Consider the following 72,089-nt stretch of genomic DNA (forward strand, 5'->3'; position numbering starts at 1 on the left):
GTCTCTTAGCAACAGAAGTGCATTGTTTTAGCATTTTAAAAATGAGCAACCGTTTTCTAGCAACAGAAGTGCAATATCTTACATTTAAAAAGCGAGCGATCGTTTTCTATCAAGATAAATGTATTATTTTAACTATCTTACATTTAAAAAGCGAGCGATCGTTTTCTAGCAAGATAAATGCATTACTTTGACATTTAAGAAATGAAGAACCGTCTCTTAGCAACAGAAGTGCATTGTTTTAGCATTTAAAAATGAGCAACCGTTTTCTAGCAACAGAAGTGCAATATCTTACATTTAAAAAGCGAGCGATCGTTTTCTAGCAAGATAAATGCATTACTTTAACATTTAAGAAATGAAGAACCGTCTCTTAGCAACAGAAGTGCATTGTTTTAGCATTTAAAATGAGTAACTGTCTTCTAGCAAAAGAAATGCATTATTTTAGGATTTAAAAAATAAGCAAGCGTCTCTTAGCAATAGAAATGTATTATTTCAACATTAAAAAAATGAGCAACCGTTATAAGCAACAGAACTGCATTATTTAATATTTATAAAATGAATAACCGTATCTTAGCAACAGAAATTTTTTATTATCTATTTTAACATTTAAAAAATGAGCAACCGTCTTTTAGTAGCAGATGTGCGCCGCTCATGAATTACTTTTCACAATGTATACAAAATTACCAGTTTTTAGAAATAAGGTGAAGTGACACGAATGTTGCTATCCGTGACTGATCATTTGACAGCTGCACGACATGTTCACTGAAGCATGGATAATGTATATTATAAACATTGACTTTGGAGTGCTCAAGCAGGTCATAAGGCAGCTTAAACTGTTGCAAAATATTTAATAGTATAATTCTTTGAACTTAGAATTTATTTATAAATGCCAAACCAAGTAACAGCTGTCATTTCAACTTGAACACAGCATTCTAGAATAACGTTTTTGTTTGTTTGTTTTTTTACATACTTAGGAACATTTTCCCAAATATATTGTGGGAGTTTTATTATATTTTCAACCTCAGTTTTGAAAAAAACTAATATCAATTTTGGAAAAAACTAATTTCAATTTCGGAAAAGCAAACCTTAGTTTTGGAGATGGTTAATTCATGTTGAGAAAAAATATAACTTATTTCGGAAAAGATAACATCAATTTCGGAAAATCTAAATTCAATAGGCCTATCGAAAATGATACTGAGCACAGAGAAGAATGAAGTCACATTATGAGTTTAAGATTTTGTCATTTTCTAACAACATATACACATTTATATAATTTTATCATATAATGTAAAAAAAATTGTTCTCCAAATTCTCTCAAGAGAACAGAAATATTGTAGCTATAAAGTCATTCAATGAAAAACGTTTATTAATAATATTCGTATATATGACAACAAAAATTGTTGCTATCATCACGATTTAATTTTTGTTAATTTTGTGTAACTATAATTTAATACAATAATATTAAAAATAAAAATTAAATAAATAATGTTTAATAATATTAAAGCTTTCTGAAATTAGATTTACCTTCGAAATTGAATTTCCAATTTTGAAATTAGCTTTACATCTTCCGAACTTTATATTACTATTTCCGAAACTTCAATAATTACTTATTGGGACGATCGTGCTCTTTTTCCTACTTACCATTGTTGCTTACATGCTTCGTAAGTTGAAAATACCGCACGTAGGTAAAGAACAAAACAAAAGAAATCACAGTGCTGTTATAACTATTTACCGCACTATAGCGGAGTCTTCATTTAGAAAAATATACATTTTCTTATCTTCTTTTAGACTTTTCCGATATTAACTTTGCGCAACCGATCCGCTATTCTTATTCAATCTCTTCATCCACTAAATCCTCTACCAAAAAATTCAAAATTTAAAATTTAGCGATAAATATAGACTAATAATACACAGTGAAAATTGTTTAGATCCCAAAAGTTGTAAATGTCCACCTTTGAAAGAAGCCACGTATGTCAAATATCTGGGTATCATTATTGATCAGAATTTAAAATGGCCTCATCACATTACTTATCTTTGTAAGAGGCTTCGTAAAACAATTTATAAATTCGTTAATCTTCGCTGCTACTTACCTATTAGAGTTTTACGAAATGTTTATTTGGCCATTATTCAGTCTATCATTCAATATGGTATAATTGTTTGGGGTGGAAGTACAAAAATTAATCTTAGTCCGTTAAATTTACTACAAAAACGAATAATTAAAATTTGTTTGAAGAAACGTTTCGATTATCCAACTAAATTAATTTATTCTGAATTTAATGTATTTAATATTGAACAAATTTATAAGTATACGCTGTTAAAATTTTATCATAAAAATCGTAATAAGTTTGTATTACAGACACACAATTATGACACAAGACGAAATATTAATTCAACATTAGTAGAACCTAAATGTCTCACATCTGCTGGTCTAAAGCATAGCATAAATTTTGGCCCTCGGTTGTACAATGCTTTAACTAAATTACACCCAGAACTTCTAACATGTAACCCACTAACATATAACAAGAAAATTAGAAACGTGTTAATATCTTAAATTTTATTAAATAAATTTATAGCCTATGTGTATGAATTAATCAACCTATATTATATTTGTATTCTATAATTTTGAAATATGTGTTAATCCTACTTTTCACGTGCGATATTATTCTTCTCTAGTGTTAATATTATATTATATACTTAATTCCATTGCCGCTGTAATTATATTTTAGTTCCTATTTTATTTTACTTATTTATTTATATTATTATTATTATTATTTTTATTTTAATATTATATCTGAACTGCGACCGAGCACTAGCGCTGCTCATTCGGTCTCAAATTTTGTTAATACTACTGTATCTTCTTTTTATATTGCTTGTATTATTTTATTTGTATTTCTCTTTGTTTGTTTTTGTAATTATATTTCTTTATTCTGTATATTTGAATTTAAATAAATTGAAATTGAAATTGAAATTTCTTTTGCAATAATTATTAAATGATTATAAAACTTATAAGTAAACTCAATATATTGATCTGATAAAGAGAAATTTAATTACCACAAACAACAATGACTGTTTACACACTGTCTTGGCAACGACGTTCAAACTTTCTTATAGGAGAAATCAGAAGTAAAAACAAATTTATTTAAATGACGTTGTACAAAAAATAAGTGCGTAACAGAATCTCGGAAGCTGAATGAAGTCAAAATGTTTTCTCAGTTCTGTTATATTGCACTTACTACACTTGTATCACAATACACTATAATCGAAACTGTATACACATCTTCCAAACATAATTGAACATTTTCGCAAATTGAGATTGAAGTGGTATAGTTTTTTAATGAAATAGTGAAACACATGACAACAGAGTAGCTGATTATTTTCAATGGAGTTCAACTAAATTAGTACATTACGCAACGAGCCTATAATGGTAGTAATTAAGACGTGAGTATGTTTGTTTATGAAACGAGCGCAAGCGAGTTTCATAATTTTCATACGAGCGTCTTAATTACCATTAGGCCTATAGGCAAGTTTCATACGACTTTTTATGCTCGACCATATTTCTAACTTGAAATTATTCGTAAGTATTCATGTTATGGTTATCTAAGTGAATAGCGGAATTGACCTTCTAAATTGTGAGATGTGCGCAGACGCGAAAGTAATGATTTTTTCCGAGGAACGAATGTCATTGATCTTGATATAATCTAGAGAATAACATGAACATTAATCTTGATATAACCTGGAAATTGATTTAGAATTGAAAAACGAGATGACAAATTGAATTTATTTGAATAATATTTACAATTAACGCTAATTATTATAGTAACAGAACATAACCTCCGTGACGTTTCGCTAATTGTCTTTCAATTGCATATCCGAGAATTATCGATACTTGCGGTTTTATAATAGTACAATGGTGATTTCTCATTGGCTGAACAACTGAACTATAATGAATAGGTGTACTTTAATGAGGTGCATTAAAGGGCTACTACCAGGTGTATAATTACTACATTTGGGCATGGTAGAGCATAAAGATATTTTTGCACTATCACGTTTTTTGTAGTATTTACAGCTACTGTTGTTAGGCCTTGAAAGTTAGAATTCACACACAGAAACTTGTTGCTAGGGAAACCATTCTTCATAACATAAAACTATACTGAAATAGATCCATTACAGTGCATTGTTTGTTACTTAGTTACCATTACAGTAGGCCTATAGTTGTGCGAAGATGCTGAAATAATATTTCTCTAAATTTTAAATCCAAATATATTGTATTTGCAAATTTAAAAATATAATCGTGCAAAATATATTGTCCAATACACGTTTGTGAAGTGCATTACAAAATGTTGGAAATTAAAAAAGTAGCTCTGCTCGCTTTTCATACTTTTCCTCGATTTTGTAAAAAGCATTTTCCAACCTTATACGAGGGCTATTCATAAAGTAACTTCCGTTTATTTTTTTCAAACCTGTGAATGACGTTACAGGGTTGAGTTACAATACGTTTGAAAGTATACACTCTAATTTATTTATCCACATAGTTTCCAGTCACATTGAGATACTTGTCGTAGCGTTTGACGAGCTTTGAAATTCCGCAATCGTAGAATTCGGCCGCCTGCGACTGAAGCCAACCTACGACGCTGGTTTTCCACTCTTCGTTACCGTCATAGCGCTTCGAGCGAAGCCACGTGCATGAAGAGATGGTAATCGCTAGGCGCCAAATCTGGGCTATAGGGAGGATGATCCAATACTTCCTAGTTGAACTCTTGCAGTTTGGTCGCAGTACAATGCGCTGTATGCGGCCGGGTGTTGTCATGCAGGAAAATCACCCCAGAGCTCAACATGCCACGACGTTTGTTTTGAATGGCCCTTTTCAAGTATGTTAGTGTGTTACAGTGACGCTCAGCGTTAATTGTGGCATTCCTTTCCGAGAACTCCACTAGCAAAATTCCTTTTCTGTTCCAGAAGACAGTCGCCATGAGTTTCTTCATGGAAAGTATTTGACGACACTTTGTGGGTTTTTTCGGGGAGTGAGTATGGCCCCACTGCATTGATTGAAGCTTTATTTCTACATTCACATACTGTCATAATCTGATCGAGAAAAGCATCACCTTCTCTTTCGTAACACTCAAGAATGGACAGTGCTGCTCCCATCCTCTGAGTCTTTTGTTCCTCAGAAAGGAGTTTAGGCGCCCATCTGGCAGAAAGTTTTCGGTAGCCCAAATCTTCGGTAATCACTTTGTACAGAAGAGTACGACTAATCTGTGGAAAATCCTCACTAAGCTCCGACATGGTGAACCTGCGGTTTGCTCTAACCCTTTCGTCAACCAAACGAATCAGATCTGCATTCACGATTCTCGGTCGACCACTTCTCTCTTCATCATGGACATTGGTTCGCCCATTTTTTGAACATACGGCACCATTGTCTTACACCACCTTCACTCATTACGTGTGGCCCATAAACGTCACAAAGCTGGCGATGGATTTCAATAGCTTTACAGTTTATGCCCATAAGAAATCTTAATACAGAAGGTACCTCACACCTGGCGGGACTTGCGATTGCACCACACATTTTGACAGTACGTGGCTCAGGGAGGAACAAAGACACGACCTTGACTCTACCGCTGCTCGACGCGTACTGCTTCAAGGTACACTCCACCGCAAGAGCGGTGCCCCTGTCTCTGTTGTTATGCGGAAGTTATGAAAACGAAAGTTACTTTATGAATAGCTCTCGTATCATAATACACTTTTTCCGTTTCGATCAGACTACTAAACGGAAGTTGTCACGTTTGTTTCACATGAAAAAATGAAATATAACGCTGGGTGGAATTTGTTAGGAAGAATTGTTAGTGCATTGTTTCATTATGATGTTCATTAACTTAAATGTTATTATTATTAGGGAACGGAATTTGGAGCAATAAAAGGTAGTATTGGCATCTACACAGCCATTTGTTTACAACCCTTTATACCAAGTCCTCCCCTCCAGGACATACTCGCAGATCTCTGCACGTCAACAGCAGGTGAACGGGACAGTTGTCGCATAAGAACTTCAACATGCAGGTTTGCAGTTCAGAGTAGTGAAATGCAGATACAATGCCGAAAGTGAAACCAACTAACAATACAAAATTGAAAGACTATATTTGTAAAAGCTCCAGATCGAGTATCAAAATTCAGGAAACAATTCCCTAAATTGTCGCTTCCCCCATGTCCAGTTCGTAAGAGCTGGGAGTCTTGGTTAGAAGCTTGCAATTATTACGCACGTCACCTCCAATCTGTGAAGAAAGTGGTCCAGTCTTTCGATCCCGATGACGCGGCTGCGATTCAAATACGCCAGGAACTGCTAAGTGATAGAACAATCGAAAAAGAAGTCATGGATATTAAGTCAAATTTGTTATATTTACCGGATGCCATTATTCGATTAGAAAAGTCAGGAGTAGAACTAGTTGAGCAAATAAATATTATGAGGACTATTGTAAATAAACTGAGTGCAGTAGAAGGTGAAGTAGGAAAACGTGTTGGTGAAAAAATGAACAGAGTTTTGATTAAAAATGATGGGTACAGTATTCTTAGTCGGATTTCAGATGTACTAACAAGGACGTGTCCCAATGACGTCATTCAACATGTGAATTTAATTGACGATCTCCAATTGTCTCTGCAGATGTAGAGCGGAGTTTTTTCATGTTGAAAAATGTCCTTCCTTGCAACAGAGCAAAGTTGTATTTTGAAAATTTGAAAATGATATTTACAGTTTACTATAACAAGGCACAGCAGGAATAATTGTTTCATCAACAAAACATAGCATTAAATGAAAATGCCATTTCCTTTGGTTCTACATATTCAGAGGCGAGATCCATACAGAAGACAACTGTCTATCAGCCATCAATATTTCCACGCGAGGACGCAGAGATTGATATTAATTATGTATATTTGTATGTTGTTTATTGGTGTCTTGTGCGTTGCCAAGGAAAACACATGTAGTTCAAAGTGAAATGCAGATTATGTATGTAGGCCACTATATGTCATTACACTATAACATTTGTTTATTCTGAAATACGCTTACAGCATGTTGCGTGTAAGTTTGTATGAAGTGGACTGTACTCGTCCATGCAGCTCGCTTGACAGCCACTGAGCTACGAATATCTATACTGCGTTTCACCATTCGTTATAATACTCCAAATCCCTTTCCCTCGTTATTATGCTACATTGTGGAATTCACCAATAAAGACTATAATTATATGTAATAATTAACCTTTCTGTATACCATCCTTAACGATAAAATGTTTTTCTCTGTATAATCCCATCTATTTATTCTCTTCTCTGTCTTACTTATTTTCGTCCTTACCTTCCCCGTTCTCTCCTTTCATAATCTCAATCGTCATAACATTATCATTGTAATCAGTGATCACTTTATATTACTTTTCATACTTACAAATGGCTTTTAAGGAACCCGGACTTTCATTGCCGCCCTCACATAGGCCCGCCATCGGTCCCTATCCTGTGCAAGATTAATCCAGTCTCTACCATCTTATCCCACCTCCCTCAAATCCATTTTAATATTATCCTCCCATCTACGTCTCGGCCTCCCCAAAGGTCTTTTTCTTTCCGGTCTCCCAACTAACACTCTATATGCTTTTATGGATTCGCCCATACGTGCTACATGCCCTGCCCATCTCAAACATCTGGATTTAATTGTTCGCGTAGGCTTCCGCGGCTGGTGAACATGGTGTGTGGATAAGCTTCAGGGCTTCTACCGCGTTGTCTTGGTGTTATTGGCTGACGTTTCGACACCCCCCCCCTTCATCCGGACATCGGGCACGGTATCAAGGTCACTCTTTCGGACCTTATGAGGGCCAGTATTTAATATGAATACTCCCCTTCATACAGACCTCAACCGGATTGGACCACGTAGGACCAATCAGATGCCAGAAGGAGAACCTACGACCTATCACAGCAAGTACTCCCCCCATCGAGACTACTATATATATATATATATATATATATATATATATATATAAGAACCGGCAGACTATTTCCTTATCCAACAACTGCTCTGAAGATGGCCACAACACAGCGGTCGAAACGCCAGCCAATAACACCAAGACAACGCAATAGAAGCCCTGAAGCTTATCCACACACCATCTGGATTTAATGTTCCTAATTATGTCAGGTGAAGAATACAATGCGTGCAGTTCTGTGTTGTGTAACTTTCTCCATTCTCCTGTAACTTCATCCCGCTTAGCCCCAAATATTTTCCTAAGAACCTTATTCTCAAACATCCTAAACCTTTGCTCCTCTCTCAAAGTGAGAGTCGAAGTTTCACAACCATGCAGAACAACCGGTAATATAACTGTTTTGTAAATTCTAACTTTCAGATTTTTTGACAGCAGACTAGATGATAAAAGCTTCTCAAACGAATAATAACAGACATTTCCTATATGTATTCTGCGTTTAATTTCCTCCCGAATGTAATTTATATTAGTTATTGTTGCTCCAAGTTATTTGAATTTTTCCATCTATTCAAAGGATAAATTTCCAATTTTTATATTTCTATTTCGTAAAATATTTTGGTCACGAGACATAATCATATACTTCGTCTTTCCGAGATTTACTTCCAAACCTGTTTCTTTACACCCTTCAAGGTAAATTCCCGTGTTTTCCCTAATCGTTTGTGAATTTTCTCATAACATAATTTGCATATCCCTTAGAAAGTAACGGTAAGTATTATTTTACAATAAAACAAATTTCAATGTGAACGGAGGGTTCCATTGTGTATTCATTTACTGTATTGCTATTTAAAATGCGGCTAATTAATTATTAATTGTGTCTTGCAAAGGATCAACCGAAAATTCGACAATTGATGTCATAAAATGTGCATCGAGGTGAATTCTTCATTCTTGTGCTGTTCATTTTATTTTGTTTTGTTTCGTTTTATGGACATATAGCTTTGTTTCCTTTGTTTTGTTTACCTATAGATTTGTCTCTAAGGACAATGAAAACGATACAATAAATATTAAATGTGACAATCAATAGTTCTCACAAAATACTGTAAAGTGCTGTAAGCTCTCTTTTACTTCAGAATCAATTACTTTATTACTTGTGTAGGCGAGCCACGGTAATGTATACTTAACCTAATTTGTACGACTGTTTATTCGTTTTTTTTTTTGTCCACGGAACATAACCGTATTTTAAGGAATGCTATAAAAGACGAGTAATTTTTTCCTGGACCATATATGAAGAGTAAGTAGAATAAAATTAGTATTTTACCGTCGATCTCAATGGAACTGTTCAGTTTCATTTTCTAGGTTATTCGAATAATTTTATTGTAAAAAGTGTCACGAAATGAAGTTCTAATCATTTACTCAAATTTCTTTCCAGTGTTCCTTAAACAATATTTAGCCTATATACCTTGCTAAATTGCATTTGTTTTTGTTTGCGTAAACAATGATGCACAATAGGGCCAACACAAAAGATTATATTTGTACACAGTCCACGCTATATTGACATTGGTTTGGAGTAATTTATTATAGAATGTATTCAAGATTAATTGTCCCGCGCCGTAGCGTAGTGGTCTAAGGCAACCTGCCTAAGACTTGCATTACGGAATGCGCGCTGGTTAGAATCCTCATGTGGGAAGAAATTTTCTCATGAAATTTCGACCAGTGTATTAGTAGTAGTATTTATTTAGTAGTAGTATTATTTAGTAGTATTTATTTAACCTGGTAGAGATAAGGCCATTAGGCCTTCTCTTCCCCTCTACCAGGGGATTACAACTATAATATGAAGAATAAAATTACAATTAATATTAAATTTGCAATTAAAATTACAATAAAAATTAAAGTACAACAAGATTACCTGATTAATGAAAGCTAGACAATTTATCACAGAAGTTAAGAACAAAGAATATTTTTGTATTTACTGAATTACAAATTAAACCTACAATAACAAAATTCTATAGTGATGAAATTACCATATATTGAGATATTTTGTGATAGATTAAGAGAACTATTTACAATAAACCATGTCTGAACGAATCTCAATTACTGACCAAGTGCCTAGTATCTTTGCGTTTGAATTCAATTTTATTTTGACAGTCCCTGATGCTAGCAGGTAACGAATTCCAGAGTCTTGGCAGGGCTATTGTGAAAGAGGTATGGGACAGTGTATGTGACCGGTGCCCACCCAGCATCGTGATGCACTTGGGGTGCTACGATAGGTAGTGAAATCCGATTGCGAAAGCCAGCTATAACGACTGGGGGATCATCCTGCTAACCACACGATACCTCCATTCTGGTTGTATGATCGTCCATCTCTGCTTCGGCATGTGGGCGTGAGGCCAGCAGCCGGCTGGTCGGTCTAGGTCCTTCATGGGCTGTAGCGCCACGGATTATTATTATTATTATTATTATTATTATTATTATTATTATTATTATTATTCAAGACTAATTTAGAAACTTGTTAAACGAAATTTATCCTTGTACCAAAAACGGATGCTCCCTGGAGAAAATTATATAGTATTTTAATTTTTTCGATACAATAGGAATTAAATACACATTAAAGAAATTAGCACTGCACCAAAATCCATGTTCCTAGGACCAAAATTATCTACTTTAATTATTTAAATATGATTTCAATTAAAAAAACATGTTAAACGATGTACCTATTCTTATTAAAAAAACCCACGCTTCCTGAACTAAATAATCGTACTTTAATTATACAGACTGTAAGGTGGTATAAGTGCCGTCTTTTTCACAGTCTTCGGGGACTGTCTACACCAGCGGTCGTCAGCACAGAGCACACTGGGGCTAGCCTTTCTTAACCGCGGAAAACGCAGTGCACAATAGTGCTCTCGTAGCTGCTAGCGGGTATGCTCTCTATCTCTCCCTGTTGCACGACAGTGCACACGGGACGGCACCGCGTACTCATTGCACATTTCAGCGAGTGCTGACGATCACTGGTCGACAGGATCAAAAAATGTTTATACAAGTTAGGGACAAAACTTTATAGTTTTCCCAGAAAAAAATTCTTTCCTTATTTTCTTTTCGTTATACTTCTTACATCGTTAGTAAAATTACGAAAACAATTTCATCAGTAGATATATCTAGCAAAGAGTTGATATTGGTTTAAGTAAATATTTGTGTCTTCTATTACGTTTACGTGAAATTAAATAAAAATTCATGCTTAAATTTGTTAATATTCTGGCGCGAGAGTCGTGGCAAGATTTTTAGTAGGATTCATGCAGCTGAGAGTACTCTGCACAGACGTACAGATCTGCTGAGTTCAAGCTCCCTTCCATAGGTCTCCTGCCGAGCGAATAGCAGTTCAGTACAGGGTATTCGATAAACAACTTACAATGTCATTCACAATTCAGGAATATCGTATGTCATTAATTTATGGAGAAAGTTGTCGTAATTCAAATGCGGCAAGGAGGATGTACCGTCAACGTTTTCCGCAAAGGAGGTTACCTAATCGGCGAACTTTTGTAGCAGTTTCTCAATGATTATTAGAAACTGGGAGTCACTTACCTCGTTTCGAAAATCACACAACCAGAAATTTGTTTAAAAATGATACTGTTTTACGGAAGCGGGAGAGATTAACATTTTGCATTAGAAAAAAAGTTCGTGTGATTTTTGTGTAGTAAACCATTATTGTTTATTTTTTGACGTAAAATAAAAAATGGACCAATATTATTAAATAAAATGGAAATTTATCATAATCTTCTATTAATGGGATTGAAAGTTTGTATTTTCTGCTCGTTTTATGTAAACAACAGTTGGCCTGGTCCGTCCCTGCATCGAAACAGAGCATCTGTTTTGTACCGGTATCTCTGTACCCGCTTAAGCTGTGCTGTGTACTTGTAAACCCCCTCCTCCTCATTCAACAACGTTGTCAAACGTTTAATATTGTAAACTTTAATAATTACTTAAATACTGCAATTAGAAAAAAATTGTGACGACATTAGTTCTTCGTTATAACATGAATAATCATCAGTTACAGTAATGACACACTCCCCACACCCTGTATAATTACTTCATAATTTAATCTGCTTTTCTGAACAAGAGCTTTAGCGCATGCTTAGCTAGAGAAGCTTTGGTCGTTGTTGGTACTCATTCTGCTTGCAAGCTTTTTCGTAACTTAAAAATGACATCGTAGGTCTATTTTATTTTATCCACTTTGATTATGTAATATGGACTTTACATCACTAATAAAAATGTTTTAAACACATTCATTACGCAACTACAGGGACATCATTTTATTTTTACTTCAATTTTTATTGTACCTGAGTTTTTTAATGTACTTCACTCCCACCCCCTCTACTAGTAAACTTCCAACCGTTCTCCACACAGAACCGAGGCCGCGTATGCAGTACTGAGTTAGTGAGTATAGTACATTCCTGAAATATGTTCGCGTTTTCCAGTGACGAAAGAGCTTTCAATATTGAATCACATTTTCGCACAGGTACTGTCGTCCGTTTGCCTACGTCGCATCCCGGTTTCCCCCACCTGCTTCTGTTCGCCCCTCTGTAAAGTCTAGTAGCTGGACTTTCTTAGCTCTTTTCTGAAAACATTAATTTCTGTAAGGAATTGGACGTCTATGTAATATTATACAACTGTTTAAAATAACTTAAATAAAAGGGCCTCGTTAAGTAATTAACTGCCACGTGATTTCCCCCCCCTTTCTACGACCCTGCGACAAAACCACTTGGACGGACAGCAGATAGCATTTCTGAGTAATTTTATCTTTTCGGATAGGGCAAAAGTGAAGATTAAATTTAGAGTACGTAAGGTACTCTTTTATAGAGTAGGTATAGAATTATTTCAACATGAGTTACTTGTACGAAGGACGAAACTCGTAATTGGAATTAGATGCAATAGTCTATAGTGCGATAATATGCACAAAAGAACTGAAGCTTGTATCGAAATGAATGGCCACCATTTTCAAAAATGCGTTTAAATATCCATATTATGATTATTTTTCAATTTAACTTCATTCTCTATATTGTATGCTAATGTGCTGTAACAGTACAATATACACAGCATAATTAATATGTCCGAATGGATAGCTCAATTCGTGAGTAAAAACACTAAGTGCTAATACAGTACTGTATTTTTAATAAACAAAAACCTAATGAAAATTATCAAACTCAAATTCGCGATATTTCCCACTTTACGTAAATGGATGAACTACTTTTCTTCCCTCCTATACCTAGTAAAGTGATTTGTATTTTACGCCATTATCATCGAACTCCAGTCTTGCAAGGGGATAGCAAACGGTGTTTCCGGTTCTAGACCTTTAATCCAAAGATATAGCCAGGTTGATATTAAAAATGTTAGTAAAAATAAAATGATGTCCCTGTAGTCCGGTAATGATTAGAACTAGGCCAAATATATCGATGCTTGCAATGTGTGCTCGTAACTAGCATAGCTTTTCTGGTAGGAATGGTGGGAGACGCCTGGAACTGTAAACAATAGAGATAAGGGGTGTGTAAGGAGCTAACTACAGTACGCATATTAACCAGTGATGTGAAACAAATGTACAGAGTGATTTATATAGAACTGACACATTTCTTTCATTAATTGTTTCAAAACGAATTGTGCTAGCGACAACTTATTATACCTAAAATGTAGAGGAATTTTGGGAGATTATTTACCTCTGTAGCAAATGTTGAAAATGTCCTCCATCCTGCATAAGGCACAACTCAACACGTCGTTCCATGTTACTGGCCACTCGTTGGAGGACTCTGTTGTTAGCTTGAATCTCCTGTGTGATGTTGTGCTTCAGATCGTCCAATGTCTGGCGTAAACCCTGTCTTTTAAGTAACCCCATAGAAAGAAGTCCGGCGTTGTCAAATCCGGAGATCTCGGTGGCCACAGCTACTCAAAGGGCATACGAGAGAGAATTTGGTGTTCGAAATCCTCCCAAAAGAAACACAATACTGGGACTGGTAAACAAATTGGAAACAACTGGATCTCTGGTGAGTGAAAAGGGCAAGCATCGTTCATCTAGGCTTCCCACGGTTGTTGTTGACGTAAGAGCACGACTGGAGCAGTCACCCAAAAAATCATTAAGACGTTTGTCGCAGGAGACAGGGTACACCTACTCAATGTGTCAGAGAGCCTATAGCCATATAGGGTTACGGTTGTTCATCAGCTACAGGAACCAGATAAGGATAAAAGATTGAATTATTGACGTTGGTTTCAGACGTTCATTGTGCAAAATCCTGCCATATTGTCCATCACATGGTTCACAGATGAAGCATGGTTCCATTTATCCGGTTATGTGACGACCGAATAATTTCCAGGAACCTGTGGCCACCGATATCTCCGGATTTGACAACGCCGGACTTCTTTCTATGGGGTTACTTAAAATACAGGGTTTACGCCACACGTCCCCAGACATTGGACGATCTGAAGCACATCATCACACAGGAGATTAAAGCTAACAACAGAGTCCTCCAACGAGTGGCCAGTAACATGGAACGACGTGTTGAGTTGTGCCTTATGCAGGATGGAGGACATTTCAACATTTGCTATAGAGGTAAACAATCTCCCAAAATTCCTCTACATTTTAGGTATAATAAGTTGTCGCTAGCACAATTCGTTTTGAAACAATTAATGAAAGAAATGTGTCAGTTCTATGTAAATCACTCTGTATAATATACAACAAGTAAATTTAGTTTACATTATAATAATTGTTAGTTCTGTGTAACTGAAAACAGACTGTCGGGTAGCTCAGTTGGTAGAGCAGCTGGCTACGGACTGGAAAGTCCGGGATTCGATCCTTGGTGATGACAGGTTTTTCTCGTTGCCAAACTTGCAGAATGGCCCGAGGTTTACTTAGCCTCCTAACAAATTGAGTACCGGGTCTTTCCCGTGGGTAAAGATGGTCGGAGCGTGATGCCGACCACACTACCTCATTCTGGTGCCGAGGTCAAAAAAGCAAGGAGCTGTACGTGAACTTTGCTCCAAATCACATGATGTGATGGAAGCGAACTTGAGATATTGTAGATCACGTTCAAAACTAGATGGTGTTTTGTGAGACTAGCAAATAATAATTTCTTATTTTAACGATTGTGGCAAAGCCGGGATTTTTCTACAAAATGGTTTTCATTGTATGCTGTGACAAACTCAGGAGCTTTTCTATCAGTTTTCTTTTTTAACCCTCAATTTGGTAAAGCTTTATTTCTCACATTAGTTCATTAAACCTTGTCGGACCGTAAAGAAAACAACTATCGCAATGTCCATATTTTATGCGTTGTACAATATTATAATATTGTGCAATTTTAATTCTCCTACCAATTTTTTTCTATTCTATTAAAATTATAGCATACAGCCTATTAATCTGTTGTATCCTATAGGATACTTCGGGAATTTAAGGGGATGCGCTACTGAAAAATGACCGTTTTTGAAGAAATGTCATGTTTTTTTTTATTTTACTCTTCACATGCTAAATTCCAATGCTCCATTACCACAACCTGTGTTTCAGCTATGATATGCACTATAAAAAAACATAGAAAACTCCTGTTTTAGTTTCCAAAATAAACGTATTATTTTCAAATTTTATTTTTAAAAGAGTTATTTCTTGACTTAGATCATTGAAATTTTCTTGATTAATTCATAATCATGATCATAATATGCTGTTAAAATTTCAATACATTATCTCTTAAAATGTAGAAATTAGAAAATTCAGTAGCGCATCCCCTTAAGGGAGGAAGTTCTAGAAGTCGCAGGGTATTGAGCATTTGAAAATTGTGTTTTCTAAACTATTAATGTCTTGGTCACATCTACATCTAATGAATAACAAATTTACATCCATGCCGAACATATAACTAATGCTAACCACACATACAATAACATAAATACAGACATGGAAATCCTACACACACAACCCAAAAACCAAAAACTCAACACACTAGAACAATATGAAATATACAGACATACTAAAACACACCCCAATCAAATTCTCAACACACAGATCAATTTTAGAACACACACACTATTTGACATAACTCTTCATCACACGAACGCACCCACAAAACAGGCAGCGAAGTTGAGATAGCGCCGAGATCTAGTAGGCTCTGAGGAAGGTGTCGAATAGCACCGAAACAGTTGTAAGCCGCATATGCTTACATAATTAACACGAATAAGATCGCCATTTAATCAATTATTAACAAATTTACATACAGGTTGCTTGAAAAAAAACTTTGTGGAGAGCTTATGGCAGAGCTGTCTTCAGTATTACAGTATTGCTTTAATAATTTTCGTTTGCGATGCTTAATTTACAATGAATTCTTCACCTGACATAATTAGAACATTAAATCCAGACGTTTGAGATGGGCAGGGCATGTAGCACGTATGGGCGACTCCAGAAATGCATATAGAGTGTTAGTTGGGAGGCCAGAGGGAAAAGACCTTTGGGGAGGCCGAGACGTAGATGGGAAGACAATATTAAAATGGATCTGAGGGAGATGGGATATGATGGTGGAGACTGGTTTAATCTTGCTCAATAAAGGGACCAATGGCGAGCTTATGTGAGGGCGGCAGTGAACCTCCGTGTTCCTTAAAAGCCAGTAAGTAATTTACAATAAAAATTTCTCTAACAGATTTCTCTAATAACGTATTTAATGTGGCAGGACGTGATATTTCTGACATTATTTATTGATCTTTACGTAGCCGTAGAATAGAATACAAACACGGATCGACTACAAAATTGTCCGTGCTGCTGCCGTACTAGAGAATGTACAGCTCTGAGTCAGGTTCTGCCGTATGACGTCACGCATACCTATGCGCGTCTTAAGTAAGCTGATTTCTTCTTCAGTGGATACGTGTCCTAGCTCTAGTAATGATCATCAAAACGTTTGTCATCTGCTTCCAGTAGGAATCTGTGAAAGTCTTTTTTGAAGAGATACTAGATGGTTATTAATTTTTGTATGTACAATTTGAACACTTATATATCACTGAATAAATAGCTAACTTCTTTGCCGTGTTAATTGCTTGATTAGTCTTTGGACAATGAAGAACAAGACTTCGAAACTAGTCAAGCAGATATGTTAACACGGAAAAGAAGTTTGATATTTATTCAGAGATATTTTCTTAGCCTGATAGCCTTAAACTTTTCGGTTCTTACGCGGGATTTCGTTGGTGCTAAACATTCAATTGCTGAGTTTGCAGCATTTTCAATATCTGAATCCTCGTTTGAACTCATTTTAACAATGTCTGTTTATTTCTCTTAATACTGATGTTCTTCTGTTATAAATAAAAGCTATCGTGTTCAAAACTGGTAAACCAAACTAATCTCCTCTTGCAGGAAGAAGAAAATAAAATAATAATAATAATAATAATAATAATAATAATAATAATAGGATTTATAAAACAGTTATATTACCGGTTGTTTTTTATGGTTGTGAAACTTGGACTCGCACTTTGAGAGAGGAACATAGGTTAAGGGTGTTTGAGAATAAGGTGCTTAGGAAAATATTTGGGGCTAAGAGGGATGAAGTTACAGGGGAATGGAGAAAGTTACACAACACAGAACTGCACGCATTGTATTCTTCTCCTGACATAATTAGGAACATTAAATCCAGACGTTTGAGATGGGCAGGGCATGTAGCACTTATGGGCGAATCCATAAATGCATATAGAGTGTTAGTTGGGAGGCCGGAGGGAAAAAGACCTTTGGGAAGGCCGAGACGTAGATGGGAGGATAATATTAAAATGGATTTGAGGGAGGTGGGATATGATGATAGAGAATGGATTAATCTTGCTCAGGATAGGGACCAATGGCGGGCTTATGTGAGGGCGGCAATGAACCTCCGGGTTCCTTAAAAGCCAGTAAGTAAGTGAGTATGTAAGTAAGTAAGTAAGTAATAAAAAATCGCCTCTCCACAAAAGACTTGTTCAAAACTAATAAAAGTAATGCAATTAATTTGATTTAAAACACATTTTTTATCGAAGTGGACAAAACGTTGCACGATATACTTATCGTAGCTTCATATTACAATACTCGACTGGTTATCAGACTCGGCCTGCGGTCTCGTTTGACAACTTTCCAATCTCGTATTGTTACATGAAATTTACGATACTCATTTCCTAAATAACTTATACTGCTTTGTATGGCATATTATTATTATTATTATTATTATTATTATTATTATTATTATTATTATCATCATTATTATTATTGCAGAAAACATGAGATTAGCACATGCAATACTGGTTTTGTCTTCTTTACACTGGACGTACAGCTTATCTTTCCATGGCAATGCAATGTCTCTGGTAGATTCATTTTTATCGAAGCACAAGATCTCGTCGGTGGTGATGTTCCTGTGCCAGCAACGAGGTAAACTCTTTTAAGATAGTCTTACTATTACTATTATTATAACCAGGGAAAGGATTTATATGTAAATACATATTTACTTATAAAGCTAATATAATTTATATTTTGCATTATCTTTATGTTTCACAATGTGTAGGGTTGAAAAATCCTACTTTTATTTTCCATATTTTTCCATATTTTAGAGTTTAGTACATATTTTCGTTAATTTCCATATATTTTCCATATTTCATATAAAACAGTCCATATTATATTAGGTTTAACAATAAAACAAAACAAAATTCCATTAACTTTTAAAAATACATTTCAACAATAGAGATTTAAACACATGTTCAGTAATCCCTTTAACATCAGAGTTATTTGAAAATTAGCAGTCCTATCAACAATGGGAAAGTAAGTTACAAAACTGTATTAATTTAATTTAAAATTTTTAACAGACTTCAGTTGTGCAGCTCAACAGTTAAATGCCAGTCAGAGTACACATAGGTTCAGTTTTGTAAATCATACTATAAAGACGGTAAATATGCCAAAAGTACGTCATTCAGTCAATTTAAAATCAAAACTAACAAGTTACATTTCAGAATTTAAAGAAGATGGTTTATCAACTGACAATAAAATATTATTTTGTAATTTGTGTCAGTGTGCAGTATCATCTACACAAAAGTTCCTGGTGCAACAACACATTACAACTAGTAAACATCAGGCCAACAAACAACTAAATTCCAAGCAGAGACAATTGTTTTTAACACAACCAACAACATCGAATGTAAGATCTGAGTTTAACATCGACCTGTGCCGTTCTCTCATCTCTGCTGATATTCCTCTCTACAAACTAAAGAATAAGGTCTTCAGGGAATTCCTTGAAAAATATACTCAACATACAATCCCGGATGAGTCAACACTTAGGAAGACGTATGCTCCATCCATCTACGATGAGACAATACAGAAGATAAGAGATGAAATTAAAGATAGTTCAATTTGGGTTTCCATTGATGAGACTCCCGACAAAGAAGGTAGACTTGTTGGTAATGTAGTTATCGGTTTGTTAAGTGAACAATATTCTGAACGAATTCTTTTACATTGTGATGTTCTAGAAAAGTGCAATAACAAAACTATAGTTAAACTGTTCAACGAAGCTATGGGTATCCTGTGGCCAAAGGGTATTATGTACGATAATGTGTTATTCTTTATTAGCGATGCTGCCCCTTATATGGTCAAAGCTGGACAAGCATTATCTGTTGTATATCCTAAATTGACTCATTTTACTTGTGTGGCGCATGCATTTCATCGTGTGGCAGAAGTGGTCAGAGACAATTTCCCTAAAGTAGATTTGTTGATTTCATCAGTGAAAAAAGTATTTCTCAAAGCTCCCAGTAGAGTTAACGTGTTGAAAGAAATGTACCCTGAAATTCCATTGCCACCAAAGCCAATTTTAACTAGATGGGGTACATGGCTAGAAGCAGTTGAATATTATGCCGAACATATAGACTCTATTAACAATGTTCTCCTTGCATTGGACTCTGAAGATGCAGTCTCAATTGATACTGCGAAAACAGTTACCTGTGACATAAGTGTGAAGAATGACTTAGCTCACATTCAGCATACATTTTCATGCATCATAAAAACGCTCAAAAGTCTCCAAAATAGGCACCTTTCACTATCTGAAAGTTTTGAAATTATAAATAATACTGTGGAACAACTGAATCGTGGTAGAGGTAAAGTTGCAGATGCAGTAAGAGCTAAGGTGGACACTGTACTTTCAAAAAACCCTGGATATGAAGAACTACAAAAGGTTGTTGCTGTGATGAGTGGTGAATCAACAGTGAAGATTAACTTGGACTTATCCCCAGCAGACATTGTGAAATTGAATTATGTACCAGTTACTTCTTGTGACGTCGAACGCTCTTTTAGTCAGTATAAATCTATCCTCAGAGACAATAGAAGAAGATTCACTTTTCAGCACTTGAAAGAAATGTTTGTAACCTATTGTTATGGTAACAGACAATAAAAATTGTGTTTTGTTGAAACTACATTGGAAGATAAGGTACGTCCATTATATTTTTTGTTTAGTTTGATTAAAATGTACCAATATTTAACGTACATAGTCATTTTTTTATAATTTTAAGTCCATATTTAATTCCATATTTTGGTAAAAATCCATATTTAATTCCATATTTTGGTAAAAATAACTACATATATATTTACATATTTCATATATTTTTAGTCCATATAAATCCGTTCCCTGATTATAACTATTACTATATAAATATTGTCTACCAAATGTGAAGACTTCAGTAATTGCCGTTACAGAATTATTTTTACAAAATGTTTCATAGATATATTGACATTATTTTTGCGTTGCAATACACAGGTCTAAAAAACTTTCTGACATATTATGTGAATAGAATATAAATTCTTTAAATTCATTTAATCCCATAAAAGAATTTAAAAAAGCAAATTGATTTTTTTTTAATTTCTAAAGAATTCCACATGCCCAGGATTTGTAGAATTTTTTGTAACTCATTGTCACTGTGAAATGTACACTGAGTGCAGTCTAGGACAATTGCAATTATTATAGATATTTGTACAATTATTGCTATGAATTTTTAAATTATAGTTGTTTATCCTTTGTAGGGAGGCCTGTTTTATTTAAAGAAAAGGGAATGAAAGTTGTTTTATCTATGTTGAGTGCTAGCAGATTAAAATCTAACCATTTTTAATTAAATTTAAGCCAATATTAGCCCTTTTAAAAACTTGTTCCCAGCAGCAACCAATAAATTAGATTAGATTAGATTAGATTAGATTAGATTAGATTAGATTAGATTAGATTAGATTAGATTAGATTAGATTAGATTAGATTAGATTTATTTATTTAACCTGGTAGAGATAAGGCCGTCAGGCCTTCTCTGCCCCTCTACCAGGGGATTACAACTATAACATGAACAATAAGATTACAATTAATATTAAATTTACAATTACAATTACAATAAAAATTAAAGTACGACAAGAATACCTGATTAATGAAAGCTAGACATTTTATCACAGCAGTTAAGAACAAAGAATATTTTTGTATTTACTAAATTACAAATTAAACCTACAATAACAAAATTCTATAGTGATGAAATTACCGGATATTGAGATATTTTGTGGTAGATTAAAAGAACTATTTACAAGAAACCATGTCTGAACGAGTCTCAATTACTGACCAAGTGCCTAGTAAGTTTGCGTTTGAATTGAATTTTATTTCGACAATGTGACAACGGTATCATCTGCAAAGGAATAAATATTACCTTTAGTAATATTAGCATCTAAGAATAACAAATCATTTATATAAATGCTGAACAACACAGGACCCAATACGGTTCCCTGAGGGACGCCGATATTGACAGTTTCTTTTTCATTTAACGCATTATTTACTTTCGTATGTTGGTATGTACCGCATAAATAAGATCGAAACAGGTCCAAGGCAATACCTCTAATTCTAATGTTTTCCAACTTTTTAAAAGAATTTCATGACTAACGGTATCGAAAGCTTTCTTCAGATCAAAAAATACACCTAAACATTTCTTTCCTTCATCTAAAGCTTTAGTTATGTCAGATGTGACTGCTAGTATAGCATCTTCAGTATTCACATTATTTATAAAACCAAATTTAAATTATGATAATGTCATATATTCTTGCAAATAATTGTCAAGGCGCTTTTTAATGCATTTCTCAAAAATTTTGGCCAAGGCATAGAATATGGGCATAGAACCATACAATTTGATACATGTACCGTGAGTGCATTCAACCTACTGAAGAGGTGTGATGTACCAGTCCCTTTGGACATGATCTGACAGTAGTGGAAATTATCGTAAAACACTAATTAATATTTACAAATCAGCTCTGTTTAGTGAACAGTAACTCTTCTGATCCAGATGTCTTGAAGATCACGAAGTCCTTTATGGGTAAAGGAGTTAGAATGAAGATTCAGAATATTGGCGAACCCGTGACCATGTCTTCATTGTTGTCAGTAGATCATCACAAGCTGGCAGTGATACTGGACTGGCAGTGTGAAAGAAGAACCTATATTCTGAAAGAGGTTAGTGCATCCATCTAGCTTATCTCAAGGACCTTAATATTACACTGGGGCAGCACATGGTATTCAGTTGTAATTGCAAATTAAGCTGTCTTAAATAAGCCCGACGGAAGCCGTTTAAATAAAGAAAGTGGAAGAAGTAGTACCATTCTAAAATAAGTAATATTATTGCAGGGTGAGATTTTCTTACCAAAACTTTTGTATCATAAATTGCGGGATTTACGTTGAGTAGTTATGTGGAAATGATGAAATTGAAGGTAAATGAGTATTTTAAATGACCAAATAAGGGAGGAATGTCACGAAAATCATACACACTTGCTGTCTAAATGTTTTATGAGTTTTTATACATTTTTTTCTCTATCAAGTAACAAATTATGATACAACTTGCAATTTCTCTTAAATGAGTATCCAAAAGTTTACATAATAAATTTTACAATTACAATTTTTTGACGAGATGAAATGAGGTGAGGCCGAGGACTCGCCATAGATTACCTGAAATTTGCCTTATGGTTGGGGAAAACCTCGCAAAAAACCAATCAGGCAATCAGACCAAACGGGAATCCAAACAGATTAATTCAATTTATAATCGTACTTTCGTTAAGCTATACAAAATTGTAAAATTCATATCATAAATCTTTCACTATCGATCTCTCTGACGATAAGAGTGAAAATCAGAACCGAACGATACTTATCGAATGAAACAGGATTAACATTTAGGGAAATTTTTTTAGATAAGTACTTATTTTGGATTAATAATTATGGTATTACAATTTTTTATTGTGTGTACTATATCCGAGGAAAAAGCTGTTTGAAACCTAAAGAGTTGTATTACTTTTACTGTGTATATTAATATGAAGCCTATTGTAAGTTTATGTTTCTTAGTTAAGGTAATTGTTCGTATGGTTTATGTATATATTGGATCGGTGCATAAGTTCGTAGCGTAAATAAATACCTGGTTGCTATGATACATGGACAGCAGATGAATGAAAGTACAGAAAAACGTTACGAACTTACGCACCAATCCAATATTAGTATGTATGTATTTTTTCACACTGCAAATGGGTATATACCCGGTGGCAGTGGTAACTAATTACACTCAATAATGACAATTAATAATAAACACAACTAATAAAAACATGAATAATTAATATTAATAATACTTACTTACTTGCTTACTTACTGGCTTTTAAGGAACCCGGAGGTTCATTGCCGCCCTCACATAAGCCCACCATTGGTCCCTATTCTGAGCAAGATTAATCCAGTCTCTATCATCATATCCCACCTCCCTCAAATCCATTTTAATATTATCTTCCCATCTACGTCTCGGCCTCCCTAAAGGACTTTTTCCCTCCGGCCTCCCAACTAAAACTCTATATGCATTTCTGGATTCGCCCATACGTGCTACATGCTCTGCCCATCTCAAACGTCTGGATTTAATGTTCCTGATTATGTCAGATGAAGAATACAATGCGTACAGTTCTGTGTTGTGTAACTTTCTCCATTCTCCTGCAACTTCATCCCTCTTAGCCCCAAATATTTTCCTAAGCACCTTATTCTTAAACACCCTTAACCTATGTTCCTCCCTCAAAGTGAGAGTCCAATTTTCACAACCATAAAGAACAACCGGTAATATAACTGTTTTATAAATTCTAACTTTCAGATTTTTTGACAGCAGACTGGATGATAAAAGCTTGTCAACCGAATAATAACAGGCATTTCCCATATTTATTCTGTGTTTAATTCCCTCCAGAGTATCATTTATATTTGTTACTGTTGCTCAAAGATATTTGAACTTCTCCACCTCTTCAAAAGATAAATTTCCAATTTTTATATTTCCATTTCGTACAAATTCTCGTCACGAGACATAATCATATACTTAGTCTTTTCGGGATTTACTTAATAATAATAATAATAATAATAATAATAATAATAATGATAATAATAATAACAAGGAGCATCCTAAATTAAATGAAGCACGATCACTTAAAATAACATTTAAAGTAAATCTAATTTGTATCTTAACCCTAAGTTCGAACTAAGACCCACGAGAATGATATGTTCATACCTACACAAGTACCTTTCGGCACTACACTTATTTCATTGTCAACTCACTCACTGCACTGATTCCATCCTGAGTTCACTAACACTTCAAAACCATTTCACTGTTCAAATACTTTGCACAACCACTATGAACTACAAAACTTCTCTGACACAAACACACTTCACTTACACAATAGACTTCACTGACACTACACACTTCACACTTCACTGACAACACACTTCCTCACTGATACAACACTTCAAATAACAAAATATCAATTACAACCCTTTAACTAGTCTATTAGTAAAGTCCTTAAGCCTATTTTTAAATACATTTTTGGTTTTAGTAAGTCTGCAGGTAAAGCATTCCAGTCCCTGATAGTACGATTGAAAAAAGAAAACTTTCCATGTCCGTCCTCTGTTTTCTTTCCCTCAATTTATATGAGTGGTCGTTCCTTGAGGAGTAATTTGGCGGCTACAACCTATTTTTTATTTATTTACAAGTGAAATATTGCTCGGAATACTTCATTCAATAAAGTCAAAGAGTAGCAGTTTTTAATTACGTATTCTAAAATAATGTTGGTATTAGTGGTATTTGTGAATAGAAACGTTAATTTTACACTTGGGACAAACACAGTACGTATTAGTAGAATAAATAAAGTTAATGGTACAGTACATCTAATGTCTTAAGTAAAAATTAATGATACAGTGTTGTAAAGAAATGGGAAATCCTGGTTTTTACATGTTCCTGCTCTGTAATTTCAATTGTCTATAGGATTATGGACACACATTGCTTATTGATTTCAGCTGTTCATAGATTTCTGAACACACATTATACCCATACATAACAATCTGTTGTTTCCATTCGGCTGAACGTAGACTGATGAGTAAATTCTGTTGTTTGCAGGCTTCTAAAAATAATTTCTTCGGCTTGCTTCACTTCTGGTTGGTTTTCCTCGATAATGCTGCAGACAATCGGGTAATAAATGACGCAGCAATTGAAACTAATGATACCCGGATGCTGTCGTCTGAAGATCCGCTGCTCAGCGAGCTGGAGTCGCTCCTCATCCTCTTGAACAGTCAGTTCTCTCTGGTGCGCTCTGGCTACCAACAGGATCAGTTCCTCCTGCAGGACGTGTACAGGATCTTACCACGCCTGCCACTAATACTCACACCTCCGCGAAAATGGAGTCCAGGACAGAAGTACCCAGATAGTCTGAAGAGGGACGACTTTGGGGGAGTCACTCTGCAGACATCAGTTGTGAAGGTGAATAAACAGAGTAGACACGAGGCAAAATAAACACGCTCTAGACTAAAACTTTACAGTAGAACTTCAATTATCCGTCACCCTATTAACTGATTGTAGGATTATCCGACTTTTTTTTTCTAGCTCCTTTTCTTTTTTCTTCCTTTTTTTCCTGCAGAAAAAATATGAACATTATGTTTCTGAGTAGTTTTTATAGGTATGGTTATTACAAGCCTTCACCCTTACAAGTATGACAGTATGTAATAGGAATGCTTTGCTATTGGCACCGCAAATAGTTAATCTACTTGTAAAATAGTCATTGCCCGCTTTCAAAGAAGTTATCCCCGTGTATTATTCTTTCTTTATCCTTGCTATTCGAGAGGCTGTATTGTACAGGGACATCATTTTATTTTTACTAATATTTTTAATATTAACCTGACTATACTTTTGGATTAATGGTTCAGAGCCGGAAACACCGTTTGCTACCTCCTTCCACGATTGAAGTTCGATGATTCTGGCGTAAAATACAAACAAATCGCTTTACTAGGTATAGGAGGGAAGAAAAGTAGTTCATCCATTTACGTAAACTAGGAAATATCGAGATTTTGAATTTGATAATTTTCATTAGGTTTTTGTTTAATCAAAATACAGTACTGTATTAACAATAAGTGTTTTTACTCACGAAGTGAGTTATCCATGCGAACGTATTCATTATGCAGTGAATATTATACTGTCTACAGCACATTAGCGTACAATATAGAGAATGAAGTTCAATTGAAAAATAATCATAATATGGATATTTAAACACATTTTTGAAAATGGTGGCCGTTCATTTCAATACAGGCTTCAGTTCTTTTGTGCATATTATAGCACTATAGACTATTGCATCTAATTCCAATTACCAGTTTCGTCCTTCGTACTAGTAACTCATGTTGAAATAATTTTGTACCTAGTCTATAAAAGAGTACCTTACGTACTGTAAATTCAATCTTCACTTCTGCCCGACCCGCACAGATAAAATTATTCAGACATGCTATCTACTGTCCGTCCAAGTGGTTATGACGCAGGATCGTAGAAAGGGGGGAAATCACGTGACAGTTAATAACGAGGCCCTTTTATTTAAGTTATTTTAAACAGTTGTATAATATTACGTAAACGTCTAATTCCTAACAGAAATTAATGTTTTCAGAAAAAAGGGTAAAAGAGCCCTGCTTTTACAGAGGGGCGAACAGAAGTAGGTGGAGGAAATAGGGATGCGACGTAGGCAAACGGACAGTACCTGTGCGAAAATATGATTCAATATTGAAAGCTCTTTCGTCACTGGAAAACGAGAACATATTCCTGGAACGTACTGTACTCACTAACTCAGTGCTGTTTACTATATGCGGTCTTAGATCTGTGTGGAGGACAGTTCGAACTTCATTAGTAGAAGGGGTGGGAGTGAAGTACATTCAAAAACTCAGGTACAATAAAAATTGAAGTAAAAATAAATAAAATGATGTCCTTGTATAACTTTTATGCAAACTGTCTTTCGCAGTTGTAAAAGAAAATATGTTGTGTTAATTACCGAAAAAGAAATACAAATAATTGAGAGGCTTGGGAAAAGAGAAACTGTACGCCATTTAATAAAAACACAAGGATAAAGTGCATAAAATATGTAAATCTACAACATGAGACATACTATTCCTATCTTTCCGAAGACAATTTATTTTTTATTTTAGTTGGTTATTTAACGACGCTGTATCAACTACTAGGTTATTTAGCGTCGAGGAGATTGTGATAGCGAGAAGATATTTGGCGAGATGAGGCCAAGGATTCGCCATAGATTACCTTGCATTCACATTACGGTTGGGGAAAACCTCGGAAAAAAACCAACAAGGTAATCAGCCCATAGCACATAGCACGGTAAACACAAGAACCCGAAGTAAATTACGAAATTGTAGGCTAAAGTATTATGCACTTAATTTATGAAAATATTTTATGGTACGGATTATCCGAGTTTTTCGATTAAACGTTTAGTCCATCCCCTTCATTGCCACTGATAATAGTGGTTCTACTGTATTTGTAGAAAAAATTTTAATCTTCAGTGGTATACGCAAACTTTTCAATTAGGGTAAGGTTGCGTATATCGCACCACTTTAGCATTTATAATTTTTATTGAACAATACAATTTTTATTTTCTGCATTCCTTTACAGAAATACATTCACAGAACATTTACCTTTCATGTAAAAAAATAATCCTTGAATTTTATTTAATATTTTTGAAGTAGAATGACATTTTCGAAGCACTTGTCAATGGTGCCATTTAATAATAATAATAATAATAATAATGATGATTTATTTTAGCTGGCAGAGTTAAGGCCGTAAGGCCTTCTCTTCCACTCAACCAGCAAAAAGTGTATATACATATGCATGAACTTACAAAGAATTCAACATTTTGATTTAGATGAGAGTTACATGTATACAAGAGTTATTTACGAATTAAACAACAAAATACTATGAACTATTAATTAAACACTGAAATAAACTGTGTAGCAGAATTAAACTAAAATACATAGAATGTTAATATATTTCAAATAATATTAGATAATAGAAAGAGATTATTACGAGACAATTAAAATACAGCACAATCAGGATGATGTCTAAAGAAAAAAGCAACAGTGTAGTCAGTAATATTTTAAATCAGTATGATTGGAGTGAAATGCTAAGAAGGTTATCTTTTAAGCTGTTCTTAAAGGTGTTTGTTGTCTTGCAGCCCCTAATACTTTGTGACAAAGAATTCCATTGACTCGAGGTGGATATTGTAAAAGATGATGAATAACAAGATGTTCTATGAAGAGGTATATTTAGCGTGCCACAGATAAGTGATCTGGTATTTACGTCGTGGTTAGAGTATAGATAAGAGAAACGAGACGAAAGGTAATTTGGTGTTGAGGTGTGCAGAATTCGAAAGAGTAAAGACAAAGAGTGTAAAGTTCTGCGTTCTTTAAGTCGGAGCCACGAGAGACTTACGAAGGACGGTGATATGTGATCGTATCGTCGGATGTTGCACACGTATCTGACGCACATATTCTGAGCTCGCTGTAACTTGGCTGACAGTTCAGAACTTAGATCACTTAACAAAACGTCACAATAATCGAAGTGCGGCATTACTAGGGTTTGTACTAGGGTAAGTTTTAGTTGCTGAGACAAGAAGTTTCTCAAGCGACTCAAAGAGTGAAAGGAGGAACAGATTTTTTTCATCGTTTCTTTAACTTGAAAATTCCAACTTAGATTATTATCAAAAAAGAAGCCAAGGCAACTAGTTTCCTAAATAGCACCTGTGGTTTCTTAAATCGCACCTCTTTAACTGCAGGGAACAGGATGAAGGAAAGCTTTTAATATTGAACATATTGAACAGTATTTAATATGAATAATGTAATAAATGCAAGTTACAAGTTTATTGAAATTAATGAAAGGGAGTAACGCATCTTCAAGTTAAATTGAAAAAATAGAGTATAAATTACGTAGCATTTAAACTTCCTGAATGCGTTTTTTATTGTTACACGTTTGCCATGTGCTTCACCAGGCAGTTCAAACTGTAAACTGGGTCACCTTTTCTCCACGATTATCTCGAAGCCACCTAAGAACTGCTTCATGATATAGCTGTCTGAAATGATTTGAAGATAGAAACATCTAAAGGCTGGGCCTATGAGTATTATGACGAGGAAGCTGAAATAGGAACACATCATTTTCCCGAGATAATCTAGCTTCTAAATTTTTGGAATTGTTCGTATAGGTGGACATACAGAAGCAGCACTTTTTTCTGTGGAAGGTTTGAGTGACAAATAAAATGTTTGAGCTATTCGATAAATAGTTCACTGTTGATGTAACCTGAATCAGAGCAAACAAATAACGATCCTGGAAGAACACCAGCTGATAATGTAGGATGTACTGTTTGACGTTTAAAAATTTTCACAGGTGGCACAAAATATCTGGTGCGCTTGTACAACACAGACTTGTTGTATTAACGCCCTTTTTACCAATTGATATTGCACCCACCTGATGCATTCCTCGTTCAGTTAAAATTTTTGGTCTTCTTTTGTACGGCTAGAATGGCTACAGTCCATGTATTGTGGGTCCCTATCACCACGGCATGGCGCGTCCTCAGGTTGCGGATAGAGGAGACGGCCTCCAGATATGGAGGGTAGCTGCGAATATATTGAATAAGCAGTCGTGGACAGCCGATAAGGGGTGGTCCTCCAGCTTGGGGGTTGGGCCCAGCAAATTGAGATGGGCAGGGCATGTAGCACGTATGGGCGAATCCAGAAATGCATATAGAGTGTTAGTTGGAAGACCGGAGGGAAAAAGACCTTTAGGGAGGCCGAGACGTAGATGGGAGGATACTATTAAAATGGATTTGAGGGAGGTGGGGGTATGATGATAGAGACTGGATTAATCTTGCACAGGATAGGGACCGATGGCGGGCTTATGTGAGGACGGCAATGAACCTTTGGGTTCCTTAAAAGCCATTTGTAAGTAAGTAAGTAAGAATTGCTACAGTTGCTCGTATCGCACCGGTGCGAATTAAGCACCTACAAATTGGTGCGAATTAAGAAACTACGTCATAAGTTATTATTTCCTTCATTCTACACTATAATCACCAGATGTTCGAAAATCGTACTAAGTTAAATGTTCTTTAATATTTCTTTTAACCAATAACACCTTAAGATTATGGATGCCTTTGCATACAAATCCGTTATTTAGTTACAAAGTGTTAGGTAAATATGCATCCACCTGAGCGATTATATTAAATACTCTATCGCCACGTTGCTAGCACAAAGAAGTGGCAGAAATCAAGTGACATGGTGGAAGTTCATATGGTATAGATTGTAAGAATACCACTAGATGCTTCACTACTACAGTAGCAGTGGTTCCATTTAGGAAGCGGTGTGATTTATGCTACTCTACCCTAATGTTTGTATATAATCCATGCCTGCAATATTATCCGCTCTGTAGGTTCACTGAAATTTGCAATGAACAAATCCGTTATGGAGATGCGTTCTCCTCCTTCGTTTTGTAGTTAGATGAAGGTCTTCTTGTGTTGCACTATTAGTTGACCAAGAAGATTATGTAATTTCAAATGTCTACAACTTTCCGATAAGACTATCTAAAGTTATGTATGTAATAAAACGACAATTATTGTAGGAGGTATTTTGATATGCTTCACAGAAAAATTACATTGAAAATGACCTTCATTAACTACTGCTTTTATCATAGACCCATTGTCCTCATTAGTAAACCGAAAGAAAAATAAAACATTCAAATTAACGCAACTGTAGTATTATTCTTGAAACTCAGTGACGTATTTAACGTGCCGGTGTAGCTATATATTATATATTATAATTGCCATCAATAGAAGAACCCAGAAAGCGATGGTCTTAGATCCTACGATTTGCTTTGAACGAGACATGAATCAAGCACTGCAGATAAATGACAAGCGAGCTAAATATGTACCTTGTCTTCCATACCTCAGTGAAAAATATGGCATTTCGCTTTACAACTGGAATGTTACAGGCTTACTATTTGGAGCGAGGGGTTGTTTACCAAAATTTACATGTAATATCCTTAAATCCTTTAAAATTCCCTTTTATGGGGTTCAGAAGATTGTAATGGAAATTCTGAAGGCCTCTCTTCAAATTTTACACTATCATCTATATATTAACTCGTAAATTTTTGTTTTAAAGTACAAATCTAATCCATATTTTGCCCGTTTCATTTCCCATTATCTTTTATGTTTGTTAATTCCGGATCCCAGTGGTCAACCTCACTTGAGGACGGATGATTTTAAATCTTAGTAGCAATTTTAAAAAATGGACATATTTGGCATAAGAACAATTTGTTAGACCTCATGTTAGGCCTTTATGCGTGGATTCGATTCTTGCTTGGGGTGATTAGTTGCTTTTTTTGTGTGTGTTTTCGTAGTTGTAAGACGAATATTAGGTCATCCCGCGGTGAATGCTTGGACTCATATCACCACAGTACCATGTCACTATCCATGGATGGGCAACTCGTTCTCCCAAAGTGCTAAAAAAACCTTGAAAGAGAGAAAGGCAGACGGAGTCAGCCGCAGCAGTTACAAATTGTTTGTAGTTTCGCTGCAAAAGCCACGGTGCGCTCTGGCGGCTCATACAGGTGGTCGTGATATCTACTCCATGATTTGAATTTCGGAATGACGCATGGTACAATGATTATAGTAATTTTAGACAACTACACCTGAACACATAACAAAATTATATTATTTTCTAGCTTTGTAAATTAGTTTAGTACTGGAAACACAAACTGAATACAACCTTTTCAAGATACAATAAATATAGCTGCAACACTTCTTTATTATTACACTATTTGTTAATATTTCTTATTATATGTCTTATTTGAAACTCAGAACGCTAGAATTTACAAGTCTTTATACATTAACGAGTATTCCTCTGTTCTCAGAAAGGTAATAGTCTGTATTCGCAAATAATAACAAATTCAAGGAAGTATTTTTTACGTGTCACGGTAGATGAAATAAGCTTACTTCTGAGCTGCTTCTTTACTTTGAGAGCTTTTACACTTTTTCTTGTATTAAACTCTGCCTCAAGCACATACAATATATATGGAAGCAAAGAATATATTTGGAAATTCTGCTTAGGCAACATTACGAACAGTTCGATTCCTGATTTTGCTGGAATCTGAGTGGCGTGCTGTTCTGTTATTAATTCGAGCTATAAATTTTCAGGAGTTTCTACCGGCGTAAGCCAAAAATATTTCAGAAAAATTTCGATTCCTTGTCAATTGTCACTGTTTCTCCAAACTTAGCAGTTATAGTCAAAGAAAGTGAAGTTGTCTATGTTCTACACGATACTACCACATTTAAAATTGATCCATAAATGTTCTTAGCCAGTCGATTATATGTGGTGCAATTCTGTAACTCGCACGCACAATGTGCTAATGATATTTGATATCAGTCTCACCTCGTTGATATCTCATTTTTACCTTTACCTGTTCTAAAGCAGATGCAGACAGTATTTCTTTACTAAAACTTTCAATGTTTATTTGTAACATAAAATGTCATTCGTAAGAAAGTATAATAGAATTCAAACTTTACCTCTCTTCTTAATAAAAAAAAATTCTCTTTTTACTCGTAACTAAAGAGAAATGATCTGGGAATTATATTGTTTCTCACTTAAAACGAGCCGCCACTTACTGCAGACGCGATCGAACTTGTGTCTTGAAAGAACCGCACATAGACACTACAGCTAGTACAGGGTCCGTTCTACCTGCATTGAGATTGTGTTGACACTCTGAGAGCACGAGTTGCCCACCCATGACTATGACCAATTCCACCGATTCTGTATAATTTTTTAGTTATCATAACGTTGTTACATAATTAAAAAAGACTGGCCCAGAATGGTACTCATACCGCTGTTAGGTACCCAAAACCAGTATAATGAATCGTAATGCAGCCATGAGCAAGTCTTTCACGGCCGTTTTAATTTCTCACAATTATTTAACACTTCAGTAAGATATTCTTTCTTTCAATTTTTCAGATGAAGGAAGAACAATGGGAACATTTCTTGGACCCTCGCTATAAGCATATCAACTCGTACAGCAAGAAGTCTTACGCGATGTCGAAGAGACTTGCCACCTATCACAACTTCAAGTAATAACACGTGAAAGACTGTATATTGAAACTACAAAAATAAATATAGGTGTGCCTCAAGGCACAGTGTTAGGACCTATTTTATTTCTAATATACCTATATTAATAACTTACTTATGGTTGATTTGTCATAAAATAACGGCAGTAATGTATTCTTACGCATATTATAACATGGCACAAAACTTATCACAAAGCAAACAATGGTATGCACCTAATAAAAATGTGTAGATTCAAACTTAAATCACATAATCCAAAAGTTCAACGATTGCTGGTATGAAAAATGACTTAAAACTATACAACAAATTAATTTCTCAGTACCCTGTTTTAGTTAAGATAAGTACGATTAAATTTGAACTGAAAATTGAAGAAATTATTAACATTGGTTTAGATAATTAATTGTTAAAAATTAGTCTTATATTCTTGTGAATATTGATTTTATAAACATTTTCAATAATATGATTTCTTTTTATCCTATAAGCTCTTGTTTTTATAATCTTTGCTATTTTATTGCTTACTTTAATTGTCTATTTTGTCTTGTTTTTCTTTACCTACATCTATATTAAGTATTAAATTACATAATTCTGATTGTTGTCTTATACAGTGTAAATGTCCGATTATTAAAGAGTCCTCTGAAGTTAAGTATTTAGGCATAATTTTCGATAATCATTTAAAATGGAACCAACATATTAATTACCTTTGTAATAAATTACGTAAAATAGTATATTATTTTGTTTTATTGAGGAATTACTTGTCAATAAGTTTATTACGTACAATATATTTAACTTTATTTCAATAGGTAATTATGTATGGAATTATAGGCTGGAGTAGCTCATTTAAATCCAATTTTAATCCACTTTATTTATTACAGAAGAAAATAATTAAAATGTGTCTTCATAAACCTATTGATTTTCCATCTCAAAATTTGTTTATAGACTTTAATGTACTTAACGTAAGACAAATTTATTATATTGTATTAATAAAATTCATACATAAAAATCGAAATAATTTTGAATTGTATTCTCATAGTTATAAAACAGAACGTATGAATTCTTTGAGATTGTTCGAACCAAAATGCAACACTGTTACAGTATTTAATCATAGTAGTAATTTAGGCCCAAGGATATATAACAAATTTATATTTAAATATCCTAATCTTGTCAATTCTAATAGTTCTAGTATTAAATTAAAAAATTTATATATGGATTTTATAAAAATTGAAAAATTGTAAATTTAAATTTATATACTATAATTGTATAGTAGACATAAGACAAATTGTATTGTATACTTATTAATTTCAATTCAGGAATCCGCCCCTGAGCACGAGTTCTGCTCTTTCAGGGGCGAGCTAAAGTTTTTCTGTATATATTATATTTTATGTTAAGATTATTAGCAAAATAATAAATAAATAAATAAAATAAAATAAATATACAGTACGGTTTTGCTCATACGGGGGTAAATTCTTTAATTTATATATATATATATATATATATATATATATATATATATATTTTTAATGTACCGAAGTACATATGATATTTCCATGCAGATATTCTGCGTCATCATACGATGAAAGAGTAATGAAACGGAGAAAAATTCTCTCCGGTGGAATCCGGTGTGGCTTAGTGGATAAAGTGTCAGCACGTAGAGCTGAAAACCCGGGTTCAAATCCCGGCGCCGGAGAGAATTTTTCTCCGTTCCATCACTCTTTCATCGTATGATGACGCAGAATATCTGCATGGAAATATCATATGTACTTCGGTACATTAAAATAATATATATGATATGCGTAAATCACTTCGTGATTTAAGATGGCGCTTATTCCGTCGGATCCCGGCCAACTAGTCACTCATAACGACTGCACCTCAGCACATGTGTGGACTTCGGTCCTAGGTTCAGAGATATCTATGACGTAGTGCAGAGGGCGGCCACTACAGGGAACCTAAGAGTTGGAACTTAAAAATGAGACGATTCTTCCGACGCCGGGGTGGAATCCGGTGTGGCTTAGTGGATAAAGCGTCAGCACGTAGAGCTGAAAACCCGGCGCCAGAGGGAATTTTTCTCTTTAATTTATGTTTCTGCTTTGTTTAAATATTTGATATGTTCATTTTTGTTTGATCTACATATAATAGCTTTTAATGTATTTTTGTTTATATTATATTTAATATGTATTTTTATACTTTCCCGATTGTAATGTGTAATAAATGTGCATTTAAATTTGCAAAAATATCCTTGATAAATTACAGGCTGTAGCATTTGATTGTGCAGGTTAAACGTCACTCCAACCTCGTTCTGGGGATTCCCCATAAACGTGACTTCAACCGGAATCTTCTATAACGGCGCGGTGGGGTTACTTCAGCAGAGGAAAGTTGACATGTCATCCTCAGGTTTCCAGTACAGAAAGAAGCGTATGGATGTTGTAGACTACAGCGGGGAGATTGGCAAAAATGAGTAAGCAGATAAGTTTTACCTTCACAGTAACAAACTTCGTATGGAGTAAGCCTAAATAAAAGTAATTGTTCTGTTGGATTACATGAATTTACTTCTTAATCATCACATGTCCTATTCTCTGATTACTTTTAGAAGTAATTTCCATTCTTTCTAAACCTCCTATCTAATTTGAAAAATAAAGTTTGTTGCTTACCATATCAGTGTCTATTTTTGACGGCTCAATTCGAGGTAATAATTTTTTTCTCACTTTCCAAAACAGATTTTTAAATAAAATTTTCTTTCTATGTTTTCCTTAGACGTATATCCGTGAATCCTGAAAGTTACAGCGCAATTGCTTGAGTCTCATAGAAGCTATGACATGATAATGTTTAATGGTGCGGCATATAGCGTCCTCGTGTCCTTTCTGCGAACGCCAATGAAAGAACCAAAATGACGGGCGATTATATTCAGTACTAGTGGCTTGTGCAGCAAATGCTGCAAACTAAGTTCATTAGACGTTCAAATAAAAATTTTTAAGATTTATTTTCAATGAAGAATACCAGACATTTAGAAAGTTATTTCCTTCCGTAATAATGAAACATACTACCTCTGAATGGTTTTTATGGCAGATACTTTCTCTTGAACCTATCCACCTTCAGGTCTTGAGTTTCAACGCGAAAACGCAAGTAACAATGTCAGAACGATCAGTGGGTTTTTCATGTGGGAGTAAAGCAGTAGCTATTTCAGGTCATTGTGGATTCTAGGTGAAACTGAAAAAAAATGTCAGGTTTGCTATGCTTTCGAACAATAGCATAGCATCTTGGTAGGGCTATTGCTGCTGCATATAGAGCTTCAAATGTAGAGCGTAAAATCATTTTATTCTGCTAAGAGATCTTGCTGAAATGATCGGGAGACTACATAATTTTGTAGGCTTCTTATTTTATCAGTAAGTAATACCTTTTGGTCTTTCCTTAGGAACTGTAATTTTTGCGCTCTCTCGAGCCAATACTGAAGAGAATGACGCATATAAATATCTACACCACACCGCCCTTAAATATATGAAAAAGACCCAACCTCACTTGATCAATAACTATAAAAATATTTTTGTAATAACAATATTATTATCTTACGTAAGTTTTGTAGTTATATACTATATAGCTGTCACTCAGTTAATTATAGAAATGAAGAACTAATTTAAGATATTCTCTATTCTATAACCCCAAAACGTTTCACTTTCATATCATCAAATATGTATAATATTAATGAAAAGTAGTCACATCATTGCATTAACTATAATAATATTTCATTTCTAATGGTAATAATGTCATCAAACCACCTCTAATTTTGTAGATTTTAATAAAAAATACACCACAACTCTACTCAGAAAATTACACATCGCAGAATCAAACTTATAAATTATTTTAATAACCAATTGAATTTGAGCTCTAAATATGTCAGCAATCCTGCAGGTCATGACCTTCGTGTAATATCCTATTGTTTATTGTAGTGTGTGTTTTGTTTTATATTGAAATCCAATTAGTTTTCAAAACTGACGAAAGATGGATTTTGGAAAATAGGAAAATTATGTAGGAAAACTAATGCTTCACTGAAAGTTGCTATTTTTTCTGAAAAACTTCGGGTTCCAAGCTTCAAAATGAGGGGTCATTTATTAAAATCCGTTCAGCCGTTTTCCCGTAATTTCCATTACCAGTTCAAATTATATATATATATATATATATATATATATGTATGTATGTATAGATTTATCGAGCCTTAGGAAATGCAACGAATCACAAGACGCACTCGTTTAAATGGAGCTGACCTGCGACGTGATTGGTTGCCGGAAATAAGAGCGACGCGACTATAGATTGTTGACTAAATGGCCGCATTTGACATCAGAAGTCACGATCCAATGCTGCGTAGTACATAGCCATCAAGTTCGTAGTAGCTATTCAACGAAAATGCTTGCTTCATTGTTTGTACACTAAACAAACATAGATACCTCGTTAACAATTGGGGTTGTGAAATCTGAAGATGCTTTGGAAATAAAATGTGAGTTCAACGTAGACTAACGCGTTAACTTGGAACATTGACATTGTCTATCTATCTATCTATCTATCTGTCTGTCTGTCTGTCTGTCTGCCTGTCTGCCTGCCTGCCTGCCTGCCTGCCTGCCTGCCTGCCTGCCTGCCTGCCTGCCTGCCTGCCTGCCTGCCTGCCTGCCTGCCTGCCTGCCTGTCTGTCTGTCTGTCTGTCTGTCTATCTATCTATCTATCTATCTATCTATCTATCTATCTATCTATCTATCTATCTATCTATCTATCTATCTATCTATCTATCTATCTATCTATCTATCTATCTATCTATCTATCTATCTATCTATCTATCTATCTATCTATCCGTCTATCCGTCTATCCGTCTATCCGTCTATCCGTCTATCCGTCTATCCGTCTGTCTGTCTATCTATCTATCTATCTATCTATCTATCTATCTATCTATCTATCTATCTATCTATCTATCTATCTATCTATCTATCTATCTATCTATCTATCTATCTATCTATCTATCTATCTATCTATCTATCTATCTATCTATCTATCTATCTATCTATCTATCTATCTATCTATCTATTTATTTATTTATTTATTTATTTATTTATTTTTTTTTACTAATAATTGTAATATAAAATATAATATATACAGAAAAACTTTAGCTCGCCCCTCAAAGAGTAGAACTCGTGCTCAGGAGCGGATTCCTGAATTGAAATTAATAATTATACAATACAATTTGTCTTATGTCTACTGTGCAATTATAGTATATAAATTTAAATTTACAATTTTTCAATTTTTATAAAATCCATACATAACTTTTTTAATTTAATACTAGAACTATTAGAATTGACAAGATTAGGATATTTAAATACAAATTTGTTATATATTCTTGGGCCTAAATTACTACTATGATTAAATACTGTAACAGTGTTGCATTTTGGTTCAAACAATCTTAAAGAATTCATACCTTTTGTTTCATAACTATGAGAATACAATTCAAAATTATTTCGTTTTTTATGTATGAATTTTATTAGTACAATATAATAAATTTGTCTTACGTTAAGTACATTAAAGTCTAGAAACAAATTTTGAGATGGAAAATCAATAGATTTATGAAGACATATTTTAATTATTTTCTTCTGTGATAAATAAAGTGGATTAAAATTGGATTTAAATGAGCTACCCTATCTTATAATTCCATACATAATTACCGATTGAAATAAAGTTAAATATATTGTGCGTAATAAACTTATTGACAAGTAATTCCTCAATAACACAAAATAATATACTATTTTACGTAATTTATTACAAAGGTAATTAATGTGTTGGTTCCATATTAAATGATTATCGAAAATTATGCCTAAATACTTAACTTCAGAGGACTCTTTAATAATCGGATGTGTTGGTATTTGTGTTTCATTTTTTTAAAGATTGTAATATTTTAGGCTCTTATCTTTTCCACATATATTTCGATTGTTGACAGCAAAACGTAATTTTCAAAGATAGGTATCTTTTGAACATCTTTTACATTTCTACATCTTTCTACGTTCCATTTCTAGGGCAGTTGAGTTGGTCACCATTGCAATACAGGGTGAAGTGGGACCGGTATGCATAGGAATGCTCTGTAGTCTGTACATAATGAATGTAATGATGAATAATACGTATAGAATCGTTATGTTTTGTGAATAGGAGATTCATTTTTTACTTTCAGAGGGACATTCATTTTCCTGAAGCCATCTCTATCAGATATAACAAACATCTACACTCTGCCATTCACTCCATCAGTGTGGCTGACTTACTTTGTGGTGTTGGCTGTCTTGACCGTTGCCATGTTCATCGTTCAAAATGCTGAGAGACAGATGGATCATTCAGATACTACGGAACCTACGACGATAGCAGATGCTGTGATGACGACAATAGCGGTCGTCTGCCAAGAAGGTGAGTTTGTGTAGATTTAAGGAAATGGAATCCATAATGCCACAAGAGAGAGGTTTTCTTTTGAATATTTCCATCATTGTAAAGATTTGTGAAACACGTGGTTTGTGATTGGTCACTGAGAAGGGTTTTCTTGGGAATATTTCCATATATTTAAGAAAATGGAATCCATAATGTCACTAGATGTAAAGATGTGTGAAACACGTGGCTTGTAATTGGTCACTGAGAAGGGTTTTCTTGGAAATATTTCCATATATTTAAGAAAATGGAATCCATAATGTCACTAGATGTAAAGATGTGTGAAACACGTGGCTTGTAATTTGTCACTGAGAAGGGTTTTCTTGGAAATATTTCCATATAATTTAAGAAAATGGAATCCATAATGTCACTAGATATAAAGATGTGTGAAACACTTGGCTTGTAATTGGTCACTGAGAAGGGTTTTCTTGGGAATATTTCCATATATTTAAGAAAACGGAATCCATAATGTCACTAGCTATAAAGATGTGTGAAACACGTGCCTTGTGATTGGTCACTGAGAAGGAGTTTCTTGGGACTATTTCCATATATATAAGAAAGTGGAATCCATAATGTCACTAGATGTAAAGATGTGTGAAACACGTGCCTTGTGATTGGTCACTGAGAAGGGGTTTTCTTGGAAATATTTCCATATATTTAAGAAAATGGAATCCATAATGTCACTAGATATAAATATGTGTGAAACACGTGGCTTGTGATTGGTCACTGAGAAGGGTTTTCTTGGGAATATTTCCATATATTTAAGAAAATGGAATCCATAATGTCACTAGATATAAAGATGTGTGAACACGTGGCTTGTGACTGGTCACTGAGAAGGGGTTTTCTTTGGAATATTTCCATATATCTAAGAAAATGGAATCCATAATGTCACTAGATATAAAGATGTGTGAAACACTTGGCATGTGATTGGTCACTGAGAAGGAGTTTCTTGGGACTATTTCCATATATATAAGAAAGTGGAATCATAATGTCACTAGATGTAAAGATGTATGAAAAACTTGGCATGTGACTGGTCACTGAGAAGGAGTTTCTTGGGACTATTTCCATATATATATATATATAAGAAATTGGAATCCATAATGTCACTAGATGTAAAGATGTGTAAAACACGTGGCTTGTGACTGGTCACTGAGAAGGAGTTTCTTGGGACTATTTCCATATATATAAGAAAGTGGAATCTATAATGTCACTAGATATAAAGATGTGTGAACACGTGGCTTGTGACTGGTCACTGAGAAGGGGTATTCTTGGGACTATTTCCATATATATAAGAAAATGGAATCCATAATGTCACTAGATATAAAGATGTGTGAAACATTTGCCTTGTAACTGATAACTGAGAAGAGGTTTTCTTGGGAATATTTCCATATATTTAAGAAAATAGAATCCATAATGCCATAAGAGAGAGGTTTTCTTTTGAATAATTCCATTATTATAAAGATGTGTGAAACACGTGGCTTGTGACAGGCCACTGAGAAGGGTCGTCTTTGGAATATTTCCACATATTTAAGAAAATGGAATCCATAATGCCACAAGAGAGAGTTTCTTTTGAATATTTACATTATTGTAAAGATGTGTGAAAAACATTATTATTATTATTATTATTATTATTATTATTATTATTATTACTATAATCATAATTTATTAAGTTATTGAGATAAAATTTTCACGAAATATTCCTCATCAAACCGTATATCTTTAGCGCGAAAATAAAAAAAAATGTAAATTAAATTTGTCAAAATTTGACTATTTTCAGTAGCGCATCGCCTTAAAATATAATATTACAAGCAAAACTGTAACTGAAGTAATTGCCAAAAGTGTCTTAGGTAGACAATTTAATAACTACATAAATTATGCACCTTACGTCTTTTCGACAGGCACATCACGGGACCCGAAGAATCTTTCTTCAAGAATTTTATTCCTATCGATGTTGATGCTGTCCTTATTCGTGACCGTGTCCTACTCCGCCATCATCATCTCGCTGCTGCAAACAACATACTCAGCCATTCAGACTCTGGCTGACTTAGTAGACAGTCCCTTCGAATTGACTATGAAAGATTTCAACCCTAACATCGGCTATATTAAAGTAAGTACTGTTAAATGCACTGTGAAATTACATCCCGCATATGCATGTCTTGCGATTTCTCTAGTCACACCATGTGTGTAGGCGTTAAGGTATGGTCACACGTCGCTACTTTTGCAGCGCTGCAGTACAAAAAACTACGCAACTCTCGTACTGCGACGTATGAACAACGGTGCAACCCGAAAAGTAGCAGCTGCCGAACCTGCTGCTCGCTACTTTTCCACGCTGCGCGCAGCTTAGAAGTAGCGACGTGTGAACAGGGTTCTCAGGGTTGCAGCCGCAGCATTTTTGATATCGGTTTTGTTGAAACTTCTGCTGCGGTTGCGACCAGTGTTCAGTGGCGTAGCGTCAATGTAAACTAAAAAGCTTAGCTTCCCCAGTTAATAATAATTTCATAATAAACCTGCAGTTTATGAACAAAATTATTTATTAATTTTAATAGAATTTATATTTACGCGTTAAATATTGCGATGCGGCAGCCCAGGATGATTTGTGATGCAGCAGTAAACAAGAAACCTGCACACACCAGCTTCCAAGCAGACCGGTTTCTTCTGTGTAATCCACCCCGCAGATTTTCCATCCCTTTCTAACTAAGCTACCCTAGTTGCAAGGCTCGCAAGAAGCTAGCTTTAACATTTAAAATAACTAGTTTCCGAGTTATCCCTTTTCGTCAGTTGTGTTCAGTTGAAGTGTTAGTGTCCATTGTGGTTGATATAATAAATAATGAGCGAAATAACAGTTCCTGACACTAATTTACTTGAATTTTTTAGGACAATTGTATTATCAAGACTGACTTACGAACAAAAGTGTGATTTAAAAAACAAATGACCGACTCCCTTGCTGTCAATGAAGGACACAACCAAAAGACAAACGCATACTTACGTAATGATACTAATATTGTGATTTCTCTAAGTATGACAGGGAGTGAGCTAATGTTATACGTATACGTGTCTATTTGTTAGAGATATGTGTAAACCGTGAAATCATATTTTACTACGTATCATTTGAGGTCATGCCTTATTGGTGTTACTTACGAGGTTCCAACCAATCTTCGACTGCTGACTTGAAATTGACTACTATTTATTTTAAGACTGTATTTTTGTAATACGTTTTCTCATATTGCATGAAAGACAACTTGAGTTAGCTTCCCCTGCTCAAAATTTCATGCTACGCCACTGCCAAGTGTTACCTCCCAAATGTGCCAATGATACTTTTATTGTTTGGATATATTTTAATGTTAAATGTGATGAAAATAAATTATTTGTAACAGTTATTAAATAAACAACACAGTCTGAGCATAATTGCTGAATATAATTCATTTTTTAAATTTTCCGTAGCGTAGTTCCAAACAGGAGGGTTGCCAACATTGATTACGTGAATATACTGTTGCTTATCATTTAAGTATATAGGCTTTATAGTAAAAATAATGTCAATTTCTGAATACTAGATACGACAGAAAAGCAAATAATAGATAAGGAAGCTTTCACATGAGTCTATTAATAATGCGAACATAACAACAAAATGTATATTGAGAAGTCAACACGGAGATGGAAGCCTGCAGCATGACTGCGGCTGCAAAAGTAGCGCCTTGTGTGTGAACAGACTCGCAACCTCCAGTTGCAACTTTTGCAGCACTCGGGTTGCACAGCACGAAAAGTAGCGTGCAGCGCACTACTTTTGGCTTACGTGTGAACACGACACGCAACTTTTGCAGCTGCAGTACAAAAGTTGCGCAGCAAAAGTAGCGATGTGTGACCGTACCTTTAAAGAGAACTGAACTTCGTCCTGCAGTACTCCATTTGTTGGACGTATCCATTTTGACTGATATTTTCACATATTTGTATACAGGGTGATTCACGAGGATTTACCGTCACTTACGGAACTTATTTCCGAAGACATTCTGAGCAAAAAAATGTCATATAAACATGTGTCCTAATCGCAATATTTTCAAAGCTACATTGATTTGAAGTTGTTAGTAAAATACCTTTTTTCTTCAGTTTAACGGGTGAAAAAATATTACAAATAGAGGATGGACTATTCAGTAGTGTCAGTTCTTTAATTGGCTAGTGTTCTGAAGCTAAAACTGTGTTGTTGATTGCTTTGTACAGATTTTATTTTTCAATTTTTTACTAAAAATGACATCATTCTTACGTTCTTATCACAAAAATTGTTGCAAATCATATGACTTTAGGAACTTGACTCTTTACAGTTTGATTATGCATCCTAATGTACAGTCTTAAAGAGTTTACAAGAGTGGCGTGATTTGTAACAATTGTTATGATAAGTGCGTAAGAAAATGAAAGTGTGAACTTAAAAATCGAAAAAAAAAATTCTGTACACATTTTTAGCTTCAGAACACTAGCTAATGAAAGAAATGATACTCCTGAATAGTTCATTCTTTATCTGTAATATTCTTTTACCCTTAAAACTCAAGAATAACGGTATTTTACAAGCAACTTCAAATTAGTGTAATTCTGAAAATATTGAGATTAGGATAAATGTTTATATGCTTTTTTTTTGCTTAGAATGTCTTCGGAAATAAGCTCCATAAGGGACGATAAATCCTCGTGAATCACCCTGTATAGTTTTCTTCTAGAATGCTATTTATTAGTCTCGTTACTGTTGATTTGTCAATAAATCCTCGTGAATCATCCTGTATAGTTTTCTTCTAGAATGCTATCTATGAGTCTTGTTACTGTTGATTTGTCAGTAAATCCTTGTGAATCACCCTGTATAGTTTTCTTCTAGAATTCTATTAGTCTTGTTGCTGTTGATTTGTCAATAAATCCTCGTGAATCACTCTGTATAGTTTTCTTCTAGAATGCTATCTATCAGTCTTTTAACTGTTGATGTGTCAATAAATCCTCGTGAATCATCCTGTATAGTTTTCTTCTAGAATGCTATTAGTCTTGTTACTGTTGATTTGTCAATAAATCCTCGTGAATCACTCTGTATAGTTTTCTTCTAGAATGCTATCTATTAGTCTTGTTACTGTTGATGTGTCAATAAATCCTTGTGAATCACTCTGTATAGTTTTCTTCTAGAATGCTATCTATTAGTCTTTTTACTATTGCTTTGTCAATAAATCCTCGTGAATCAACCTGTATAGTTTTCTTCTAGAATGCTATTAGTCTTGTTAATGTTGATTTGTCAATAAATCCTCGTGAATCACTCTGTATAGTTTACTTCTAGAATGCTATCTATTAGTCTTGTTACTGTTGATTTGTCAATAAATCCTCGTGAATCACCCTGTATAGTTTTCTTCTAGAATGCTATTAGTCTTGTTACTGTTGATTTGTCAATAAATCCTTGTGAATAACCCTGTATAGTTTTCTTCTAGAATGAAATCTATTAGTCTTTTTACTATTGATTTGTCAATAAATCCTCGCGAATCACCCTGTATAGCTTTCTTCTAGAATGCTATCTATTAATCTTGTTACTGTTGATTTGTCAATAAATCCTCGTGAATAACCCTGTATAGTTTTCTTCTAGAATGCTATCTATTAGTCTTTTAACTCTTGATTTGTCAATAAATTTTCGTGAATCACCCTGTATAGTCTTCTTCTAGAATGCTATCTATTATTCTTGTGACTGTTGATATGTCAATAAATCCTTGTGAATCACTCTGTATAGTTTTCTTCTAGAATGCTATCTATTAGTTTTGTTACTGTTGATTTGTCAATAAATCTTCGTGAATCATCCTGTATAGTCTTCTTCTAGAATGCTATTTATTAGTCTATTGCCAATGAGTCTCTCAAGTTTCTGCACCATCCTGGCCTTAAATATTATCTTAAATATGCATTTTCATTAAATTCAAGCTCAAAGATCTGGCATGGTTCCCTTGTTAGTTCCCACCAAATCTTTAATAGAATATAATAGCAGATGATATTTATGCTACTAGTAGTATATTTTTCTGTTATTTTCTGTCACAGGAAACTACAGACCCCGTCGTCGAAAGACTGTACTATACGAAAATTCTAACAAAACCTCATAGCCAGGCTTTCACCTCCTCGGAGGTCGGAGTAAAGAGGATCCGTCAAGGAATGCACGCCTTCCACGGGGATGCGGACGCCTACAAGCTCATCTTAGACACTTTCGAAGAGCACGAGAAGTGCAAACTCAAGACGATTGATATGTACCCTTCATTTCAAAGTGCCATCGCTGTACAGAAGGGTTCTGCGCTTAAAGAATACTTCATGCGTTCGTAAGTTTAATTTATCTTCTTCTTCGTTCATAATCTGTCAATCTCTTTTTTTCTCGCGTTTACTTTCAGTTTGTGCAGATCAACGGTTATTTGAAGTCTGTTTTAAATTATTGTCTTACGTGACAAAAATTACATTTTGAATTATGTTTATTTTTTTCAATTTTATTTATTTCAAATATACGGAATAAAGAAATATAATTACAAAACAAACAAAGAGAAATACAAATAAAATAATACAAGCAATATAAAAAGAAGATACAGTAGTATTAACAAAATTTGAGACCGAATGAGCAGCGCTCGTGCACGGTCGCAGTTCAGATATAATATTAAAATAAAAAATAATAATATAAATAAATAAGTAAAATAAAATAGGAACTAAAATATAATTATAGCGGCAATGGAATTATATAATATAATATTAACACTATAGAAGAATAATATCGCACGTGAAAAGTAGGACTAATATATATTTCAAAATTATAGAATACAAATATAATATAGGTTGGTTAATTCATACACATAGGCTATACATTTATTTAATCAAATTGAAGATATTAACACGTTTCTAATTTTCTTGTTATATGTTAGTGGGTTACATGTTAGAAGTTCTGGGTGTAATTTAGTTAAAGCATTGTACAACCGAGGGCCAAAATTTATGCTGTACTTTAGACCAGCAGATGTGAGACATTTAGGTTCTAGTAATGTTGAATTAATATTTCGTCTTGTGTCATAATTGTGTGTCTGTAATACAAACTTATTACGATTTTTATGATAAAATTTTAACAGCGTATACTTATAAATTTGTTCAATATTAAATACATTGCATTTTTAATTATGCGACAAACAAAAAAGAGAAACAAAACACGGATATATAACCATTAATAGAAATTTAAAATTAGATGTAATAACGTTGGCAGATGATCTTGTTTTACTAAAAACATCTGAAGATGATTCGCAATGGTCAGTACATAATTTAAATTTAATAGCTAAAAAATTGTCAATGGAAATATCCATTAACAAAACAAAAATGATGGCCTTTTGATGGTAAATACCCAACACCAAGCAAAATTTGTTTAAATAACATAATTTTGGAAAGAGTTAATGAGTTTAATTATTTAGGATATGAACTTTCTTTTGTTGAAAATTTGGGTTTATCAGAGAAAATTGTAAAATTCAACAAATCAGTGGGCATCATTAATAGATTTATAGCCGGCAGATCCACAACTCAGTCAATTGAGACCGTGCTCGACACCATATGGGAAGCTACCGCCACGGCCGGAGGCTACATATATGCCATTTTCAGAGATTACGTGAAAGCGTTCGACGGAGTGGACAGGACTATCATGGTAGATAAACTACGCCGCATCCTGGGAGAGGAAAACCCGAACCTGCCACTCATAGAGAACATCCTGAGTGTCAACCTACTAACGGTTAGCGACAAAGTGAGCCACTCCAGACCTATTACCCAGACTAATGGCGTTCTCCAGGGGGACCCTCTTAGCCCGATGATGTTTAACCTGCTAACACACGATGTCATACAAGAGGTAGCAGTAAACCTGCCTATGTTCCTGTATGCAGACGACATGGTTATGATGTCGAGCAACAGAGAGGCATTACAGGAAGGGCTTAGCAGACTCCATGTATGGTCAAGAAGGAATGGCCTAGATATAAATACAGAGAAAACAAAGGTCATGAAGTTCAGAAAAGGCGGAAACGTCTCCAGATCGGACATCTTCACATATGGTAATGAGAAACTGGAAATTGTTAACTCGTACAAATATCTGGGCTTAACACTGCAAGTGACAGGGAAGTCATTTACTAAGCACATAGAAGAAAGATGCTCGGCGGCGATCAAGGCTACGTACGACATAAAGAAGCTCGAAAAGCTCTCCACGACCACAGCCCTGCGCCTCTTCTACATCAAGATCGCTCCAATAGTTAGCTACGCGCTGAAAAATATATGGGTTCACTTAACCTCAGCGAACCTAAAGAAGCTAGAAGCCGTGAAGCGTCATACCTAAAAAGAGCTCTTCAAGTGTCAAGAACAACGCAAACGAGGCTGGTATACCTATTAATGGACACGGATTTCTTCGTAAGAGAGCTGATGACGAGCAACGGCCTTCAACCTACACCAGCATATGAGGCCCACGTTAGGGACAGAGAAGAAAAAGCAGCAGGCGTGGACCAGGAATTCCTTCAGACGCCAGCCATGAACACGGAAGAGTGGAAGAAGCCTAACTTCGAGCTACGTCACGTCTTCACGAGGACGGCGGCCCACGGGTTCCACCATAGGATCTGTGCCAAACGAGGATACCACTCGGCCTCAGAGCAGTGCATCTGCACCCTCTGTGGGCACAGCTGCAGTCAGTATCATATACTAACCTGCCAAGCAAGGTCTGAGACACTAACGTTCTACGCAAAAGAAGGCAAGTTTTGACTAAAATGTAACAATGTACACATTGCGTTTAATAAATCTTATTATTATTATTATTATTATTATTATTATTATTATTATTAACACAGTTTTAAAACCTTCATTAGTACAAAAATCAACTCGTACTCGTCTTTATCAAATAGTAGCTCGACCAGTCTTATGTTATGGGAGTGAAGCGTGGACTATAAGGACAAAAGATGAAAGCAGACTAACAGCTTGCGAGATGAGATTCATGCGCCGAACAGCTGGCTACACTAAATGGGATCGGAAGAAAAATGAAGATATCCTTCAAGAACTTAATGTGTCATCAATACTGGACTATATCTCCAGATATCAGTTAAACTGGAAGGAACACGTCTCAAGAATGGTTTCATCCCTAAGGCAATAATGAAGTATCGTCCAAATGGGAAACGGTCACTTGGTCGACCTATGAAAAGATGCAAGAAAATCGCTTTTTCAGGCCGTAACAGTTCTTTTGGGACTAGTACTTGCCAGGATGATGATGATGATGATGATGAATTATGCGACACTTCCTTTTAGTGCAAGAGGGGTTTATGTCATTCGATCGTACAGGAAGGAATTGAAATCATTAGTTAGATGATAGTGGACTTCACAGGCTAAGGCTCCATTGAATCTCTTGCTGTCTTTTTCAAGATAAATATTAGTTACGTGAAAAGTGAACAAACAAATCATTAATGTTACACGCACAATTTATTGACCAAATATACAGGAAAACACAAAGAAAACAAATCGAATGTAAAGAGAAAACACTCACAAGTTAGAAGGATGGCTCCATTGCTTTACTGTATCATCACTACAAGTGCTGGACACACGTGCATTGATTTCCAGACAAGATTGCATCGACGTGCCATACTTCGTCGTACCACAGTCTAGTATACACAGTCGCGAAGCTTGGGGTGATTTTTTGCATTTCTCGCGATAGTTGCTAGCCGCTTGGAGCGCTGTGTGTACTAGGAACAATAGACTGTGTCACTGTCATCGTGATCTAATACAGGCCGTAAGGCAGACCATGTGACTCGCTTAACCCAATCACGAAGGGCGGCGTTTCAACCATATAAATTAATTGGAATGCATAAAAAGTAACATATATTTCTCTAAAATGTAGTGTAATTGCATTAATAAAATTTAAAACAATGATTAGGAGACACTTCAGACATAATTCCTTGCGAGTTAAGGTGTAATATTATTTTTGGTGTGAAAATTACGTTGTTCGTATGTGTAATAGACCTACCTGCCTTTGTTTCGATTAAATATTGCGAAATTATTGAACATTCATTTATGCACGATTCAATAATTTTCAGTTGCACCGCACGAATATTTAGATATGTTGAAATTATAGGTTATGTTTACTGTACCAGTTGCCCCTTTCTGTCTAATTTTAGTGGTCTCCAATGCCCTGCCATTCATATGGAAATATTATAGGTTATGTTTACTATATCTTATATTCCTAAATTCGTAATTATACATTATAATTAAGCATAATGTCTTGTATGATACTACGCACATTCAATTTGTCTGTATTTTAATACTACAATTGAGTATTGAATTATTGTATTTATCTACTACCTAAGAGACGAAGTAACAATAGTACGTGCACTAATTTCATAAGAGTGGTATGATAAATTGTCTGTCTTTATCAAGGAAGGTAGATGTGCTATATTAAAATCACAATATAAATTCTTTTTTATTAAACCTCAAAATAGCTTCCATTCTAAACTTAAAATGTTGATACGAAAAGATTATGTTAACATGTAAAATTCTCTTCACATTAAAATAACACAGTTTTGTAATTATTTCTGCAACATATTTTGCAACAAGAAGTAAACGGAACTCATGGACACATTACACTAAATAAAACTTAGCAATGATAAGCAATAAAGTTATAATATTTCACTGAGCTCCATACACTGAAATAGAAAACCCCAACAAACATTACGGCCTGGTCTAGATCGAAAAGGCATTGACTGTGCCGTATGTGGCATTGTTGTGAAAAGTTGTGTAAACTGTGAAATGTTCGTTATCGGTTGTAATAACTGTAAATGGCTAAAATACAGTAATTTGAGTAATAATATGGGACGAGGAGAAGTTTGTAGTACTATAAATTCTAAGAAAAAAAAGTCAGAGTTATCCTTCCGAAAGATCCAGGAAGGTTAGTTTATAAAATATAATATATACTTTATGAAAATAATATATAAACCTTATGTATTTCGTATTTCAATAGTGGAAGGAAGGTGTTATTTTTCAAAAGAACACGATATCAAAAGTAAAATACATTTTATCGTCTGCTAGGGAAAGAGTCTGTGATGAGGCGATAGTAGCGAAACTGGTGGCTAGCAACTATCTATGGATGCATATTTCAACTGTCTATGTTCGCATATTTAGTAAGTATTGAGATTCGCAATTGTACTGGGTGTTCAGTTCAAAGTGTGCCATGGCTCGCTGTATGCCATCATGTGGCTAGCCGATTAGCCTAGAGAATTCAATCTTCCTACACTTCCGCAGAGGTGTATTACCTACGTGCCAGAGAAGTTGCCTAGCAAGTACGGCGTTCATTCTGAAGCGTACTTACCGATACGTACGGTAACGCCAGTAGTGGCAGGAATATGAACTGTTTCGAAACATGTATTGAGGTGAGTTTTTTCTTACTGTCGAGATATGGGGAGAGGGTTAAGACGATTACTTACGTATTTGTTGACATTAATTTCGACCGTCAACATGGACACGGAGCATTTGATTTGTATTGTGGAATGTTGTGGTACGCAACCGATGATAAATACCTGCGTACGACTTGGCCGCGCAAAACAGTTCAAAAGAGGTTATGGTAGCACACAGACCGAACAGACCGCCATCTGTTGCTACGACGTTCAAGTTATACTGTACACGTTCTAAAGTTCAGATTGAACGCCTAGATTAATAGGCAACTTCTCTGACATAAAATCTGAAACTCGCTTCAAATCGCTGACTCATCGACAGTGACGTCATGACACACTTTGAAATGAACATCCAGTATATACTAAACTGTGGTCGTACCCTTTCAAAGACGCCAGGCATATTCCTGATTTCAGCTACTGCGGAGACAATGCGTCTTACAAGATATTCTTCAGAGTCAGCAGGGGTTTCATAAACCACAGGTAGTAATCAAATTGGGTCAATGCATGATACCGAACTCGGGGAATGAACAAACCGGGTCGAAGAATAATGCTGCTCTGATAGAGTAAACAAACTGGGTGTTATAGCCCGACCGCTGACATTAAAACCTGCGCTAGAAACCAGTGTTCGTTCGTGCGCAGGTTGTCATAGTAGGGGAGGATCTGTTGTGTTGTAGATGCGCTCCCTGATAGACGTCTCGCAGCGAGTACGTTCTAAACTATCCTAAACAGCACTCGTATCCGCGTCCAATCTTTCACTTTTAAATCAATTATTAATATTCCATTTCGACGTATTGTGTATAGTTAAAACAGATCGTAATTTATAATAATGGAAGGGAAACCAAATGTGCGCGGCAAGCTTTCGAAAAGTGACTCGCGTAAAATTATTTATAACGTTGCGAAGTATTTAGTATTAGTATTAGTATTTATTTATTTAACCTGGTAGAGATAAGGCCGTCAGGCCTTCTCTGCCCCTCTACCAGGAGATTCCAACTACAATATCAACAATAAAATTACAATTAAGTTAGTATTAAATTTACAATCACAATTACAAATAATATTACAATTAGTATTACATTTACAATTACAATAAAATCAAAGTACGAAAAGATTACCTGAATAATTAAAGCTAGATAATTTATCATAGAGAAACAAAGAATATTTTATATTTACTGAATTACAAATTAAATCTAGAATAACAAAATTGTATAGTGATGAAATTACTGAATATTGAAATATTTTGTGATAGATTAAAGAAACTATTTACAAGTAATCAATTACTGACCAAGAGCCTAGTAAGTTTTCGTTTGAATTCAATTTTATTTCGACAGTCCCTGATGCTAGCAGGTAGCGAATTCCAGAGTCTCGGCAGGGCTATTGTGAAAGAAGATGAGTATGAGGAGGTGCGATGGGATGGTATTGTTAGTATTGTTTCATGACGAGAGCGTGTGTTCAGATTATGGTGGGAAGAAAGGTAAGTGAAGCGAGACGACAGGTACGAAGGAATAGAAGAGTTCAAGATTTCGAAGAGAAAGAGAAGTGAATGTAAATTTCTTTTCTTATCTAGTTTAAGCCAACCTATTGCTTCCAGGGATGGGGTAATATGATCATATTTACGAACATTGCTTACAAAACGTACACACAAATTATGAGCACGTTGAAGTTTCATTTTGTTGTCGCTGGAGAGGTCAGTCAGTAAAATGTCCGCATAGTCAAAATAGGGAAATGCAAGTGTCTGCACAAGGGACTTTTTTAAGCAAGAGGGGAGATGAACATTTATCCTTTTTAGCACATGGATAATAGAATATACTTTTCTGCAGGTTTCTGTGATTTGCATGTCCCAGTTGAGATTATTATCCATGTGAATGCCAAGATTTTTTACTGAAGAACTGAAAGGGATATGCACTGTACTTACTTTAACAGGGGAAATGTCGAGGTGTTTTACAGCGTCGGTTTGCCGTTTAAGGGGTTAGGTACAGCTTACAGCATTAAAATTTTTGGAAATATTCAACATTTTTTTTCTCCATTACTGTATCTTGCACAATAATGAAAATTGGTATGAGTAAAACACTGTCCTTCTGCTATATTAAAAAATATATTTTTACGATTTAAAAAAAAAATATATATATATTTTTTTTACAAATTCAATATAGTGGCAGTTCACTGTGCAGTGATGAAGCATTTCCCTCATAATTCATACATTTGTTCAATTTTTCATGTTCTCTCTCTTTTATTTTATTACTGAAATTCATGTTTACAATATCATGCTCTTTCAACTTACTTACTTATTGGCTTTTAAGGAACCCGGAGGTTCATTGCCGCCCTCACATAAGCCCGCCATTGGTCCCTATCCCGAGCAAGATTAATCCAGTCTCTATCATCATATCCCACCTCCGTCAAATCCATTTTAATATTATCTTCCCATCTACGTCTCGGCCTCCCCATAGGTCTTTTTCTCTCCGGCCTCCCAACTAACACTCTATATGCATTTCTGTATTCGTCTATACGTGCTATATGCCCTTCCCATCTCAAACGTCTGGATTTAATGTTCCTAATTATGTCAGGTGAAGAATACAATGCGTGCAGTTTGTGTTGTGTAACTTTCTCCATTCTCCCGTGCTACATTCCTATAAATAATATATTTTTTTTAATTTTGTTTTAGAAGAAAGTACTGATATTTGACCATTTTTTTAAATTAATTTATATTTTATCAGACAATCTATCAAAGGTAGAGAAGTGATCTTGCATCATACTGTAGATATAACATACATAAATACACAAACAATTTCATCACAAAATGTTGAATAGTTTTTAAGTTATGTGGGAAATGCTTCATCACTGCACAGTGAAATGAATTAAAAAAAAAAAAATGTAAATAATTTTTTTAAATCGTAAATATATATAGCAGAAGGACAGTGTTTTACACATACCAATTTTCATTATTGTACAAGATACAGTAATGGTGGAAAAAGTGTTTAATATTTCCAAAATGTTTCTGCTGTAAGATATACCTAACCCCTTAAAAGAGAAAAAAAAATTAATTTAAGTTGAAATATAATGTTGTCATATCAACAAGGAAGCTACGGGAGTTTCGGCCAGCTTGATAAAAAAAAACGTTTTGAAGGAAGGGGCAGTGTCATTGTCTACCACAGTTGGAGTTCGACTAGTGTAACCCGGCCTAGCGAGCTGCTCGTATAGTGATGACCAGGGAAAGGATTTATATGTAAATACATATTTACTTATAAAGCTAATATAATTTATATTTTGCATTATCTTTATGTTTCACAATGTGTAGGGTTGAAAAATCCTACTTTTATTTTCCATATTTTTCCATATTTTAGAGTTTAGTACATATTTTCGTTAATTTCCATATATTTTCCATATTTCATATAAAACAGTCCATATTATATTAGGTTTAACAATAAAACAAAACAAAATTCCATTAACTTTTAAAAATACATTTCAACAATAGAGATTTAAACACATGTTCAGTAATCCCTTTAACATCAGAGTTATTTGAAAATTAGCAGTCCTATCAACAATGGGAAAGTAAGTTACAAAACTGTATTAATTTAATTTAAAATTTTTAACAGACTTCAGTTGTGCAGCTCAACAGTTAAATGCCAGTCAGAGTACACATAGGTTCAGTTTTGTAAATCATACTATAAAGACGGTAAATATGCCAAAAGTACGTCATTCAGTCAATTTAAAATCAAAACTAACAAGTTACATTTCAGAATTTAAAGAAGATGGTTTATCAACTGACAATAAAATATTATTTTGTAATCTGTGTCAGTGTGCAGTATCATCTACACAAAAGTTCCTGGTGCAACAACACATTACAACTAGTAAACATCAGGCCAACAAACAACTAAATTCCAAGCAGAGACAATTGTTTTTAACACAACCAACAACATCGAATGTAAGATCTGAGTTTAACATCGACCTGTGCCGTTCTCTCATCTCTGCTGATATTCCTCTCTACAAACTAAAGAATAAGGTCTTCAGGGAATTCCTTGAAAAATATACTCAACATACAATCCCGGATGAGTCAACACTTAGGAAGACGTATGCTCCATCCATCTACGATGAGACAATACAGAAGATAAGAGATGAAATTAAAGATAGTTCAATTTGGGTTTCCATTGATGAGACTCCCGACAAAGAAGGTAGACTTGTTGGTAATGTAGTTATCGGTTTGTTAAGTGAACAATATTCTGAACGAATTCTTTTACATTGTGATGTTCTAGAAAAGTGCAATAACAAAACTATAGTTAAACTGTTCAACGAAGCTATGGGTATCCTGTGGCCAAAGGGTATTATGTACGATAATGTGTTATTCTTTATTAGCGATGCTGCCCCTTATATGGTCAAAGCTGGACAAGCATTATCTGTTGTATATCCTAAATTGACTCATTTTACTTGTGTGGCGCATGCATTTCATCGTGTGGCAGAAGTGGTCAGAGACAATTTCCCTAAAGTAGATTTGTTGATTTCATCAGTGAAAAAAGTATTTCTCAAAGCTCCCAGTAGAGTTAACGTGTTGAAAGAAATGTACCCTGAAATTCCATTGCCACCAAAGCCAATTTTAACTAGATGGGGTACATGGCTAGAAGCAGTTGAATATTATGCCGAACATATAGACTCTATTAACAATGTTCTCCTTGCATTGGACTCTGAAGATGCAGTCTCAATTGGTACTGCGAAAACAGTTACCTGTGACATAAGTGTGAAGAATGACTTAGCTCACATTCAGCATACATTTTCATGCATCATAAAAACGCTCAAAAGTCTCCAAAATAGGCACCTTTCACTATCTGAAAGTTTTGAAATTATAAATAGTACTGTGGAACAACTGAATCGTGGTAGAGGTAAAGTTGCAGATGCAGTAAGAGCTAAGGTGGACACTGTACTTTCAAAAAACCCTGGATATGAAGAACTACAAAAGGTTGTTGCTGTGATGAGTGGTGAATCAACAGTGAAGATTAACTTGGACTTATCCCCAGCAGACATTGTGAAATTGAATTATGTACCAGTTACTTCTTGTGACGTCGAACGCTCTTTTAGTCAGTATAAATCTATCCTCAGAGACAATAGAAGAAGATTCACTTTTCAGCACTTGAAAGAAATGTTTGTAACCTATTGTTATGGTAACAGACAATAAAAATTGTGTTTTGTTGAAACTACATTGGAAGATAAGGTACGTCCATTATATTTTTTGTTTAGTTTGATTAAAATGTACCAATATTTAACGTACATAGTCATTTTTTTATAATTTTAAGTCCATATTTAATTCCATATTTTGGTAAAAATCCATATTTAATTCCATATTTTGGTAAAAATAACTACATATATATTTACATATTTCATATATTTTAGTCCATATAAATCCGTTCCCTGGTGATGACGTATCCCCTCCATGGCCACGTGAGTATTGGAAAAGTCGAAGGTATTTTTGTAGTTGGTCGAGCTATAGCATTAAACCCCTCTTGCAATGAAACGAAGCGTCCTAGCCCATGGGTTCCATAACAAAAAATGTTTTAAAGAACGTTATTTATCCGCTCCAAAAGTTTGTCGGTCTAATTTAGAAACACCCTGTATGTATAAAAGTATGAAACCTAAGAACAAATATGGAGGAAAGCAACTTTTGACCCACCTTGTATTACATTAATGTATTGTATTTCTTATATTTACCACACAAATTACGCATTTTACACGTATTTTACGTGTCGTGTATTAATTAATTTTTATGCGTAACTTCCAAACTCTGCTTTAAGTGGTCCGTATTTCTTACTCGTTTTATTTCTCTACCTTTCCCTCTTCTTCCTCACTTTTTTTCTCGTTGCCCTCCTTGCTCCGTTCCTTCTCTTCCAACTTGTCCCACACTTAACTCTCTCCTTACTGACACTTCAACCTGCCCAAGTGGATTGTACCGTAGCACTCGCAATCTATATATATAATTTGAACTGGTAATGGAAATTACGGCGAAACGGCTGAACGGATTTTAAAGAATGACTCCTCATTCTGAAGCTTGGAATCCAAGGATTTTCAGAAAAATAGTAACTTTCAGTGAAGCGTTAATTTTCCTACATAATTTTCCTATTTTCCAAAATCCATCTTTCGTTAGTTCTGAGAACTAATTGCATTTCTATATAAAACAAAACACACACTACAATAAACAATAGGATATTACACGAAGGCCATGACCTGCAGAATTGCTGACATATTTAGAGCTCAAATTCAATTGGTTATTAAAAACTGACTTACTAAAAATAATTTACAGGTCTGATTCTGCGGTGTGTAATTTTCTGGGTACAGCTGTGTATTGGATATTTAAAATCTATAAAACTTGAGGTGGTTTGATGACATTATTACCATTAGAAATGAAATATTATAGTTAATGCCATGATGTGACTATTTTTCATTAATTATACATATTAATGCTATATTGATGATATGAAAGTGGAACTTTTTGGGATTATGTAAGTAGATGTAGAGAATTTCTTAAATTAGATTTTCATTTCTATAATTTACTGAGTGGCGGCTATATAGTATATAACTACAAAACTTACGTAAAATAATATTTTTATTAAAAATAAAATATTTTTATAGTTATTAATCAAGTGAAGTTGGGTATTTTTCATATCTTAATGGCGATGTGGTGGAGATATTTATATGCGTCATTCTCTTCAGTATTGGCTCGAGAGAGCGCAAAAATTACAGTTTCTAAGGAAAGACCAAAAGGTACTTACTGATAAAGTAAGAGGCCTACAAAATGATTTCAGCAAGATCTCTTAGCAGGATAAAATGATTTTACCCTCTACATTTCAAGCAGCAGCTATACCAAGATGCTATGTCTATTGTTCGAAAGCATAGCAAACCTGACGTTTTTTTTAACTTTCGCCTACAATCCACAATGACCTGAAATAGCTATTGCTTTTCTCCCATATGAAAAACCCACTGATCGTCCTGACATTGTTACTTGCGTTTTCGCGTTGAAACTCAAAAACTGAAGGTGGATAGTTTCAAAAAAATATTTGTCATAAAAAATCATTCAGAGGGAGTTTGTTTCATTATTACGGCAGCAAATGACTTTCAAAATGTCTGGTATTCTTCATTGAAAATAAATCTGAAAAATTTTTATTTGAACTTCTAATGAACTTAGTTTGCAGCATTTACTGCACAAGCCACTAGTAAAAGTATAATTTTAAATACTCGTTCTGAATGTTCCAGGACTCGGTGGTTACGAGAGAGCGGAATACTGGACCGAGAAACAAAGTACTGGATAATCCAGTTGCCGAAGTGTCAAGGGAACGCTGAGAGCTTCACCAGTGTTCGAATCCAGGACTTCTACCCGGCTTTGCTCGTCCTGGCGTACGGTGCTGCTATTGCTGTGGGATTTCTGGTTCTGGAGAATCTGTACTCAAGGTTCAAAATTATGAAGATCGATAAACTCAAAACCGTGCGGTAACAATTTACGCCTAATCTGTAGTTTTGCTTGTAATTCTTACTTTACTTTTTAATCTTATTACACTCTTATCTTTTCTTTCTGTGTGTGTGAAATTCTTATCGTCCACAGAAGTCAGGATTTCCGTACTAATTTTCATCAATTTTATTTCCTCTACTTCTGAAAAGAAAAAAATAGAATGATGTTCACGTGTTTTAGAGATAGACAATTTAGTTCCTCGAAAATTCCTTCAATTGTCAGTCAGAATGAAGCTATGTTACAATGCCAGAAGAGTGAAGTATTTTTGTTGCGCGATAAATTCTAAAAAATTATTGCTTATACACTATCCTTCATAAGGAGTCCTCTGAAGTTAAATATTTAGGAATATTTTTCGACAATCATTTAAAATGGAACAAACACATTAATTACCTTTGTAATAAATTACGTAAAATAATATATTATTTTGTTTTATTGAGGAATTACTTGTCAATAAGTTTATTACGCACAATATACTTAACTTTATTTCAATCAGTAATTATGTACGGAATTATAGGATGGGGTAGCTTATTTAAATCCAATTTTAATCCACTTTATTTATTACAGAAGAAAATAATTAAAATATGTATTCATAAACCTATTGATTTTCCATCTCAAAAATTATTTTAGACTTTAATGTTCTTAAAATAAGGCAAATTTATTATATTGAATTAATAAAATTCATACATAAAAATCAGAATAATTTTGAATTGTATTCTCATAGTTATGAAACAAAAGGTATGAATTCTTTAAGATTGTTTGAACCAAAATGCAACACTGTTACAGTATTGAATCATAGTAGTAACTTAGGCCCAAGAATATAATATAACAAATTTATATTTAAGTATCCTACTCTTGTCAATTCTAATAGTTCTAGGATTAAATTTAAAGAGTTATGTATGGATCTTATAAAAATTGGAAAATTGTAAAATTAAATTTATATATTCTTATTGCGTAGTAGACATGAAACAAATTTCAATTTCAATTCAGGAATCCGCCCCTGAGCACGAGTTCTACTCTTTCAGGGGCGAGCTAAAGTTTTTCTGTTTATATTATATTTTATGTTACAATTATTAGCAAAATAAATAAATAAGTCCGTGATACATTTTATACTGGTATTACTCTTGTTAGTATTGGAAACCCATTAATTTTCTATGTACTTTTAGAAATTCCCTAAAATGTAGATTATATAATTTATTAATTGGGATGTTGACACTGAACATCATGGTAGGCTACACAATTCCATGCTAAACGTCGAGTTAATATCTTCATAAATTTCAGATTTTGATGCTTCTGATTCTTTTGGATTACGTTCAACACACTTTCTGTGCCTATTGGTATTGCATTGTCTTTCAGTGCACCGTTTTTATCACTTTTACGTTTATTTTACAAAACTTACATGTAATGTAGTCTATATTGCCAGTGAAAATATTAGTTGAAATATCCTCAACTATGCCCTGCAATGTTACACGCTCGAGCGTCTTATGTATAAAATATAATAATGCATTGATATAAATTTCATTTATTTTCAAGACTTTAAATTCTAAAAACAATTTTAGTAGGAGAATCAATAGGTTTTTTAAACAAATTTTAATTATTCTTCTTCTTATGTAATAAATAAATAAATAAATAAATAAATAAATAAATGAATGAATGAATGAATGAATGAATGAATGAATGAATGAATGAATGAACGAACGAACGAACGAACGAAGGAAGGAACGAACGAACGAAGGAAGGAACGAACGAACGAACGAAGGAACGAACGAACGAAGGAACGAACGAACGAAGGAACGAACGAACGAAGGAACGAACGAACGAAGGAACGAACGAACAAACGAATAAACGAATAAACGAATAAATGAATGAATGAATAAATAAATAAATAAATAAATGAATGAACGAATGAACGAACGAAGGAAGGAACGAACGAACGAACGAACGAAGGAACGAACGAACGAAGGAACGAACGAACAAACGAATAAATGAATGAATAAATAAATAAATAAATAAATAAATAAGTGGGTGGGTGGGTGAGTGAGTGAGTAAATAAATAAAATAAATAAAATCAATCAATCAATCAATAAAGCGGATTAAGGTTAGTTAAAGTACTACCCCATCCTAATATTCAAAGATAGTCAATTTGTTTGTCCTTTTTCAGATGTTTATCAATAATGATTCCTAAATATTTAATCCCTGAAGATTCATTTATAATTGAACAATTACAGCAAATTGCGGGACAATCAGATTTGTGTAGTTTAATGTTTAGAGGAGAATTAGGAAATTTATAAGGTTTACTAGTTAATGAAAAAGGAATAACTGTAGTTTTAACAGTCTTAAGGGAAAGAATATTCGAATGAAAACGTGCTTTTATTAATGAAACCATGATAGTGAAGTTTTATTATTTATAGTTTTGCTAAATGAAACAGTGAAACATACACTACTGAGAAGTAATTCCTTTTAACTGTAGTTCAGTTGAATAAATTTCTTCCGACTTAAACACACTACTAAGAGGAAATTCTCGCATTTATTTCACATTATAGAATAGCTGTAACACTTGGTGTAACTTGTTTAGGTAGGAACTGTTCAATTTGTGATATGTATCAACATAATGTGTGCTTCATAAATAAAGATGATACGCATATTATATTGTTTCTGCAAGCCATCCTACATAAAAATCCTGGCCTACCAAAACAATAGCCGTTGTCAGTCTGGTTACATTTACTTAATTTCTTCTCTTCTCCTCTGCTCTCCCTTCCATAAGCATAATCATAATTTTAATTATAACCGGTGACCATTCAGATTATTTTCTTGGGATAAGGAAATTAAACAGTTCTTGTGGGAGAAGAGTTGGAGTTCGTAAATTACGGACATAATTATATGGTAATGCTTTACACTTTTAGACGGGAAATATTATTATTATTATTATTATTATTATTATTATTATTATTATTATTATTATTATTATTGTTATTTATTAGAGTCGACCTGGTTGGCAAGTTGGTATAGCGATGGCCTTCTATTCCCAAAGTTGCGGGTTCGATCCCGGGCCAGGTCGATGACATGCTTAAATGCGACAGGCTCATGTCAGTAGATTTACTGGCATGTAAAAGAACTCCTGCGGGACAAAATTCCGGCACATCCGGCGACGCTGATATAACCTCTGCAGTTGCGAGCGTCGTTAAATAAAACATAACATTTAACATTTTATTAGAATATACGATTTTCTTGAACCCTATTTTACCCGAAAGTACATTAGGGTTATAGTTATAGCCTGAGTTTATATTATTATAATGAGAATTCATTTCATGTGGGTAACCCAGTCTTGCTACTTAAAATTAACACTTATATCTACTACAATAATTTTAATTATTTACAAGTTCTTAAATATATTACTTACTTACTTACTTACTTACTTATTTATTTACTTACTGGCTTTTAAGGAACCCGGAGGTTCATTGCCGCCCTCACATAAGCCCGCCATTGGTCCCTATCCTGAGCAAGATTAATCCAGTCTCTACCATCATATCCCACCTCCCTCAGATCCATTTTAATATTATCTTCCCACCTACGTCTCGGTCTCCCCAAAGGTCTTTTTCCGTCCAGCCTCCCAACTAACACTCTATATGCATTTCTGGATTCGCCCATACATGCTACATGTCCTGCCCATCTCAAGCGTCTGGATTTAATGTTCCTAATTATGTCAGGTGAAGAATAGAATGCGTCCAGCTCTGTGTTGTGTAACTTTCTCCATTCTCCTGTAACTTCATCCCTCTTAGCCCCAAGTATTTTCCTAAGAACCTTATTTTCAAACTCCCTTAATGTCTGTTCCTCTCTCAAAGTGAGAGTCAAAGTTTCACAACCGTACAGAACAATCGGCAATATAACTGTTTTATAAATTCTAACTTTCAGATTTTTTGACAGAAGACTGGATGACAAAAGCTTCTCAACTGAATAATAACAGACATTTCCCATATTTATTCTGCATTTAATTTCCTCCCGAGTGTCATTTATGTTTGTTACTGTTGCTCCAAGATATTTGAATTTTTCCACCTCTTCGAAAGATAAATCTCCAATTTTTATAGTTACATATAAAATTACAATGACGTGGGTAACCCAGTCTTGCTACTTAAAATTAACACTTATATCTACTACAATAATTTGAATTATTTACAAGTTCTTAAATATATTACATATAAAATTACAACCCTCTTTATAACAGAACGTTTTTGTGAACACATTGAATAGTGGTTTGTCATATACAGTATTACATTACAAAAATGTAAATGTCCGACCAAAATAAATCTTCTGTTTTCGAACTCTGGACAATGAAACAAAAGGTGATCCACAGTTTGCTGTTCCTCACAGGTACATAAATAGCCATTGTCCTTATGTAATTTAAATCGTTCTAGATAAGACCCAAATTTCCCATGACCCGATAAAAATTATGTCAGTATAAAATCTGGTATAATTTGGTTGTTATATTTAAGCGGGTGTCGACGCTAGGAAAAAAGATTTGTCTTGTAACTGAACCCTTTGTACTGCATAGCCACTGATTGTTCCTCCTATTCATTATGTGCTCATTTATTTTTCTTTGTGCGAGATCGTGCGTATTTGCTTGTTTTCCGCACAGAACCAATACGCGGTAAGTGTGAAATACCACATTCAGTATTCCCAACGTAACACACATAACAATTTCCCTCTTCTTACCGCTTAAGCGCGACATTCATTTTACTGCTTTAGCCTTTTAACATATTATTTTTAGAGACGTTTAACATAGTAATAATTATAAATTGGAAACTTACCACTGAAATTTCACCTAAATTTCAATGTTAATTATTGTTTTTAAATATTTGCAAAAATTAAGTAAAGTCTACTACTCCACGAAACTTATTGCATTCCTGATACAAGTAACATTAAGGAAGCCGTGAAAAAATCAACGAGATTCCAGATGCCGATGTTATTACTGCAATATGTTATATAAATAATATTGTTAAAATATTAAAATGAAAAATAAATCATTACATAACCTTACCGTTTGTTTTAAGTTCGCATTTATAGACTGGGAAAAAAAAAAAAGACAGACGTATATCATGGCCTGCTGGATTATAGATATTTTTGTTTTCTAAAGTTGCTGTCATTAAACAGAAACCAAGATGGAGATTTCATTGCAACTAATTAGAAATTCGTCTTTCAGGTACGTAATAAACGATCTTCGCACAAAATAATGTACGATACACGAGCGGCATGTTTGTTTTCATGTTCGAGGAAAAGATTGAAAAAGCGAAACGTAGTTGAGCTTTTTTAATTTTTCCTCGAACATGAAAACGTCAACATACCGCTCTTGTAACGTATATTACTATTTTTGCATATGAATAAGGACACAGACTACAGCTCAAATTGAAGTTCGAAACTGCAGCACTCTTTGCCAGTTAATCAGCCTTTTCATTTGCTGGTGTTCCACTGTGTCCTCACACCCATGAGAAGCAAATGTGTCTGTCACAAGTTATTATTATTATTATTATTATTATTATTATTATTATTATTATTATTTCGTAGATGATCCCAGAAATAATGCACAGAGTTACTTAATTGTCATACATTTCTTTTTTTCAATCTACTTAGCACATCAACATCGTTCAAAATAGTCCCCTTGGGGTTCAATGTGTGCATTCCAACATTGTGTAGCTGTTTAATACCGTTTATTTCTCCTTTGAAGTTTAACTCTTTTATGCGTCGGTTCATAGCTGTGTTCAGGTCATTCAACGCTGCTGATCCCGAGGTGGATTTTTCAGTTTGTGGAAAAAATCGTAATCTGGTGGACCATGTCCGGACTGTATGGCGGATGAGAGAGAGTTTACCATTATTGTAATCGGTCAATACGTGCCTCACTGGTCTGCCGATATGCGGTTTTCCATTATCGTGGAGAAACAGGATTCCACACTCCAATAGCTGTGTAAAATTTGCAGAGTCCTTCACAATTTGGAGTAAAATTTGGTCAATTTCGAAAGTTGTAAATTTTAAAGATTTAAGTGCATTGAAAGTAAATTTTTAAACTGAACATGTAGCCCCAAATAATAATCTACTGACTGTCCAATTAAATAAAGCAATTTTAAACTTGTGTGCAATAAATGATAAACAAGATTCATATACAGGGTGTTTAAAAATACGGGGCATAATTTCAGGTATGTATTTCTCACATGTAGACAATCAAAATAGTTCATTACAACATGTGTCCGGAAATGCTTCATTTCCAAGTTATGGCTTCACAACATTGAAATTCACCGGAACGTGTTTCTTTCCGCAGGTCGTTGTCATTACAGAAGATGTTCAAAATGTCCACCTCCTGCTTGAATACAGACCTCACATCGATGTCTCATTGACCTGCGAACACGATCCCAAACTCCAGGAGTATTGCGTATGTCCTCAGAACATGCCACAATTCGATTCCGAAGGGATTCCAAATCAGGCACCGGAGACGAATAAACCAATGATTTTAAATGGACCCACAAGTAGAAATCGAGAGGGTTCAGATCAGGTGAGCGTGGAGGCCAAGCAATTGGGCCACCTCTACCTATCCATCGATCAGGAAACCTTCGATCCAAGTACATGTCTCACAGTCTAACGCCTACACTACACTGAATGTAACCTTCACCTCGGAATGAACTGTCAGAGTGCCCTCTTAATCTCTCCTTTGACGGCAACGACCTACGGAAAGAAAAGCGTTCCGGTGAATTTCAATGTTGTGAAGGTCATAACTCTGACATAAAGCATTTCCGGACGCATGTTGTAATGAACTATTTTGATTGTCTACATGTGGGAAATACATACCTGAAATTATGCCCCGTATTTTTTAAACACCCTGTATATTGCCTTCTTCTCTTGATCTACCAGGGAAGCCTGTTGCACAAAACGGACAGTTGGATTTAATTATAGGCACTTCATAGCGCCTCGGTCAGTGATAATATCATCTCTCTGGTGAAAATCATCTGTGGAAACAACTTTCTGTTCTTCATGGTTCTCCACTCCATTCTTCTCTAGCACTTTAGACCAGTCTTGCGATGGTGACTAATAATTGCGAGCGAGAGCTATTTTATGCCCGCTGCGCGCGAGCAGAGCTGTTTTACCTGTAAACATTGCTGAAGGATGTACAGATCTTAGAACACAGCGCATCATGACGGAACGGAAGCGCTTAAAGCTTTCAAGGAAGAGTGGAAGATACAATATTGTGACAGCTGCACCGGGGTTCGAACGCGTGTCCGACAGGGTGAGCGGCAGACGAAACGCTGGTACGGGGAGCATCTGCATGCTGAGTGGCAGAGGGGGTGTATTACGGCAACGCGGCGAGGGGAGGTTGCGCGCGCACCTGCTACTTGCCGAGTGATGAAGGAAGCAAACTGCTACGTGCGGAGTGAAGGGGGGGACGGACCCTCCCGAATCGTCCAGAAGTCCGTCGAAGTGGAAATCCAGATTATTCGAGAGTGGAATCTTTCGCGAACTCTCCAGCGACGATAGTTTGGTTATATAAAAGAGAAGACGCAAGTGAAAGTCAGTCAGTCAGTAAGCCAGTCTTGTGTAGCAGTGAAGCCAGCTTCGAGACCAGAGCGCGACTTGAGTTGTGTCCGTAACTGTGGAACCTGAAGACCGGAGTTCGAGTGCAGTGGACCGCAGTTGGGGGACCTGAGTTCGAAGTTCAGCGGATCATCTTTGAAGGTCTGGGGTTCGAGATTGTGTGAACGCGAGTGACTGAGCTAGGAGAACTAGCCAAGACAAACGAGCTGTGAACTGAGAACTGACAGTTCTGTGTTGTAAATAGTGCTTTGTGAATATTAGTTAAGATTAACAGTTCATTGTTGTTCGTAATAGTCCAAGCAAATTGTCATTGTCGTCAGTGGAGTGCACCAACGAATACTGTGTTACTGTGTGGAGAGCAAATCCTATTGTTGAGTTAATAAAATTTCATTGTTCAGTATAAAATTTACAATATTTATGCTTCGAACATGGTGATGAAGTCCAGTGTTTGTTGTGTAGAAAAATATTATTTGCAAAAAAGCAACATAAAAGGCATTATGAGATGCAACACGAAAAAAAATAGGCTTTATTCAAGAGAAGAGAGAAATAAGTCCATTTCGGAATTGACATTGAAGGTAAATTAATTTACATTTGGGTCAGTAGATTGTATCTAGATTCCTTTTATTTTTTTTTATTTTAAATGTATTGTTGATGTTTTATTTGTTGCTTGTTTCTGAATATTTACTTTTATTAGACTAAAGTACATGTTTCTTTAATTTAAAAATAATATTTTATGTTTGATTGCACTTTAACTTATACTATTACAAAGCTAAAAATTCTAATTTACTTTTATTCCAATAACTATTTTCATGATTTTGAGCAAATATGAACTAAACATTTCGAAAACTTTGATACAAGGAGCTTTTTTAGTAATGTCAATATAAAATATACTTTAAAATATAATTTCAAAACTATTAGACTTAATTGCACCAAATTTTGTACAGATGATATTATTATTATTATTATTATTATTATTATTATTATTATTATTATTATTATTATTATTATTATTATTATTATAGATCTGTTCATATAGTTCAAATTTCACAAATTTTGGCCGAAATTGTGGAAATTTTAAAAGTCATACATATCCCCTTAAGTGATTGACCCCAAAAATTACGATGGCTCTCAATATCTTAATTTAATCAATTTGTTTTTTCGTGTTACGTGCATCTCACAAATCACTCTAAGAAAACTCATTACATAATCACGACTGGAAAGTAAGGACTACATTTTCACAATCACACAATCAACAAACTCTATTTCAATCAATATTGCCATTATTATTTTTTCAACAAATACTCAAAAGTACTTAGAGATCACACACGTCAAGCAGGTAGACACTATTAGTTTCTCCTAACCAATGAAGTGAAGTATTTACATAATAAATAATTGCTTTTAACAATAAAATGGTTTACATACAATTAACTTTTTCTATTTCTCTTTTTGTTCCTAAAAAAACCCTTCCCTCTGCGATTTGTTTATATATGTATATGTATATTAAATAACTTAGTAATCAGCCCTATTACATAGCCAGAAATTTAGTAACGCAAGTTATTGTAATAATTGCTGCCTTTATTCGCTGCATGTGCATGTACACCCCTGTTGTCTACGTTACAGTGAATGCGCTATGCGCTCGTGATCAAGGTCGAGCTCTTCTACCATGATTGGGTGCTGATATCGTCTCATCCCTGCTTTAGACCATTCACCAATAAAAGTGGTATACAGAGGCAACCGTATGTAATACCATTTAAACTGGTGGACAACTCCTTTACTAAAAAAACAATAAAAAAAAGTCAAATACCATTTTTCTATATTTTGAATAGTTTTCCAGAAAACCGTGCATTATAAAATACATTAATAATTATGGTAAGTGCAACGCTGTAGTCAGTAGAGAGTACACATTAGGTCGTGTTGGTCTGAATAACCCCGCCACCTGGCTTGTTTTGAATAGGGAAGTGGAAGATCATTGCCATGTACATTCTTTTCAAACTCGTGAGAAAAATACAGATGATATACCGTTAAATTGTTGTGTTTAATCTGTGTTAAAGAACGGAGAATGACCAAAGCTCATTTCACGTTAAACAAAATCTTGGAAAATTTAAAATAAACTCTACAACCTAATTTCAATTAAATGTTCAGGGAACACAGAGAGTAAGATAACTTTTTTTAAAACTAAATTGAAAAGATTGACTGGTTCTACTGTCTCACTCCAATTTAATTTTTTTAGAGAACGTAAACGATAATTATGCTTACATCACGTATGAAATAAAATTTTAAAATATTAAAAACTCTAGAGAAAAAAATAAAAATGCGATATGCTCATTTTATGTTAACGTTAAACCAACGTTATTAGGAACATAAAATGTTCCTAATTTTATTTTTATTTTATTGGGTTATTTTACGACGCTGTATCAACATCTCAGATTATTTAGCGTCTGAATGAAATGAAGGTGATAATGCCGGTGAAATGAGTCGAGGGCCAGCACCGAAAGTTACCCAGCATTTGCTCGTATTGGGTTCAGGTAAAACCTCGGAAAAAACCTCAACCAGATAACTTGTCCCAACCGGGATTCGAACCTGGGCCACCTGGTTTCGCGGCCAGACCAGATGTGGGTATATATATATATAATATATATGTTCCTAATAACGTTGGTTTAACATAATATTATTATGTTCTTTTAAACTCTTCCATTTCATTTTAATTGAATATTCATTGAGCACAGACAATAAGAAAAACTTATTTAACTTTATAAAAATCTACCTAATGATTTCGAAAGAAATTCCGTTTATCGTAGTCCAAGCATTTTCTTCGTTCAATTAGTGATAGTTCCCCCCCACTTTCATTATTAAAATAGTAACCCGTAACCTTACATACAAGAAATTAATTTTTCCGAGCCATATTTAAAAGCAATTGTGTGTGTTATGTTTATATTTCTCACCCGTTCCTCACACACGCGAGCTGTTCAGGGTTCCTGAGCCTCCATACAGTAACCTATATCTGCCTCTCTCCAGGCAATACGCTTCACAGCGTTGTCAGAGTGCATTATGTTTTAAAATTCCTTTGCAGCACGAAAACTTACATTTATCCGCATCAAATTTCTGCATATATGAAGCACAAAACCAAAATTCTTTCAATCTCTATTCTCTAAATTACGATATATTCAAATTGTTAATTAAAAGAAAATTATATGAACACAGTTTGTATAGCATTAACGAGTATTTTAACTTGGCAAACAATTTTGTATGATTTTATTTATATTGACGTTGCTAATGCATAATGTATTTATGTCCAAGCAATAAAGTAGCTATCTATCTATCTATCTATCTATCTATCTATCTATCTATCTATCTATCTATCTATCTATCTATCTATCTATCTATCTATCTATCTATCTATCTATCTATCTATCTATCTATCTACCTATCTACCTATCTATCTATCTATCTATCTATCTATCTATCTATCTATCTATCTATCTATCTATCTATCTATCTATCTATCTATCTATCTATCTATCTATCTATCTATCTATTTATCTATCTATCTATCTACCTACCTACCTACCTATCTACCTACCTACCTACCTACCTACCTACCTATCTACATATCTATCTATCTATCTATCTATCTATCTATCTATCTATCTATCTATCTATCTATCTATCTATCTATCTATCTATCTATCTATCTATCTATCTATCTATCTATCTATCTATCTATCTATCTATCTATCTATCTATCTATCTATCTATCTATCTATCTATCTATCTATCTATCTATCCATCTACCTACCTACCTACCTATGTACCTACCTACCTATCATAATACACCGCTCTCGTAAATTGACTGAGCATATTGGGAATTTATTCGATACCGGTACCTTTCCCAGAATATGTTATGAAATGTTTCATATGAATATTTATTGTCAACAGCCGATACATCTATGTGCTCATACATGTAGTGATGGTCCTCACGAAATGTTTCATATAATTTTTTTTCTCGAAAAGGTAGCAAAAACGAGTAAAAGTATATTAAACTTTTTTGTTTGAAATATCTCAAAGAACAACCCCTTGAAATTAATGGGATTACTTACGATTCATTCTGTATATGATATTGATTCCCTTTCCTAGACTAATTGGATTTTTTTTAATTATACATATTAGCATAGACAATTTATAAGACCTCATGGTAGCCCTACTACATTTTACTGGAAAACGTTATGCATTATATTTTATGTAGGCTTAGACATTTTGCTTATAGACCAGCTATCAATAAACTTGAATAATTAAGACACTTACTTATTTACTTGATCTACTCATTTTTGATCCTCTCCACAAATATAACAAACTAGCTTTTGTAGAGTGTAATAAATTAGCAATATTCAGAATTTTGTTTACAAATACTTCTTTGCTTTTTAACAACTCTGGTTTTTGTTTGAAACTCATGTAACACAAAAAGGGAAATAACTTAATGATGATCTGCAGAGCCTTACGCAATATGCACAGTTTGTTTTAGCCCTCGTAAATAAAATATGTAAGGTGATTTATTACTCGCATACCACTGAAATTCCGCACAATTGTTTAGACTGCATTAGCCTACAAATATTACGCCATATCCAGACTATGGTACACTGAGTAATACGTTGAGGAATTTACTTTCTATCTCGGTGAGAACATGAAATATACACTTTAAATGTCACCGAAAAATTTGTAGGTAATTAACCTTCTTCACGCCTTGTTTGTGATTTGTGTAAGCATGTGCTTAGAATTCAGATTGTTTCTTCGGAATGTAGGCATCAAGGAAGATGCAATGAACTCCGACGAAATAAAATAGTTTTAAATTCGATTCGACGCTTGGCAGATGAAGTTATATTATATTATATTATATTATATTATATTATATTATATTATATTATATTATATTATATTATATTATATAAATATTTTATTATATTATATTATATTATATTATATTATATTATATTATATTATATTATATTATATTATATTATATTATATTACTGCATGTTATGTTACGTTACGTTACGTTACGTTATGTTATGTTATGTTATGTTATGTTATGTTATGTTATGTTATGCTCATGTTTACGGTTACGGTTTGGTTATGCTTATGGTTATGTTTATGCTAATGGTTATACTTATGATTATGTTTATGTTTATGGTTATACTTATGTTTATGCTAATTTTATGGTTATGGTGATGTTTATGGTTATGGTATGTTATGGTTATGTTTATGATTATGGTTTAGGTGAAGTTTATGGTTATGGTGATGTTTATGCTTATGATTATGTTTATGTTTATTGTTATGCTACCTATGTATATGCTAATGCTTATGGTTAATCTAATGGTTATGGTTGTGGTATGTTATGTTTATGGTTATGCTATGGTTATAAAATGTTGTTTTATTTAACGACGCACGCAACTGCAGAGGTTATATCAGCATCACCGGATGTGCCGGAATTTTGTCCCGCAGAAGTTCTTTTACATGCCAGTAAATCTACTGACATGAGCCTGTCGCATTTAAGCACACTTAAATGCCATCGGCCTGGCCGTGGATCGAACCCGCAACCTTGGGCATAGAAGGCCAACGCTATACCAACTCTCCAACCAGGTAGACTGCTATGGTTATGTTTGTGATTGTGGTTATGGTGATGTTTATGGTTATGTTAGGTCATATCAAGGCTCATTCACAATGAAAATTAAACATAACGTGTTAACTTAAGAATGCAAACGTTACGGTAAAATCAAAAAGTCATAGAATCATTCACTATGGGAACATAACCATAATCCGAAAGATACTTGGT

The 72,089-nt window shown here is 34.4% G+C and overlaps 1 protein-coding gene across 1 annotated transcript; it reads left to right on the top strand.

The window, feature by feature from the left end:
- The first annotated feature begins 35,772 nt into the window (after positions 1-35,772).
- LOC138715605 (ionotropic receptor 75a-like) lies at positions 35,773-58,678 on the top strand. Its single transcript, XM_069848680.1, has 5 exons — positions 35,773-35,813; positions 39,555-39,781; positions 41,695-41,903; positions 45,833-46,104; positions 58,441-58,678. The coding sequence occupies exons 1-5, from the start codon at positions 35,773-35,775 to the stop codon at positions 58,676-58,678; spliced, it is 987 nt and encodes a 328-aa protein (XP_069704781.1).
- Positions 58,679-72,089: the final 13,411 nt, after the last annotated feature.

Source organism: Periplaneta americana, chromosome 15, assembly GCF_040183065.1.
Source record: "Periplaneta americana isolate PAMFEO1 chromosome 15, P.americana_PAMFEO1_priV1, whole genome shotgun sequence".
Taxonomy (NCBI): Eukaryota; Metazoa; Arthropoda; class Insecta; order Blattodea; family Blattidae; genus Periplaneta; species Periplaneta americana.

Excerpts from the sequence above, each read along its gene's own strand:
- LOC138715605 (XM_069848680.1), top strand. The coding sequence starts at position 35,773 with ATGGATGTTGTAGACTACAGCGGGGAGATTGGCAAAAATGA. Across the intron at positions 35,814-39,554 it reads GGGGAGATTGGCAAAAATGA|AGGGACATTCATTTTCCTGA; the intron begins GTAAGCAGATAA and ends TTTTACTTTCAG. Across the intron at positions 46,105-58,440 it reads AAAGAATACTTCATGCGTTC|GACTCGGTGGTTACGAGAGA; the intron begins GTAAGTTTAATT and ends TGAATGTTCCAG.